This window comes from Gossypium raimondii, chromosome 2 (genome assembly GCF_025698545.1).
Source record: "Gossypium raimondii isolate GPD5lz chromosome 2, ASM2569854v1, whole genome shotgun sequence".
NCBI lineage: Eukaryota > Viridiplantae > Streptophyta > Magnoliopsida > Malvales > Malvaceae > Gossypium > Gossypium raimondii.
Genome location: NC_068566.1, coordinates 5,966,809 through 6,038,897, shown reverse-complemented (window position 1 = coordinate 6,038,897; position 72,089 = coordinate 5,966,809). Strand labels below are relative to the sequence as shown.

The 72,089-nt window shown below is 33.9% G+C and overlaps 4 protein-coding genes and 1 non-coding gene across 22 annotated transcripts in view; 3 read left to right on the top strand and 2 right to left on the bottom strand.

Moving 5' to 3' along the window:
• LOC105787863 (probable inactive receptor kinase At5g10020) overlaps positions 1-1,741 on the bottom strand; it is a 6,081-nt gene extending 4,340 nt beyond the window's left edge. The window contains exon 1 of the mRNA XM_012614449.2: positions 500-1,741. Within this exon, the coding sequence (XP_012469903.1) occupies positions 500-1,436 (937 nt within the window). The 5' untranslated portion in view covers positions 1,437-1,741. The remainder of the gene's footprint in view (positions 1-499) is intronic.
• An 18,184-nt stretch (positions 1,742-19,925) lies between these two features.
• LOC105787861 (protein ACTIVITY OF BC1 COMPLEX KINASE 8, chloroplastic) lies at positions 19,926-36,198 on the bottom strand. Of its 5 annotated transcripts, none has more exons than XR_001131702.2 (22): positions 35,488-36,197; positions 34,594-34,729; positions 33,622-33,788; positions 33,241-33,361; positions 31,716-31,816; positions 31,324-31,422; positions 30,101-30,211; positions 29,919-29,998; positions 29,710-29,779; positions 24,394-24,467; positions 24,211-24,280; positions 24,031-24,119; positions 23,577-23,701; positions 22,936-23,016; positions 22,790-22,850; positions 22,625-22,679; positions 22,439-22,537; positions 22,238-22,327; positions 21,556-21,615; positions 21,310-21,433; positions 20,368-20,429; positions 19,926-20,289 (listed from the first exon to the last, which is right to left on the bottom strand). XR_001131702.2 is itself a non-coding variant. In XM_012614447.2 (21 exons), the coding sequence occupies exons 1-20, from the start codon at positions 36,013-36,015 to the stop codon at positions 21,317-21,319; spliced, it is 2,334 nt and encodes a 777-aa protein (XP_012469901.1). In that variant the 5' UTR covers positions 36,016-36,197; the 3' UTR covers positions 19,926-20,429; positions 21,310-21,316. The 5 variants fall into 5 exon arrangements, 3 of the variants coding, with proteins under 3 accessions (XP_012469901.1, XP_012469902.1, XP_052481258.1); XR_001131701.2 differs by having other exon boundaries at positions 19,926-20,270; XM_012614447.2 differs by having other exon boundaries at positions 19,926-20,429.
• A 7,792-nt stretch (positions 36,199-43,990) lies between these two features.
• On the top strand, positions 43,991-44,062 carry TRNAW-CCA (transfer RNA tryptophan (anticodon CCA)). Its single transcript has one exon. It is a non-coding gene; the product is annotated as a tRNA-Trp (tRNA).
• Positions 44,063-47,108: 3,046 nt separating this feature from the next.
• Positions 47,109-52,526, top strand: LOC105787859 (glutathione hydrolase 1). 14 transcript variants are annotated; one of them, XM_052625271.1, is made up of 10 exons: positions 47,265-47,475; positions 47,543-47,611; positions 49,518-49,619; positions 49,952-50,083; positions 50,238-50,581; positions 50,681-51,199; positions 51,302-51,537; positions 51,632-51,899; positions 51,969-52,106; positions 52,193-52,526. In XM_052625271.1, the coding sequence occupies exons 5-10, from the start codon at positions 50,240-50,242 to the stop codon at positions 52,421-52,423; spliced, it is 1,734 nt and encodes a 577-aa protein (XP_052481231.1). In that variant the 5' UTR covers positions 47,265-47,475; positions 47,543-47,611; positions 49,518-49,619; positions 49,952-50,083; positions 50,238-50,239; the 3' UTR covers positions 52,424-52,526. The 14 variants fall into 14 exon arrangements, with proteins under 14 accessions (XP_012469884.1, XP_052481213.1, XP_012469885.1 ...); XM_052625283.1 differs by having other exon boundaries at positions 47,266-47,475; positions 50,298-50,581; XM_052625253.1 differs by lacking the exon at positions 49,952-50,083 and adding an exon at positions 47,149-47,253 and having other exon boundaries at positions 47,330-47,611.
• A 3,010-nt stretch (positions 52,527-55,536) lies between these two features.
• Positions 55,537-57,787, top strand: LOC128031898 (glutathione hydrolase 1-like). The gene is made up of 6 exons (XM_012614428.2): positions 55,537-55,884; positions 55,983-56,501; positions 56,609-56,844; positions 56,952-57,219; positions 57,314-57,451; positions 57,545-57,787. The coding sequence occupies exons 1-6, from the start codon at positions 55,537-55,539 to the stop codon at positions 57,770-57,772; spliced, it is 1,737 nt and encodes a 578-aa protein (XP_012469882.2). The 3' UTR covers positions 57,773-57,787.
• Positions 57,788-72,089: the final 14,302 nt, after the last annotated feature.

The following is a 72,089-nucleotide window of genomic DNA, read 5'->3' as shown; positions in this document are numbered from 1 at the left end:
TGATGCCTTCTCACTTAAAATTTTGTGCTCTAAAGATTCCACACAATCATTTTAATGCAAGATAGAATGTTCAGCTTCATATTTATGAAATTATAGGAATAAAGTGATGGTTTTTTCCCCCTACATTGTGTTTGTTAAGATCATGAATTAAGATAATATATTTCAACCTAATAATTCACATTCATACATTTCTAGTAAATTACAACGTTAGAAAACCATTAAGTAAATAATTATTGTAAACCAAAATGACAAAAAAAAAAAAAGACGTGCATGTTTAACTAGCATTGCTTTCATGGGAAAATCAGAACCTAAAGAACGTATTGCCTTTAGTCTCTAACATAAAAATCTAAGGATCAATAACACTATCAATAATTAAAATCCAAAAAAAAGTTACATATTTAGCCTAAAAATTAGTAGACTATTGACTAAAAATTCCAACTTCATTATCAAAAACACTGAAATAAAGAGAAAAAGAAAAAGTCAAATAAAAAGTCAATACCCGTAAATCCATTGTGACTGAGATCCAACTCTTCCAACGGGACAAAACCCTCTACCAACTCCACTGGCACAGGTCCAAAGAGTTGATTTTTACCCAATTTCAGAACCCGCAAACCCGGCAATGACCCGAAGCTTGGCAGCTGCCCAGAAATGGAGTTATCACCCAAATCCAAAAGCTGCAGATTCTTAAACAACCCAATTGCTTCCTCTTTCAAAAACCCACCATTCAACTGGTTATGACTCAAGTTCACATGACGGATTGTATTAGCTAAACTGGACACATTCTCAACGGGTACAGACAAACCTCCGTAAAACTCGTTATAACTCAAATCAATGTGTTCAACGTTCCTTAACTCACTGAGTAACTCGCCTATATCGCCTCGAAGCGCATTGTTGTGTAAATCTAACACCCTTAATTGCTGTAAATTTCGGAACCCGCTCGGTAACCCACCATCGAACTTGTTGACCGATAAATTCAAATAGTTTAACCCATAAAGGTCAGCGATCCGACCCGGGATAGGGCCGATGAACTGGTTATCAGATAGATCCAAATGTTGCAGCGAGGTTATTGATCCCAATGCGGGTGCAATCCGACCCGTGAAATTGTTGCCTGACAATGAGAGGTTTTGGAGGTTCCTAAGCGGAGTGAGAGTGTGGAACTTGAGGTCGCCGACGAGGCCAAGACGATCTAAGCTGATGGAAACGATGAAGCCGGAGTTGGGGTCGCGGGTAACACCGGTCCAAGAAGTAGGATCGGGTCGGGTATCCGGATCCCATACCGAAAGCACCTTATTGAAAGGATCGTGTCGGATTCCTTTCTTGAACTCAAGCAAGGATCGGAGCTCCAACGGGTCGAACCTAGATGCAGAAGCCAACCCCAAAAACAAGAGCAACAGAAGTAGATAAAAAGAGAAAGCGAAAGAAAAAGAGAGATTCATTTAATTCATCGAGTAGAAAATCCCAAACCAAAGAAGAAGAACCCAGAAACTGAAGCTTCTGCTTGGGAAAAAAAGGGTTTGTTTGGGATGCCAAAAAACTTACTGGGTTTCTTTTTAACTTGAAAAATGGAAGAAAAGTAAATTCGTTAAAAATGGCGGTAGGGTAGGGGTGAGAAATGAAGAAGATGAAGATGGTTGGTGGGAAAAAGAGTAAGTATAGTCTGTAAAGGGAAGGGTTAGCCAAAGCCCTTATTTGCCTGCCTTAGCTATGAAAGCTTAAGAAAAAGATTTTTGTCTCTTATTTTGTTTCCATTTATAATATATTTTTCTTCAGATTTTGCCATTTTGGTATTGCAGAGATATACATACTCTTTACTGTCTCAATTTTTAGTTTTTTTTTCTTACTTGTAATTATTAATTTTGTTTTTATGTTAAAACAAGCTTGTTTTTTAATCTACTAGCCATTTCATTCTTTTTTATTTCCTATCTTTCAATTTCTAAATTTAATATATTTTCATCTTCCATTTAGATTTAAATGCAATTATTTATAATTATACTAATAATTATCATTGGTGGATCTCACTTAATTGAGTTACTATAGAAGTTATTATAATAGAAGGATTATAAAGTTGGTTATGCAGGTACAAAAAATTCTACACAAGCACTAAAAATAATTTACGAACTCTTCAATTCGAGACATTTAAAACTTTTAAATGTGGTTGAGAGGACATTTTTTATTCTGAACAAAAATTTCTCACATTAACACCACCACCTCAATATAGTCTAAAAAATTTTTAATTGTACTAGCATGTTGTATATTTCACAACTTCATTCTTAGCTAGAATTAGGATGGTCCATACTTTAAAGAGTACATAGAAGAAAATCCTAATAGCCTTAATGATACAGATTCAAATGTTAGAAAGAAAATAGCCTAGCAAATATGGAATGATAGAGCAATTAGATAAAATTGCACATGATGCTTACTTTTCTTGTTATCTTTATTTGTAATTATATTGTCGACTACTTTCTTGGACTAACATATTACATACGATGATTTGATTCTAATTTTGTTACTTGTTTAGAATTTTCTTATCAACTATGATTAATATTTTTATTGTAAGTAATATTTAAAAAATTATATAACTATGTAATTACAAGTTGTACAACCAAACACGACATAAGGAATTATAATATAATTACATTTGTCAAGCTAAACAAATCTAGAAAATTACATTTGTAATTATGAGATGGTGTTATTACTACACTAATATTTATACTTTCACCCAATTACTCTGTGGTAGGGGTGTTCAAACAGCCGGTTTGATTAATAGCCGAAATGTAAAAACCTTTAATTATTAACCGAATTGAAGTTTTTTTTTTAAATACATTAACCGAATCAAAATATTTCAGTTAATTCGGCCAGTTAACTAAAATTTATATGTTTTACTTTTTGGTTAAAATAAATATAAAACATAAAAAATATATTGCTAATATTCATTTTATTTTTTAATAGTTCAAAAAACTTTAAATAGAGGTGAAAACAATAAATAAGACATTAAAACATGACATAAGTCTTGAAATTTAACAACCAAATAAAAAGTTAACAACGACACCATAGAAGAAGTCTTAAAAATTTTAAAAACAACATAAAGTAAGTCTTGAAAGTTAACGATGATAGCACATAATACTAATAAAAGTTAACAACAAAAAAACCTTTGAAGTAAAGTTTGGAGAGAAAAGTAATTACCTTAAGAATCCAATTTAGCAATGAAAAGGAAAAGGGTGTTGATTTCGAGTTGGGATGTTACAGGTGCAGGGTGAAGTTTGAGTTCAACTTGAAAATGAGTTGAAAAATAAGGGTTAAGCCAAAAGAACAACAACAAAAAGACCAATTTTACTGTTAGGGCTTGTTTCTGTTTCAATTTCATTTTTTTGTTAAATGTTTAATTTTAATGTTTTTTCTTTATTATTTTTGGGTCATTATTGGCTTGTTACGTAAATCATATATTGGGTTATCTTAATTATTTATATACGGGGGTGGGTTATATATAATATATATTATTTATTTCGGTTAATTATTTGGTTTCGAACCGAATTACTCGATTTGATCATTAACATATGATAAAAATATAGGCACACCACTTAGAGAGGAGTTGTCATTTATTAATATTGGGACTATAACTGCTATCTTGGAAACTTAAACCTGAATGAATTCTGTTTAGAGATCTCAAGCCATCATGCGGTTAGTGAGAGTTGATGTAACAATCTTTTTAATCTCCAGTCATTCATGAGAGATTGATTGTGTGGAGCAATGCATAAATGGTGCAACACGAGGGATTTGAAGATGTAGGGCATCGGGGAATTGCAACTCTATTTGGGTTTTGTTTGCTTTGCTCAAACATACAGTTTTGACTTCAGTCAAGTTAGGATAGTGTTTGATGTTTACATACTTCGGATCATATTTTCAGGGGTTTCGATTATTTTGAATCTTAAATGAAGTTATTTTGAGTTATTTGTTTAAAATATTTTGTGTCATAATACATATTATTAAAAAATATGAAATTGACAATTTGGTGTCCGAAAGAGTGTCGACTTCCTAGCCATCTAGAGGTGATCATGGGCCGGGTCGGGTTTGGGCCGGGCCCGGACAAAATTTTAGGCCCATTTTTTAGGCTCGGGCCGGTTTGGCCCGAAACATGGGCTTAAAAATTTGTCCAAGCCCAGCCCAAAAAAATTTACTAAGCCCGAGCCCGGCCCGACCCCGACCCATATTAAATATATATATTTAATATATAATATATGATTAAAAATAAAAAATATATATTTAATATATAATTCGGGTCGAGTTGGTTCGGGTCGGGTCCAGGCCAAAAAAGTTTTACCCTAGGCCCGGCCCGTTTTCTAAATGGACCTCGTTTTTTTGCCCAAACTCATATTTTGGACCTATATTTTTACTCGAACCCTCTCATTTTTTGGGCGAGCCGGGCCGGGTAGCCCAACCCATGATCACCTCTATAGCCATCAATGTAGAAGATAATTTCAATATTTAAGGTATTGACAATTTATTGAATGGTTTATATGGGCTATGCTGAGTATACACGAATGATATCTACCTATCAATGAAGTCACTTGAGGAAACATATTTTGGAGTTTGGATCAAATTTGATCACCTTTATCTAACCCATTCAATTAATAAAGTTGGATTGGATTGAATCACTAAAGACTTACCTGTCAAGAATCATTGTTTACTTTGTTTATTATTATATTGTATCCAACTTATATGGTGACTATTTTTACAGGGCTTGTGATAGATCTTCTCTATATTAGCAAGTCTCGAAATATTATTTATAAATTGAGAGTACTAAATCTGTCAAGCAGGTAACTTCATTGTATGAGTGCATATTGATAGTAAAATCTTTGTGTTGTGGTTTTATTTGTTGAGTTCACAATGAGTGAATTTAGTGAGGAGAGTATCTAGTCTTCAAAATACAAAGGCAAGAAAAATGGTCATAGGATGTATAATATATTAGGACCACAAACTAAACAGCGTAAACAACTTCCTTATATTCTTTTTTATTTTTCATTTAGTGTTTGAAGGACTACCTTGATTTCATACTTAGTAATTGTTATCACATATCAATTCAAAATACTACTATTTTAGCTTTTCAAAAAAAAAATATTGTGTATTAAAGTTTTAAGGACCATTTTACCAATAAAAGCTCATTTCCTACGTTATTTACAGAAATGAGCCACTTTTTTCATTATTTATCGGAATGGACCGAAAACACTAAAACGCGTCCACGTAGGAGCGTTTTAAGGGAAAATTTCAGCAAAACGCAACCCTGAGGGAGCGATTTTGCCATGTCAGCAAAAAATGCACTGACGTGGACGTGCTTTGCTGACATGGCAAAACGTCGCTCAGGGACGAGTTTTAGCCCGTGTTTTTGACCCCCAACAGTCATTTAAAATTTTGACCGTTGGGGGGTCCAACAGTAAAAAAAAAAAACTATAAAACCCCCACATATTTTTTTCCCAGAAACATTTCTTCCAAAATTCTCAAAAAAGCTCTCAAATTTCTCCCCAAATTTCTCAAAGCTCTCTTTAATTAATTATTTTCTTTAATTTTTTTTCTAAATTAGTATTACTTTTTTATAATTTCAAAGTTATTTGATCGTGTTAGCAATGGTTGGGGAATTAATTCGTCTCAATCATAAACATATCTCCGTCGAACAAATGAAAATGGTAAAGGCTAATTTCAATTTTTGAATATTATTTAATATATATTTTTCATTTATGTGATTTTAATTAATTTTTATTTTATAATTTTTTATAACAATCTGTAAATCGGGTGTTACAATGTTATATTTGTAATATGTCTAGTCCTCCATTACCGTTAATAGAAAATTATTTGAGGGAAGCGGGTTTTTGGCACGTGGCCAATATAGGTCGGGGTGTAAGTTGGACCCGAAACTCATCAGTGCATTCATAAAGAGGTGGAGACCCGACACGCACACATTATCTTCCATGCGGAGAGTGTACCATCACTTTGGAGGATGTGCAGTTACAATTGGGATTGCCGGGGGATGGGTCTATACTCACCAGGTCCGCTCAATCTGCTGATAGGGGAGTCATATGCTATGATCTTTTGGGTACAATTCCGGATAATATTTACGGAGGTCGGATCGAGATAAGCTGGTTACGAGACACATTCCCGGAGCCGAGAAATGATTTGACTAAAGTAGAAAGAATACGGTATGCTCGGGCATACATCCTTGAGATGATTGGAAGTTGTTTGATGCCGGACTTGTCACGAAACCTCGTACATCTGAGGTGGCTGTTGAAACTCGTTGATTTTAGAGCAGCTAGAGAACTTAGTTAAGGGTCTACCGTGTTGGCAACATTGTACCGAGAGATGTACGGGGTGACAAAACCAAATAAAGCCAAAATTGGAGGTTGTCTATCACTACTACAATCATGGGCTCAGTTTCGCTTTTCATTTTTACATCCTCGAGTGAACCACTCATATACATTCTCACTCATAATGAGGTAAAATTTATATTAGATTTTAAAATTATTACATTTAAAATATAATTTTATGCCAAAAATTTATTTAAACCATTCGACGAGTTATGTTGGCATACCTACCGTTCTTGAAGATATACACCTTCTATTAGATCAACGGTCAAAAGTGCATGTAAGTATTAAATGAAATATATATACATAACATAGTCGTTTTGTATTTAGTATTTAGTATTATGTATATAACTAATATTTTAATCACGTTCATATAGTGTCAATTAAGGGTGAGCAAAACTCGATTCGACTCGAAAAAATCGAAAAAAAATTCGAATTTCGAGTTAAACGAATCGAGTTATTTGAGTTATTCGAATAAACTCGAATATTTTTTTCGAATTTTGAGTTCGAATCGAGTTGAGTTTTCAAATTCGAATAACTCGAATAATTCAAATAATTCGAATATCAAACTATAATATTTTACATTTTTACCTCAAACTCCCAAACCTTTTTACTTTTCCCTCAAAACTTTTACTTCTTCCCACTTTCCCCCCAAAACTTTTACTTCCCTCCCCTCCCAACCCCCCAATCTACCCAAAATTCATTTCCCACCAAAATTTTACTCTCCCATTTATTTTTTCTCAAAATTTTACTCCCCAAAACACTCAAAACCTTTTATTTTCCCCAAAATTTTTACTCCTCCCACTTTTCCCTAAAACTTTTATTCCTTCCCATCCCACCTCCCATCTATCCCAAACCCTCCCCTCCAATTTTTTTAAATATTTTCCTCCAAAATTTTACTCCCCTATTTACTTTCCTCAAACTTTTATTCCCAAAACTTTTATTTTTCCCTAAACTTTTACTTCTCACCCTTTACTCTCAAATAAAAATCAAAATTATCCAAAAAATCACTAAACATAAATAGTAATAATTTTATTTATATCTACTATTTATATTATTAAATTAAATTTCACATTTTATATTATTTATATTATTGAATTGTTTAGTCATATTGAATATTTATATTAAAATTGAATTATTAATTATGCCATAAAATATTCGTGTTAAAATTTTATATTGGTATCAATTTCACATTTTATTTTTAAAATAAATTTTATTAAAAAATCATATTTTTACATTTAATATATTTTTTAATTCTAAAATACATAGTGACAAGAATCTGAAGATAATTGAAACAACTAAGCAAGCAAAGAAGCTAACCAATATATAAAAAATTAATAAATAAATTATGAAGTGATGAAAGTTAATAAAAAATTTGATTAAGGTGGACAAATTTTATTACGATGGGTGACAATGGTTACAAGGACCCAAAATTATTTTTTAAAATTTAACTCGAACAAATATATTCGATTCGATTCGATTCGATTCGAATTCCATCTCACTCGACTCGATTCGAGAAAACTTCAAATAAAGTTAGGATGATAAAATGAGATTCGAAAACTCGATTAACTCGAAAATTTTCGATTCGATTCGATCGAATGCTCACCCCTAGTGTCAATAGACACTATACGAGGATCTGGTAATTCGGGCAGTAATTTCAGATGAATTCTTTCAAAATCCAAACATTTGGCATGTTAAGGCCCCATTGGTCAACTATGCTACTGTCGAGATGCACCAGACGGATAGAGTGTTGCGGTAATTTAGATTCCGACAACCAATTCCTGTGACACTTGTGGTGCTCAATGATGAGCACAAAATTAACTTATGGCAATCGAATACGCATTGGCCGGTATTCTTCTCGGAATATATCAAAATTTAGGAAAATTGATATGATCATATACCTACTCGCGAACCGGTTATCGTTCCAGAGTTAGTGTGCGCGCCAAATTGCATGCCATGCTTAAGATCTATGGCAAGCTATATTTTCTCTCAGAAGAGCGGAGGCGTTTGCAAATCTGTGTCGAAAGGGAATGACGGGGCCCTTTAAATCCAAGAAGAAGGGATGATGGGACGGGCCCATCAACAGCGTCCACACAATCATCGAACCCAACGCCTCAAACGACGACGCCCACACTACAACCCCTTTAGATTATACCAGTGTGTATCCTAACCCTTATATGTATCCTAACATTTATGTGTTTCCTTTTTCCAGTCCTATGCCAGGTTGGAATGCATAGCCCGGTGCATCTCCTTTTTTGATGAATCCGACTCAACCGATGATATATAGGCCATCGTCGCAGGAGGGATCGCACAAGGCACTATCGGGGAGCTCATCTCATTTCCAATCCCCATCGCCTTATGGGATTCAAACACCTCCGTTGTGGGTGATGCAAACACCTCCACATTCTTTATTATATTAAGGTGGGTCATCCTCCCGACACCCACAACCTGAACAACCACAACCCCTTCCAGAGCAACCACAACCCCCGCCGAAAGTTGAACCAAGAAGGAATCCAACGTGTAATCGTCGACCACCCCCATGTGGCACTGATTTCGACCGGCACATACATTGATTTTTTTAATATATTTGTACAAACTATTTTTATATTGTTTCATTTAATAAAATAAAAGTTGTTTTGAATATTTTAATAGTAAATTATTTTTATATTTTTTCTTATTTAATAAAAATAGAAGTTCTTTTGAATAAGACAATAAAAATAATGCAACATAGTTTCATTTAAGCAATTATCAACTATTTCGATTTGTACATATTCGAATTGTATGACCTGGGTTCCTACACCATCCGTACAACTTTTGTTAGTTAGTTCTTTCCCGAATATCCATACGAATTCTACTCGAACAAGGTTAACCTTTTGGTTTGCGACGTAATTCTCTATCTGGTAACAACTTAAACGGAGCAAGCGATATAGGCCACTTATGTTTATCTGGGACCGATGAGAATATGTGTCTGCACACGCTGTACATGTATTCTATTTTGTATACTTTGTCGACATAGCTCATGGGATCCAAACGGAGATTCTAACATGCTGCAATTGCATGAGCGCATGGATAACAAAGTGCGTCAAACATCTCACAGTCACAAGTCATGTTTTTTAAGTGTACACAATATTGCCCACCGGTAATATATTGGTTTGGTCTGTTGAACTCCATCACACGAAACCATAGGTTATCACGAACGTGACACACTGTGTGCATTGTGTTATCCCACTCATTCGCCTTGTTAATTTCTTGCAATACCTTTCGGCACCATACATAGCCTTCCTGCATTTGGCCTTTATAACTCGCTACTTGCTTTGGAAATAGTGTCGCCAAGTAGAAATATGCCTCCCGCACAATCGAGGTTATCGACAAATGACGCGTTTCTTTTAGAACAAAATTTATGCATTTAGCTAGGTTTGAGGTCATATGACCATATCGTAGGCCGCTGTCGTATGTTTGTGTCCACTGATTGAAAGGTATCTTACAGAGGTAGTCTACGCCTTGATCATTAACTAGCCGTAAAATTGCTAGCATCTTATGAAAATAGTCAATATTGATCTCGTACCCTGTCAATATAAGTTGATAGCGAAAATTACATACCACTCTTCCATTCAAAATAAATTGAATATTATAAACAAAATTATATTAGTAGAGATTGAATACCCATGTTGGTCATTTGTCGTCGTTCAGTGGTATACCGATATTGCCCGTAGTAGTTGGATGCAATATATCTTAGACAATATCGGTGGTGTGTGTAATCCCATAGGCTTCCCTGTCACTCAATTGCAGCTAGTATTCCAGTGCCCCGATCCGATATAACGCAATTATCAGGTTGGGGACAGATATGCCTCCTCAACTTAGAAAAAAAGAAATCTCAATCTTCACATTGCTCTCCCGGTGTTATTGCAAACACAATTGGAAGGATTCTCCCATCGTCATCCTATGCCACAGCTAGCAATAGCAGATGGGTATATCTACCATATATAAAGGTACTGTCAATTTGTACCAATGGCTTGTAGTACATAAATGCGTCTCGACATTGCTTAAAGCTCCAGAACAGACACTTGACCACTTGGCATCCATGGAGTAAGAGGTCGTTGTAGTACGCAGGACTTTTTTCAAGGTCTGTTACCTAACCTGGGACGTACCTCTCCAACACTTGACACCACTACCATACCTCATTATATAAAGCATCCCATCCACTATGTATCTTTTCCAACGTCTTCTGCTTAGCTATCCAGGCCTTGCAGTAAGAGGGCGTGTACCTCAATTGGCTACGAATATTAGCAATTAAAACCGACACAGAAGTCTTGGGGTCCGCCTTCACTATCGGTAGTATTAAGCTAGCTATCATATCTGAATCCATCTTGGGATGATCATATAAAACACATGTCAACAAAATATGTTAAATAATGCAACATTAAGTAATGACAATATTATCCAAAAACCATGAACACCCAATGATACTATATAGGTAACACAAATATGTGGACCTTTGCACTTCTTTATCTCCTACAAGCCAATCTTTTTCCTAACCGAAGCATGATTTTCTATGAACATGTATCGTCTTGCATTACACATTTGGCCTCAAACTTCTCGGATTTGGATTTAACCACGTGGTAGTTAACCTCATTCATGATGTTATATTGTTTCAATGCACCAAGCAAACTATCCTTACTGGAAAATTCCTTACCAACTTCCAATTCACCCGAATCCAACGATGAACTTGTACGGTCTCACCTTCTGTATGGTAGATCTGGAAACTCCAATGCATCATCTACTGATAGATCGGCATTATGCATGTGGACTGGAGGCGAGTACTCCGTGAATCGTAGATCTTTTTTTTATCTGAACCCCCTTCACCGTCTTCAAGTTCGGTTGGAATAGGCTCCGATTTAGAAAATAATACAACTTTTGCACCATTGAGGCCGGGCTCTCGAGGCGGATCCACATCGGACTCATCATCCAACCCACCATCATCTGCAACGTACGAGGTTCCTTCACCGGTGGACATCGTAGGGAGGACATCATCCTTTATTGTGGACGTTTCGTAGCATCCCAAATCTGATGTGGATTGCCAACCACTAGAAGTTGATGTCATTCCCCAGTACGCATTTCCAGCATAGAACATCGACCCACTGAGGTGTATGTCCCATCCATTAACCAAGTGTCGTGCAGGAGTTGTATATTCCATACTGCCACCAAACACGGGCGTTTCTGTGTTCTGTGTAACACCCCTAACCCTTATCCATCGTCGGTACAGGGTTACGAAACATTACCCGACTTTACAGATTACATACGAATATTTCATAATATTTAATATACATATCATAAACCAGTCATAAAACACGCATATTGTCCTTTGTATGAGCCATCGATGCCCAAATACGCGTTAGAAATAAATCGGAACTAAACCGAAAACTCAAAGAATTTTTCATAAAATTTTAAAATTTTCTTAGGAGCAGGGGACACACACGCTTGTGTCACAGGCTATGTGGGCATTCGATGTGAAGCACACGGCCGTGTCTCAACCCGTGTCTATACCCGTGTAACTTTTTGACTTGGGTTACACGGCCAACCACATGCCCGTGTGCTAGGCCGTGTGTAGGGTGTAGGGGTCACACGGCCAAGCCACACGCCCATGTGCTAGGCCATGTGCAAAAACCTAAGCATTCTGTTTTGAAATTTTAAGATGTAGGGGACACACGGCCAGACCATACGCCTATGTGCCAGGCCGTGTGTCATACACGGCTGATACACACGCTTGTGTCTCTACCCGTGTGGACGAAAATAGGCCATTTTATGGCCTTTTTTTCTCACCCATTCTTGACTTCAACCCACACACTTCAAATTTTATACATATAGGCCAAACAAGGTCACCAAAACAACCAATTCCTAACTTTAACATGGTTATATTATCACATATATTCTAACATTTTAATTAGAACATAAATCATTTCACACAAGTAACTACCTATATCAACATGTTTTACAGTTTATTCATTATTATACCTAAGAACTATCCATCCATTAACCACACTAGTACTTATGATAAAACCATACATATATAAGTTAACTTGAAACATAAACAAAATGTAATTCTTAACATTTACACATCCATTTCAATCCCTATACATGCCATATAAACCATAATATATAATTCAAGGTCTACCGGAACAAGTTGGATAGTGTGGCTCGATGTGTTGATCCGGTCTCCTGACTTCTCTAAAATCTACAAGGAACATTAAACAACACAAGTAAGCTTAATGAAGCTTAATAAGTTTGTTGGCTTTAAACATAAATATTACCAAACATACTATAACAAGTCATTTAAATAAATTATTCAATATACAATTCCTGCCAAACACAACTTCCATCAATGAATTCACATATTTCATATCAATATCAATAATAACTTTAAGTCTTCAAACATTAATTCCATATGTCACTTACCAACCCTTGTCAAATCAGAGAACGTCTTACGAATATGAGTACATCGTATATAGAAGCCCGAAGGCTGCACAGAAGAACATAAGTGCTAAACAGAAACCCATAAGGGTTGAACGGAAGCTCATAAGAGTTGAACGGAAGCTCATAAGAGTTGAACAGAAACCCATAAGGGTGAAACTGAAGCTCAAAAGAGCTGAACAAAAACCCAATAGGGTTAAACTGAAGCTCATGAGAGCTAAATGGAAAGTAAATACGAAAGTTCCAACAAATGATGAACCTCAGTTTACTTGGGTAATTTGTCGTCAATTCCTCCTTTGCACTGAACGATTGTACTGAAACCCGCATTCCGTTCGTTTCGAACATTCAATTCTATTTCATAACTTTAACAATAATTTTATTTTCAACAAATGATATGAATAAATAAATAATACCATTCATCAATTTAACATATAACATTAGAGTTTAACCATACGAACTTACCTGGGTTAAATTGTGGAATTTGTAGTAGTTCAGGGATTATTCTGCTAATTTATCTTTTTCACGATTATCTACGGGCTCTTGATATAAAATATAAAATTATTCATTCATTATAATATATTTCAATTCTAAATCACTTCACAATTAATACCCTTTAATTTTTGGAATTATACAATTACCCTAACTTTTACAATTTTTGCAATTTAGTCCTCACCGATTAGCCAATCAAATGAGCTAATTTTTCTCAATTGACAATTTATATAAATATTATAAACTATTATAAAACCTTTGATCAACATAATTTTAGTATCAAATCCTAATATTTAATCTTTTCACAATTTGGTCTTAAAATCAATTTATATTGAAATCACTTGATAAAATCATTATATGATAAAATTAAAGCTCTAAATCCATGTTAATTCATCACCAACATCCAGCATTCATCAATGGTAACTTTCAAAATTACCCATAAAATCAAAAACTAATGGCATAAATAGTTGGACCTAATTGTAAAAGTCTCAAAAACATAAAAATTACAAGAAATAAACAAGAACTGAACTCACATGGAGTAAAACTATGAAAAACCAGCTTTAGAAGCTCTCCTATGGCTGTTTTTGGCTGAAGATTGATGAAGAAATGTTTAGGAAATCTTTTAATTGTTGTTTTATTTACAAAATTTCCCATTTTACCCCTTGTTCACAATAATTTGTTATTTATTTTCTACACTAATTTGCCCAACCATTTTATGTGTGCCTAATTGCCCTTTTAGTCCTCCCTTATTTACTATTTAAGCTATTTAATCACTATTTCTTTTGATTAGCAAGTTTTGCACCTTTTTCAATTTAGTCCTTTTTATTTAATTAACTATCAAAACGTTAATACTAACTCAATGACACTCCGTAAATATTTTTAATATTTATAAAAATATTTACGACTTGGTTTATGGAATCGAGGTCTCGATACCTCGTTTTCGAAACCACTTAACTTAATACTTTCTTCTAAAACACAAATTACTATTTCAAAAGTCTTCCTAAAATCACATTTAACTCATAAATACTAAATAATAGAATTTTTGAACTCATTCATCAGTTTAGTGGTCTCGAACCACTATTTTCGACACCACTAAAAATTAAGCTGTTACATTCTGCCTCCTACTAACGGATTGTCGAGCAGGGGTCGTGTATGCCTCTCGAACAGAAGTAGATGTTGATGTCGCAAATGCTTCATTTGGCGATGAAAATTGTACATATAACTCAAGATAGGGTGATCCACTAACGAGTTGAAACTGCACCATCGCCTCCAAGCTACGACCACCTTTGATATCAAATGAGTCATGTCACTAGATCAACCGAAATACAAAACCAATACTTAATAAATGAAACTCTCATTGGCGTCGTTCTGAAGATTTTGCGCCTAATTCTTTTACGAAGTTCTGTCAAATCTATGTTTTAGTTAAAAACCAATCGCGCTGTGTTCTTCGATAAAAAACAACACCGTTCTCGGTGTCACGAACCTCACCATCATAGTAAATAACAACACTAATATGCTTACTAATCTTCAATTTCTATTTTGCTTAACCTCTCTAATTTTTCTTGCTGTAACTTATGCAACATTAGAATGAAATTTGGTTCTGTTATAGCCTAAGGCCAAGCAGGAACTACTTTAGAAAAAGTGCGTCCACCTGGAAGCTTTTTTTAGTAATTTTGCTAACAGTGCATCCTGCTTGAAGCGTTTTTAACACTATTTCTTCATAACCATCTTCTCTAAATTATTTTTTCAGGATCTACTGTAGAAAAATAGCGTTCATGTATGAGCTTTTTTCAGTAATTTTGTTGACAGTGTATCCTGTTTGAAGCGTTTTTGACACTATTTTTTTCAGAACCGTCTTCTCTAAATTATTTTTTCAGGAACTACTGTAGAAAAAGAGCATCCACGTGGAAGCTTTTTTCAGTAATTTTGCTGATAGTGCATCCTGCTTGAAGCGTTTTTGACACTATTTTTTCAAAACTGTCTTCTCAAAATTATTTTTTCAAGAACTATTGTAGAAAAAGAGCGTCCACGTGGGAGCTTTTTTTAGTACTTTTGCTGACAGTACATCCTGCTTGAAGCGTGTTTGACATTATCTTTTCAGAAGTATCTTCTCAAAATTAATTTTTCAGAAACTACTGTAGAAAAAGAAAACAAAATCCTTCTTGTCAATATAAATTTTTCAAGACTCAACCCTATACCCTTTTACAAAAACCCTAAAAGCTAAACACAAAATTATTTTTTTTAAAACCTAAACCCTAATTTAATTAATTTTCTTAAAAACCCTAAACTTTATTTTAATTAATTTACTTAAAACCCCTAAAACTTAATTTAATTAAATTTAAAAAAAATTCTAAACCCTAATTTATTTTTTCAAAACACTAACCCTAAACCCATAAGCCCTAGACACTAAACATGCAAATAGCCCTAACCCTAGAAAAACATTAGCTAAAACGTGTCCCTGAGAGAGCGTTTTGCCATGTCAGCAAAGCACGTCCACGTCAGTGTGTTTTTTGTTGACATGGCAAAATCACTCCCTCAAGGACACATTTTGTTAGAATTTCCCCTTAAAACGCGTGTAAGCGTTTTAGTGTTTTTCGCTCATTACGGTAAATAATAAATAAAGTGACCCATTTCCATAAATAAAGTAAGAAATGAGCCTTTATTGGTAAAATGGTCAGTTTTAAGGCTTAACGTAATATGAATTCATAACTTATACATACTATATTTAATGTAAGCATTTATGTTTATATTATGATTGAATTGATATTACACCTACATGTAATTTTTAAAAAAAATATTTTTATATAAATTATAAAATTATATTATAAGTATAAATGGGTATCAACATTTGAGATAATTATATTATAAAAATAATTTATATATTTTATAAAGTTATAACAAAAAAGTATATTATGTAAATTCTAAAAAATTTCAAATGGTCAAAATATTTATTATAAAATAATTTACATGTTATAAAAGTGTTATAATGTATCCTTTAAAAAATGTTATAATATGTTTATTTGTAAAAAAAATTATAACAAAAAGTATGGACATAAATTTTTATGTGTCTATGTTATATATTATAAAATAATATATTTTTTCATAAAATGTTATAGTTTTGTTTTCTTATCTTAACTTCTTTATAAAAAATAGCTTTCTAAAAAATATATTATTTATGAGAAGTGTTATGAAAGTTTTGGACAATTTATAAAATCTTTTAATAAAGGTTATATATTTTAAATTTTATATTGTTTTTTACTTAATTTACGTATTATAAAAAGTGATATAACCTAACATAATTTTTTATAATTAAAGCTATAGATTTTTTGGATTGTGAACCCAAATATTATAAGGTCAATGCTAATTATGCAAATAGAAAAGATTTTCTTACACTATATCATGGGAGATGATATCATTGAGAGAATGATGTCAGACACAAACATTATAGATAGCTCGCGAATTCTTTAATTTGAGACATTCAAAGGCTTGAAAATGTGGTTGAGAAATATTTTCTATATTAACAACATCACCTTAGTATTGCATAAAAAAACAAATGTTGCATATTTCGAAGAGTACATGAAAGAAGGAGATTTTGATAATATTAATGATGCACATTCAAATTTAGATGCGGATGAACTCAATTAAGGACCAACAAATGATGATGAAGAGCATATGTAAAATATTAAAGAGAGGATAATCCAATAAATATGCACTAGAGCAATGAGATAAAAATTTATATAATGTTTATTTTTCTTATTATTTTTATTAGTAATCGTATTATCAACTACTTTTTTAGACTAACATAGCACATATGGTGATTTGATTATTATATATATAATATACAACAATTATATATTTTGAGACATTTTGTTTGAACTAATTATGTAAACTTTATTTTGGGGATTATAGTATCTTTGGTTACACTCAATGGTGGTTTTGTTTGTCCTCCTTTAAAGGATCATGGGCATAAAAAAATATGTATAACTTTTTATTCATGTATATTCAAATATGTGAAAAAGGAAGAAGGAAGTAAGGCCACTGCGAAAGTCCAAGCTCACTCCAAAGTTATTGGAAGAAAAAAAAAGTAGCAATATTCCAATCTCCCAAATCCAATGGCTCATCATATGTCCTTGTTTTCTCCTTTGTATCATCTCTGTTGTGCATGGCAAAGTGGAAAACCACACAAAAGCTGCTCCTGCCTGCTGTGAACCCCCCTTCATTTCCCCCATTACTTTCAAACTTTTGCATTACATATCATCTCTTCACTTTCCATGTATGTATGTGAGAGGTGTAAGGAGAATATAATGTTGATTGAAGCAAGGAAAGGGTGGGGCAGCTGAGGAGAGGATTACATCACCAACTCTCTCTCTCTCTCTCTCTCTCTCTCTCCCCCTTGATTAACTCTTTGTTTAGTTTCCTTGGATTCTAACTAGCCAATTTAATGAAGGTTTAGCTTTTAACCTAAGCTCAATTATGTGGGAGCCCATCTTGTCCATTAACATTTTCTAATAATTTAAATATTTTATTTTTGGAAACCCCATAATTTTTTCTAATTAATTGCTTAGATTACACAACAAAAACTACTCTCTTTCTAATAATTGATTGCCTTAAAAAGAACATATAGTATTATACATGGCTAAGTTACAGATTTTGATTCTGGCAACCACGTTGTATGAGTTATTTGAGGTTAAAGGATCCAATTTTTGTTTCCACTTTTACCTTGGGTTGTGGATGTATCCAAATATGTTTTGGTGTATTATTTTAAATTTATCAATTTTTATTTTATAATTTTTTTCATCTTAATAACATATTATAATAAATATATACCTCAATTACATATTTTAAAATTATTAATTGAATTTTATGATTACATTTATATATTAAAAAATGGTTGTTTAAGTGAATCGATCTCCTATCTCCGCCATTGAAAAAAAAAGAGGAGAGGAGAAAGGGGAAAGAGAATAGAGTATGGGTGTTTATGTCCTCTCCTTAAGAGAGTTTAGGGTTTTTAATTAGGTAGTGGATTCTCATAGGTGGACGGTTCCCTCATTGCCCTTCAATGAGGGTTGTTACGTGATGTTATAGGGTAGCGATGTGATGTTGTAAGGTGCACAGAAGATGGGTAATGACTATCAAGTCAATGCGATGGGCTTGAGCATTCCTTTAGAGTGATTAGTATTGATAGAGGAGGTATCTTAGTGGATTTGATCGTGATCGACGAAGGAAGTCAACCGGCAAGGGTATCCACAGAGGTACCTTGTACAATATATACATACCTTCTGAATTTTGTTCTTATACTTTAATTTGGTCATTATTTAACCTTATGCTTTTCTATAATTTGAATTTTCAGTTTTGGCCAATTAGTAACTGTTAAGTTCATTAAGTTAAATTATGTTATTTCTAATATTTTACATGGTAAACATATTATCGTCTGTGTAATATTATATCATCTTGTTATTTTCACATCACACTCACAGAAAAACCAAACTATTTTAGTTAATGAATTTAACAACTATTGTTTGGATAACGATTGAAATTTCAAAACCCGAAAAGCATAGGCACTAAAAATGATCAAATTGGACAACAGGAACTAAATCCACAACTTACAAGACCAATAGCAGAATTCGACCTAACGAATTTAGCCACTACCGTTCGTTTCAAGACTAAAATTTTAAAATTAAAAAAAATAAAAGGACTAAAATTAACCAAATTGAAAAGTAAAGGGACTAAAACGAATCAAATTAGAGTGTAAGGATTAAATCCACAACTCAGACAAGTCCAAGGACTAAGGTAGAACAGCTGAAGCCGTCAGAGACGAAAAAAGAGTTTTGCATGTTGACATTTCCCCTTCCGTACAAAGAATAGAGCTAAAGATTTATATTTGAGGGTATGTGAATGTACCGATCTGGCCCCCAACCACAATGTCAAGTACAATCACTGTTTAAGTGTATAGCAATTGGAAATTAGGTCAAATAGAAAGATGATGATACCGGAGGGGGAGTGGGGCATAACACCGCCCACCCCATCTGCTTTAGCATCTTGAATGATTATAAAAGGATACATCAAGTGACTGACAGCTAATGAATAAAGAATTTAGGAAATAATAATAATATAATAATAACCTTTTCAATTGTTGGAAGTTGGCGTTTCTACAGTTTTCAAATCCAAGCTTTTCTTGCCTTTTTTTCTCTCGTCTTTTCTCATTGTGGCATCATCATTTGTCAAGTAACAACAAAGTGCATGTAATTGCCTACTTATAACTCCAGGACCACTTCACCTCCATTTCGTATCACTTTTGTTTTCAAAAACCATAGTTGGTAGAAGAGGCTCTGGTGATCTTCGGGTCAAACAACACCAAATCAGATTTGAATCTCATATTTATCAACATTTTCTGTTCATTCCAAACTGGATTCCAAATATAATTATTAATAAATGCTGGATACAATGATAAAATAAATAAAACTCAAGTTTGAACCTTGTAGATGATATTTTTGAACGGGACAATTACAAACTCCGAAAAGATTAGTCTTCATGTACCATAAAACAGACATGTTTAAACAAAAAAAGTTCAGAAGTGTGCAATCTGTCAGGAAAAAAATATATATGTATAGCAAGCCGTTAAGATAGAAACCATAATTGAATTTGTAGTCTGTGAATGGTGTATAACTTACAAATTACACAACATTTTCTCGTATGTTGAAATATTATACACAGCTTATAGACATGCCCCTTAGTAAATTGACAGGGGGATACATTATGCTAACACTTAAACATTGAATTTCTGCAGAAGTTAATCTATGCTATGGCTAAAAGGCTACATGAAAATCAGGCCAGCCGATGATAAAAAAACTGCTAACTCGAGAATTGAAAATATGAAGTTGCTACAGGAATTGCCGCAACTAAGCTCTGGCTAGAACATCATCAAGATCTTTGAGAGCTTTTAAGGCCATCCCAAGTGCTTAGCTGTTAAACATCCATTTGGCTAAAAATTTACCAAGTTGAAGGCTTTCATTTATGTTGAATTAACAAACAAAAAATGTAGTGTATCTATGCCTCTCACTTTGTTTCTGTGGGTAGAGATTGATTTATCATCAAAGTTTCCTCCGAGTTGAATCTTCAAATCTGCAAAGACGAGGTTTAAACCTCCATTATGTATTCCCGGCTCCTGTGATATAACTTACTAGAAGAGTAACACGAGAATAACATGAAAGCAGGCATTAATCTACATTGATATGTTTATATTTCTTTTTTCATAACAAAAAGAAAAGGATGCATCAAAGAGAGCACGTAGGAGTCTGACTTGTTATTTACGTCTAATAGTATGATGATATACTTAGTATTTGCTTGGTTGAGTGGTAAGAAAACTCGAAAGATGAGAAAAGTGGAAGATAGAAATTGTGTTTTTCTTTCCATTAGTATGCTTGGTAGGAAAGGTACAAAAGAGTATATATATAATTTTCTTCATACCCATTGCTAGGTATGATTGAAAAAATGAGAGGAAAGAAAATAAAATGTATGCCACTAGGCATTTGATTAAGACATACCCTTTGTAAGTTGAGATGAGAAAATAGATCTTGAAAAATATAAAGAATCTAGTAAATGTAAACACTTCACTCAAATCAACCTAGTTTTCTTTCGTCTTTCGTTGCCAATTTGGAGCAGGGAAGACAATTGACTTCAACTTCCCCGTCAAACGCCCTGTGACTATCCTGTTCATGTGTTCATAACAACAGATTTGTCTTTGTTTGTGGAAAATGATAAATCTTTCCTCTCACTTCTCTTTCCTACCAAGTGCACCCAAATTTCATATTCTTTCCACTTTTTCACCATTCTCTATTGATCCTCCCACTTTTCCACTCTATCAATCATACCCTTAATCTTATCAGTAGTTCAAGCGTCTAAAACAACATTGATGAATCTCATTTACACTATATATTATCTACAAAGATGAAGAAACTTAAAACAAGATGCTTAAAGTGTAAAAGAAATAAATTTTGCTTACCTGTTACTCAAGCAGTTCCTGTTATCAACCTTTCTCGCTGGTCAAATCTTTTCACCTTAATAATACCAATAAGAACTTGAAAGCTGAAAAATGCACAGATGACGTATGCAGCAACAGCTGGCACCTAAATTGATAACCATAAGAGCAAATGATTAAAGAGACAGTCAAGAACTGAGGGGTGTAGATATACATAGATTCATATTAAAATAGAGAGCACTTTTTTGGCCAACAAAATAGAGAGCTTACTCGAATGGAATTGAGGTACAAAATTGTTGCGAGATTGATCAGGCTTCCAGCAGCTACTGCCTGTTTATAGGTAAAAAGGAACAGGATCACCATGTAAATATCTAGTTTTGAAGAACATTCCAAATGTTTTCCACATCGTAGAATATGTTCAAAAGCTACCAAGAACGTAAATGTCCTTTGAAGTTATAAATGGAAAACAATTCAGTAAGCTATAAAACCCTTCAATTCTAGTAATATCTGAAATACACAAGACTTGATCCATTCTGAACTTCTTAAAGTCTGATTTTCACTTGTACCAGCAATCCATGAACTTCATTGTCACATATCCCATCACTTCCCCAGTCCTCCCAAATGCACCATTAGAATATAATACTAGGGAATAAACTTATGGAAGGATCATGCTGGGCCTACATCTCCAATTAACAAGTTGCCAACCTATGGAAGGATGCATACAAGAGAACTTAATGTGAAGTCCGCCACCCCCACCCCCACCCCCCCCCCCCCCAAAAAAATAAAAACAAAAAAGAAAAAACTTACTATATCCACTTGGAAATGCAAGAAAGCCAATAATTCAACAGTGCAAAATGATGTTTGAAGGAACTTAAAATGTTTTCATAGTTAAAAACAAATCTCAAACGATGAAATTAGACAGAAAGAAAAAGAAATTTATGATTTAACTTACGCTCCCTACAGTCTTCTGAACAGTAGCAACACGTTGGAAAGCCCTTTCAGACTCCAAAGCTCGTACTCTGAGCTTCAGATCACCTTGCTCCTGTAATATGCAAAATTTTGCAACATTAATTTAACATTTGAAACAATTGATATAACATAGAAACTATTTTAACCTTTCAAACAAAATCATAGAAGGAATCTAGAGCCTTACCAATCTTTGGATGATTTCAGCAAGCTTCTCAACTCTATCTGCCTGCCTAAATAAGTTATAGAACGCACGGGACTGCCTGTCCCATCTCTTTCTGAAGTCCTGAAATATTTATACAGATTATCATGAAAATGGAACTGTATCATGAAAAATACAACTCAAAACCAGATTCAAAGATTAGAAGATTGCCTTCAACACAACTTCAACTCCAGCTTCACGAAATTTTAACAACTCCAGTGCATAGCTAGGAGCAATAAAATGCAAGATAATCAGATATACTGACAAAATGAATGACGAAACCTTTGAAAGATGAGTGAAAACTTCAAAGATCTTAAAGAGTTAAACCACACTCACGGTTTTGCAATCTCAGTTATGTCAAACCGAGGATCAAGGCCCTTCCCGATGCCGTCTAATACTGCAGAGGAAATAATTCATGGTGCTAAGGTTCTTGTTCAACAAAGCACAAATAGAAATGAAGCCACCAGGTTAATATATATTACCTGAAAATGATCTGACAACAAATGTGAATGTGGCAGGGAATCGAAAGGGTTGATCTGCTGCAATGGCTAATAAATCTTCCCCTGTTCAGGTAATGAAACATCCATGAGAAGCAGGAACCCGCTATTTTTAGTGAACAAATAAAAGGGTAAACAGCTGAATTATTAACTCAAGGAAGAAATAAATGGACATTAATAGATTGGAAGAAATACAATTCAAACTTAAAAAGGGAGGTCTTTCTAGGATGTATCAATTGATTCTAACATAAAGGAAGACAACTCAAGTTTTGAAGAGCTTTCAATATCCAACCACATGTAATGTCCACATAATGCAAATATTGTTCTTGTTAAGAGGAGGAAAAAGGCCAGACCTTGGAAGTAAGGCAATCTTTTCATAAGACGTATGATACCGATATTTTTCAAAATTGATCAGCTGATAAAGAAGCTGACATTATCTTTTTCCTCTGATCGCTAGTATGTGTGTGTATCCATGTAAATGTCAAATAACTTGCAAACAAATAGCCTGTTAGATGCTTAGTGAGTCTTCTCCACTGAAGTTATGAAAATGTCTCATGTCCTTTTTGCTGAGTTAGTAAAACCTTATTTTACACTAAAAAGAAAAAAAATAGCACCAAATGTATTACCGATTGCAGCCAGGCGTTCCTTTTTTTTTGCAATCTTTTCCTCCTTTGTCAATGGTTTCTTAAATCCAAGTTCTGTTGTAGCCATTTCTCTCTCCCTTCTTTGAGCAGCAAGTCGCTCTTCAAAACTGAAAAAATTACATTTATGTACTTCACATTCAGCAAAATATTAGATGAAAGAGACAACTGTAATGTACATCACTTTTGCCACCCATGCCCTTTTTTAACCCAATTAAATAAAAAAATAGTTTAAACTTACTTCTAAACCTTCGTTCAACAGGCAAAGAGCATATCCAATTACTAATTTCACAGATAAAATGAACTCTTTATCTTTCCAGTTTTAGGCATGCATACAAAAGCACACTTTAAAGTTTAAGCCAAGATCCTCCTATTAGACAAAAGAAACTTAAGGATGCTGTGAAAAGTTAAAACCATAGGATTTTTTCTTGTAATCCACCTATTAAGGAAGAATTGTGCCGTCCGTCTGACAGCAGTCATATCTCCAGTAGGAACAAGAACGCCCATCTGAATCATTGCTTGAAGGACCTATTAAGGTTACCTTAATCAGTAACAGAATATAACAACGGAGGTCCACAAACTAATGCATGATATGGCTGTTCCTTAAAGACATAATTACCTTATCAGGATCCTTCTCATAGATTCCATAGAATGCTTCCAACAAGCCTTCTCTGATGTTTGAACTGATGCTGCAAGGTAGCAAAAACAGAAGATATATGTCAGGCAAAGTTACCAACAGACCTGAAAAGCTTTCTATCCAGAATGTTGCCTGCAAATAGCTAACCCTAGAATAGGAAATTACCTTCCCATCATGCCGAAGTCATAGAAGATCAACCGTCCACCATTAAAATCATCAACAGCAATATTTCCTGGATGCTGCAGAAATGGAAGAAAAAGAAAACACAAGAAAGCTCTTGTTAGAAATACCTGAGGGACCGTATAGCATTGAGAAATCATGGAACTTGAGGACTACGGCTTATTTATAACTACTACAGCTATGGGTCTCAAGACCTAGAACAGGTATGAATGGGCTACAGCAAGTCTCCCAATTATTGGAATATACTATAAGACAGAAATGAAAACATAAACTGCTAAAACTCCCAGAACTTCTTCTAAATGATCTTAACCATAAATAAGGAGGCAGTTTACACAATTCTTGGCTCTCTTGGTCAGCCTACATTTTATACATTAGCTAATTCTAAGTTTTTGAGCGTTACTAACTTGAAATTGAGAAATAACTACTCTAGAAAAGATAGCTAAGCTGGGTACGAAAACTGGTGGCTGGAGGAACTTATGTAATGGAAAAGTGCACAGGAAAAACATATCAACCTTAATTACATTTGATTTCTGTCAGATTACAGTTTCCTAATAAGGAATCTTGAGTGTATCAGATAGGATTCTGTAAATATTTTATTAATTGCTATCTCTAACTTTAAGGCTGTTTTTAAGGGACGGCATCCCTAGAATTAGTCTATTTCCTAGTACAGAGTTTCCTAAGTTAGGCTCACTATGTATATAAATATTAGTGCAATTCCTTGTGAGAAAATATAATAGAAAAAGCCTATTTCTAACATGGTATCAGGTTAGCCCGATTTCTGGGAATTTTTTCTTTTTTCTGGCATTTTTTTTACTCCCGCTCAACCCTCATGCCTGTATATTTTGTTCAAAAGAAATATGTTTAAAATTGTCCAAACCAATACCAATGGGGATATTTCAGAAGTCTCTATGAACAACTCCAACCCAACAAGTGAGTTGCAGAACATCCAAGTAGCCTACAGGTTAAATGGGAAGAATTTGCTGGGACCATTGGAAAAATTTTCTTCAACAAGTACTTGTAGTTTGGCTTTTTCAGGTATATCCTCTTCTCAAGATTCTAAAGTCTCGGATACAGTCACCAACAGGTCTTGGGTCCTTGACTCAGGAGCTACAGACCACATGACCCACTCCTCACAAAAATTTATTTCATATACACCTTGTCCTAATAATAGAAAGATAACAGTAGTCGATGGTTCTATGATCACAGTGGCTGGTCAGAGTGATATTGTTATAAACTAGACTCTTACTCTTAAAAATGTCCTTCACGTTCCAAAACTGTTTACCAATTTTTTCTCCATCCAAAAAATTACCAAAGACTAACTGTAGTGTGGTTTTTTATCCCAATTGATTTTTTTTCAGAAACAGAATACGAGGAGGATGATTAGACATGCTAAGGAAGTAAATGACCTATACTATCTTGAAGAATCCAGTGGAGAAGTTAGTGCTCTGAATTCCTCACCATTATCTTTCATATCCAAATCTGTTAAAACCAATAAAGACCAAATTTGGCTCCATCACCTCCGCCTTTGTCATCCATCATTTAGAGTCCTTAAAATGATATTTCCTTCATTGTTCAAAGGGATAACTGTTGAAAAACTCCATTGTGATGTTTGTGAACTTGCCAAACATAAACGTACCTATTTTCTGATAAGCAATATAAGGACATCCGCTCCTTTTACTCTTATTCATAGTGATATTTGGGGACCATCCACTATTTCATACATCTCTGGGGCTCGGTGGTTTGTATCCTTTATTGATGATTGTACCCGTGTGTCTTGGATATTTCTTTTAAAACAGAAATCTGATGTAAGGTCTGTCTTTCCAACCTTTTACAACATGATCAAAACACAATTTGGAGCTGAAATAAAAAGGTTTAGGTCAGACAATACCAAGGACTACTTCAATCAATTTCTCTCCCCATATTTTCAAGAAAAAGGCATTATACATGAGTCATCTTGTGTTAGCACACCCCAACAAAATGGTGTTGCCGAAAGAAAGAATGGTCACATTTTAGCTATTACCAGAGCTCTCTTGTTTCAAAAAAATGTCCCTAAACAATACTGGGGGGAATTGTTTTAACTGCTACTCGTATGATAAATAGATTGCCTACAAAAGTCCTTGACTCTCAAAGTCCTATGCAAGTTATAGCAAAATTCTTTCGTGATTTCAATACCTCAAACCTTACTCCCAAAATATTTGGATGTGTTGCCTTTGTACATGTACATTCTCAAATTAGGAGAAAACTCGATCCACGAGCTGTCAAATGTGTCTTTATCGGTTATTCTTCCACATAAAAAGGGTACAAATGCTATCATCCAGCCACCAAAACATTTTATATTTCAGCGGATGTTACTTTTGCAGAACAAGAGAATTTCTTTACTCGTCCTTATCTTCAAAGGGAGAGCTTATTCACAAAAGATAAAGACACAAAATTCTTTCTTCTTGAATTTCCAGCTCCTGTCCAGCAGCTAAACATTCTTGATTTTCCAACTCCTGTCCAGCTGTCAAACACTCAGTCATTGCCTACCAACCAACCTGCCCAACTTGAACCTATGCAACCCGAAATAAAGCCTAATACACCCGAATCACAAAAAGGGATTTAGGACACTACTCGTCCTTTACTGGTTTACTCAAGGAAGAAGACACCGGTGCAAGTTCAATCATCTTCTTCGGATATACAACCTGCTACTCTACAACCCAATGTAATTGCTGAACCTACTTTAAATATTACTGAAAATTCAGATCAGAGAGACTATGATTTTCCCATTGCTATTAGAAAAAGAACTAGAGACTGTACAAAACATCCCTTGTACTTATTCATGTCTTACAAAAATTTGTCCCATAACCACAAAGCCTTTCTTACTAGCCTAAATTCTATCTCCATTCCCAAAACTGTATCCGAGGCATTAAATTATGAGAATTGGAAAAATGCCATGAAGATTGAAATGGAAGCCCTTGAAAAAAAATAAGACATGGGATTTGGTAAGATTATCGAGAGGAAAGAAACCAGTTGGATGTCGTTGGGTGTACACAGTGAAATATAAGTCAGATGGTTCTTTGGAGAGGTACAAAGCAAGATTGGTTGCTAAAGGGTACACTCAAATGTATGGAATAGACTACCTTGAGACATTTGCCCCTGTTGCAAAGATGAACATTGTGAGAGTGTTGTTGTCACTCGCTGCCAACCGAGGCTGGAAATTACAACAATTTGACATCAAAAACGCCTTTTTACATGGTGACCTTGAGGAGGAAGTCTATATGTATGTTCCACCAGGATTCAGTCCAAATATAGGACAGGTAGTTTGTAGACTAAAAAAGGCTTTGTACGGACTAAAACAGTCCCCAGGAGCTTGGTTTGAAAGATTTACCAAAGTAATGCTCAAGTTGGGGTATAAACAGAGTCAAGGAGATCACACTCTGTTTGTAAAGCACTCATCTTCAGGGGGAATGACCGCTTTATTAGTCTATGTAAATGACATTATAGTGACTGATGATGATCTGGAAGGAATGGAAAATTTAAAGAAATGCCTAGTAAAAGAATTTGAAGTCAAAGAGCTTGGTAAGTTAAAATATTTCCTTGGTATTGAAGTAGCACACTCTCGGGAAGGAATCTTCATATCTCAGCAAAAATACATAATTGATTTGTTGACAGAGACGAGCAAGTTGGGATGTAAACCAGCAGAGACACCCATAAAGGTAAACCACAGACTTGGAGATGCACTAGAAGATGCAGCAGTTGATAAAGGTTCATATTAAAAACTTGTGGGGAAGCTCATTTACTTGTCACATACTAGATCGGATATTGCCTATGTAGTTGGTGTTGTAAGTTAGTTCATGCACAATCCCAAAGAATCACATCTTCGAGTTGTGTATCAGATTCTACAGTACTTAAAAGGCACTACAGGCAAAGGAATCCTATTTAAGAAAGGGGAGAATTTAACCCTTGAAGCCTATACTGATGCAGATTATACAGGGTCTATGGTTGGTAAAAGATCAACCTTGCGCTATTGCACTTTTCTAGGAGGCAACCTTGTGACTTGGAAGAGGAAAAAACAGAATGTTGTGGCTAGATCTAGTGCAGAAGCTGAATTTAGGGCGATAGCTCTTGGAATTTGTGAATTATTATGGCTGAAAATTATTTTGGAAGATCTGAAGATCAAGTGGGAATGTCCAATGAAGTTGTATTGTGATAATAAGTCTGCTATCAATATTGCACATAATCCAGTTCAACATGATCGTACGAAGCACGTTGAGGTTGACAGACATTTTATAAAGGAGAAACTTGACAGTGGCTTAATTAGCACTCCATTTGTGTCCACTGATGGTCAACTGGCAGACATACTTACCAAAGGATTATCTGGGAAGATCTTTCAGAAACAAGTAAGCAAGCTGAGAATGGATGATATCCACTTCCCAGCTTGAAGGGAGTGTCAGATTACAGTTTCCTAATAAGGAATCTTGAGTGTATCAGATAGGATTCTGTAAATATTTTATTAATTGTTATCCCTAACTTTAAGGCTGTTTTTAAGAGACAGCATCCCTTGAATTAGTCTGTTTCCTAGTACAGAGTTTCCTAAGTTAGGCTCACTATGTATATAAATATTAGTGTAATTCCTTGTGAGAAAATATAATAGAAAAAGCCTATTTCTAACGTTCAAAATGTTAGTAGTTCCAGTAAGCATATGGTTGTCTAATCTTTTTCTTGCTATAGTATAATGAAGAAAGAAGCTAGGAGGAAATGAGGATTGATTCAATAATGTCTAAGAAAAGAAATAATGAAACAGGGAATTATCAATTAACAAGACTGCACATTATGTTTTAAAGCCAACTGCTACACATGTATACACATGTATAGTGCAATGTTTGTGCTTCAAGGGTTAGAGCTGACTAAGTAAGCTGGTGGATAAAGGAACTCAAAGAGAACTCCAGCAGGAAAAGGTATCTATCCATCAACCCCAATTACATTTGAATTTTTGCAAAATTTCTAATATCAGTAATTTAAGTTTCTAGTTAAATAAAGCAGGAGGAGCTCAGGAAGTGGAGTTTGTAATCTGAGTAAATAATTAAATAAAAGCAGGTACTGCTAATCGAATACTGCACATTTTAGTTCTAAAAAAATACTAGGCCTACAAAACGAAAAGCAAAGCATTCCTTTGAAACTATGGCATGTTATACCCAAGTTTAAAGTGCAAACATAATATTGAACTGACACCCCTTGACCTAGCAGTTCCACAAATAAACCCAAATACCTTGCTTATTTGTATAAAAGCCCAACAAATTAAAACTGATTATAGAAACTCACTGGGTCAGCATGGAAAAAACCATGAGACAAAATTTGTTCCAAGTAAGATTCAACTGCATATCTGCCCAACCTGCATCACATAAAAATATAATAACTGTGAAGAGCATGAAGGGTAACACATGAACATCATATCTTGTAATCACTTGTTAATATGTAAGAGAAGAAAGCAATGCATGAAATACTGTTTTCGCTAGGGAAATTAGCAAAACCTTTTCCGATCAACTCCCAGCTGATCTAAAGCTTGAATCTTGTTTATTTTGATCCCAGGAACATACTCCATTGTCAAGACCTACACAGATTACATGGATAAATCTAAATATTTAAGAATGTAAATCCAGAAGACATTCCAACTCTATTTTTTTTTTTTTTTATAAATTCATAAAATTCATACCTGTGGTGTGGTGTATTCCCAGTATATTGATGGAACTTTCACATAATCCATGTCTTTGAAATTACTGGCAAATAATTCTGCATTGGCAGCTTCCTTTGTGTAATCAATTTCCTGAAAATTGCATATATGCATATTGTATAAGTTAATATCAATGACAATAATTGCAGAATTCGCAGAAAGAAGAAAGTAACTCGCACTAGGTAAGATTATGCGTTTAACCCGCCGGTCAAGATGATAAAAAACTCAAATAGTTTGCCTATATGTTGCTTTTTAATTACTGAATTTAATGGCAATCCAAAATGCATTCTCATTCCCTGGCCGATATTTTACATTTTCATATACATAAGATCTTTCAAAATTCTCAAAAACATGAGTCTAAACAGTGAGCATGACTAATTAATGCTCTTCCTACATTATTATTAACATCTCTAGTTTAGGACATTCCCTTGAAGTCTAACTACTATTCATGCTATCTTCTGTGTTTATCAATATCTTACCCTTATTGGAAGCTCAGAGCCATAGCACAAAATCCTTAATTTCAAACTTCCGCCAAGAGTTCTCCCTTTAAAAAGAGTCTTTAGCATAAGGCTAGAAGGTTTGGTCATGACATAGGATCCAATTAAACACCAATTATGCCTTCACTAGTAAAGAAATCTTCACTATTCCCTTCCCTCACCATGTTGCATGAGTATACAATCCAATCATTTCATCATTCTTATTCCTAATAAATCCTTTGGTTATTTAATCTAAAATGTGCACTCAATTCTTACATAGTTAATGAGGTAGATCTACTTATGGTTTAAGGTTTAATTTACACTCATCTGATTTTAGCTTCTACAATTTTTGGATGATGAATTACTAAGATATTTTGCCTCTAGTGGTTCTTTCTCAGTTTCCCCCCAGGTTCTTCCAATTCTCCCTAAAATCCTGAACTTTCCCTGTTTATAAGGTTTTCCTTCTTATTTCATTTATTCCCTGCTTGTTTATCCTCACTTGCCTTTAAGTCTCTTCCTAGTTCATTATTTTAATTTCATCCAGTCTTGTGACATTGAGATCTTTCGAGCATCAGCCTTTAAGAAGCAAAAAGGTCCTTAAAACTTAAAATAATCTTCATGCATAAATTTTATGGGGAAATATTAGCAATTGCAAATTGCACACAATCTAGCATTAAAGCAATTCAGAAGCAAGGCACTTGATAGCTTCTGATACAGTAATGGGACTACCTGATACAACACACTTGCACATTCATCATAAATTGCAACCCAATCTCGCTTTGCACCATCTGACTTTGGGTCTATCTTCTGAAGATATTCAGCTATTACCTAAAAGCCAAACCAAACAAGAGTCAGAATCTTTAACCTTCTGTAATCGTTCTCATTTTCCAAAAGTTCCTTTCAAGATTATCTTAATAGAAAATAAGCAGTTTATTAGTACCCAATGATAGTGATAGCAAAACCAAAGTAATTAAGTAGAAATCATGTTTGACAAGCGAATCAAAGAGTAAATGGTAACACACCAGAAGTCACAAAAGCTAATAAACCATAGGCATGATGAAGTCATGATAAGGGATAACATTATCAGTGGTACATAGAATTTCAAAAATTAGTAAACTAACCCTCAGGTTTTTAAGATCGATATCAAAGAGACTCTTTAGACCAGGTCTTTGTACTTTGACAACTACTTCTTGGCCTTTCAGTTTTGCTCGATGGACTTGGCCTGCAAAAGAAACAATAAATCTTTCAATTCCATTTAATCAACTAGCAAACTATTATGGATTTATATTTGATACAATAACAGTGTATAGATCTATACCTTCCAATGAACCACATGATGCCACCAGTTAAAAGATAAAATTATTTTAATTATACACTGACAGTGTATAAATCAGTTCACCGTATTAATGATGTGTCATAATATGGTTCACGGTCAGTGTATAGACACCCAACTTTTTCCTGTGTATGTTCTCTTACTCCTTTATCGTTTAATCATGAATACGATTTGTTTCTTCTGTTTTTAAATTGACTCTTCTAAACATTTGCAAACTCATTGAAATTAAAAAATCATCTGGATAGGGCTAATTTTAAAGGGGGAGTGGGGGAGAAATAAACAACATGGCTGAATTCATTTGCTGCCAAATGGAAAAATAATGTGATGACAAGAAAGTCAACTCCAATTTTTTTAATAGTTATAAAGAGTGGTTTGGTGAGGCTTTAACTTACATAAGCACTTAATATGTTATGTGAGAGTACAAAATGATAAGTGGATGTCCAACATACAACAAACAAGTCTTTTCCAACCATGAAGCTCAGTTACATTGATCATATTCTGTTATTGTGCTCAATTTAGACACATCCTTATGCAAGCATCAGAAAACTTGGGCTCTTTTTATTTCATTTAATTGAATTATTACTACTGGGGGGAAAAGTGAAAGTCAAAATTCCATTATTGCTAATGGGTAATAACATTCCATATCTCTCTCATCTTGTAACAAGTTCATAGAAATCTACAGAGTAATTCATATATATAATTAAATAGGCATTAGATGCCACATTAATGTGTTAATGAAGCAATAGAATAGTAACAGTTCTTGATATATTATCATATGAAGACATTAGATCAGTAAACTTCTTTTAGGCACAGCTAGCTCTGAATTTATCTTTGCGTCTTTCTTATTTACATGTTATTTTAGTCAAACCGTTAAATAGTCCACCAAATTGGTATGAGTTCGAATTTTATTTACAAGTAAAATAAGTGAATTAAAGAAAACAGAAAAATTAAATGAAGAAAACAAAAATTGTTCTGAATATACCACTTGGCATGAGATGCAACATATCTTTGTAAAGTCTTGTTCAAAATCAGGTGGGAGAGGAGGGGGGTATGTTATAAAATTTGGTGATTTGACAATGGTCATACTAACCACAGCATAATCCATCTTTTACCACCAACAAAGCCACAGTTGTGGTGGCAACATTGTTATAAGTTGACACCAAAGGCCAAGGTTCAAGCCTTGTGCAATCCATCCCCCTCCCCAATTTGTAATGAAAAAAAAAATCCATCTTTTACCAATTGATCTTATGAAATGTTTATTCAGTGATGAAAAAGAAATTAAATCAGAAAAATGTAGAGGTCAAGAAGCTTACCAAGACTAGCAGCAGCAATGGGTTCATAGTCAAACCGATCAAAGATAACACCCACAGGAGCTCCAAGCTCTTCTTCAACAATGGATACTGCAGTCTCTGATGGAAAAGGTGGAACTTGATCCTGCATGTGAATAGAATTAAATTCTATACTACAAAATTTTAAATTCAGAAACCATATTGCTAGCTAACTCTCTCTTGTAGAAGGGAGGGGGTAGTATGTACTAGAAAATCATTATATGATTTTGGGGCACAGAATTATTATACAGTTTATTTCACAATCTGCCGTGAATGAATTCTTCTACAAGCAGAACTAACGTTCACAATAAACAATATCCGACCTAAAAGTTAAAATTTAAAATTTAAAAGAAAAGGAACTTCAACCTGTAGCTCTGACAACTGATCAACATATTCTTGAGCAAGAATGTCGACCCTTGTGGAGAACTGCTGGCCAATTTTGATGAAAGTAGGACCCAATCTCAAGATGCTTTCTTTTAACCATTTTGCCAGGGCCTTCCGCCTTAGAACTTTCTTTTCCTCAGTCATTCCTCCTGCACGAATGCACCTTAAAACAAGATATATAATGCCAACAAGAAGGATACATAACAATATGATATATAAGACCACAGGGTTTATCTAAGGACATAAGTCAAACAAGCCACCCCTTGCACTTCTATGTTCCAACATTTGGTGGTAGTTCAGAAATGCAAGAGGATGCTACAAGCACACTCACTGTCTATAAAGGCAGGATACAGAATAAAAAGGATCACAAAGAAAATTTTATATCCTGATAACATTGCTGGATCATGTCAACCATTCAAAACCAATTCTTTTCGCAATCTAGCAATCTTCTTTATATTTCATCTCAAGAATGTTAATTCTATTAGATAACATCCCTTTATCTAGTCAAACTTAAATTAGGGTTGCTAAAATGTAAAACAATGAACTTATATAATTTGTGATGTATTCTTTCTAAAATACCATTTTCTGAAAATATCACCTTTTTCATCATATGTCATGGATCAAATTTGGGCTATACCAATTTTTATAATCTATTTTTCCTCCAAGTAAATGATGGGAAAAATGAAAAACACGGCGCAATTGCTGACAGTCATACAGGTGTGCTGTATTTTAACAGCTATAAACCTACGAAGCAGCTAACCTCTAACATAACCAGAACCAATTGATAATGAGACAATTAATTTTAATTAAATAATTACTATTTTATTATTTTTATTATTTTTATTATTATTCTGTTCCATCAGATGGAAGAAAGAAATGGTTTACAATAACAAATTTTGTATTTGTCATGGAGGCTTACTGCAAAGAGAAAGGGCATATCTAGCAGTAACTGACCTTGATAGGAGAATTTCTGATTGTTCAACCATGCCTTAAATACAAAAGTTAGAACAAATCCCCATATTTCCAAGGTCCTCTGTATTGTTGAGTAGGTTTTGAATCTACTCCAACGTCCCCCAGGAGCAACAGAAACCTGAAAGATTTATTGCCACAAGATTACAGTTAATACAAAATAGAAGGGACACAACCAGAGCTACTTAGGTAGAAAACGCACCAAAACAGAGATGGTTGTGACACTAAAAACAAATCAATGCGGTCAACTCAACTGTATTACATTATACAAGGCAATCAAACAAACATCACGGAAATGGGTGAGAAAGTACATCAAGGAAAAGGCACCCAAGCACAAGCTTAAACCTGGATTTTTGTTATTATTAGCTGTAGACGCTCCTCTCTAATAATGAAATAAGATACTACATTCAAAATAAGATACTGCTCCATTAATCATGGAGATCAACACCAAAACTTTAAAAGCAATCCTGCAAAGTCTGAACTAGTAGTACATTTACTTACAAGCAAACAAAATTTTCACCACAATATTCAAATTCCATGAGCCCCATATCTTGTTATATAATATTAGAGGCAACATTTGTTTAAAAGAATCATTAGTTGCTAATTCTGTTAATTGTTTTTTGCTGCTAAAATCAGAAAGCAAAAATGGTATTTGAATACAAATTTATATATATATTGGATTAGAAATATCACATTTTGTAAAGAATACATTCATAATCTACTTTTATATTTTGGCTCCCTTTGAATTAATATGGTTTTACTTTCTATGATTTACTTTGCTTCGCAGAACCTTTTAAGAACAAAAAAAGCAAGTAAAAACAAATAAAACCAAGTTTTTTCTAAATCAGTCCCAACTCCACAAAAGGTAAAACCAAGTACCTCGACCTGGTCTTGAGTGCTCCGCTTGAACCAAGCCTCCTCTTTCCCAATATCTTCTACCCTTTTTTTCCTCGCCTCCTCCGAAACTACTCCTTCCTTTTCTACCACCTGCATCACCTCCGCTGCCATCACTTCCGCCGCCGCACCATTCCCATTCCCATTCCCGTTCACATACTTGACCAAGCTCCCATTGCCCTCACTCTCCACCACTCCTACTCCACCGTTGGTATTATTATATCCCTCAACCGATCCATTCTTATACACGTACTTACTAGCACTACCATTCCCATTCGATCCAAACCCACCGTTGACTTCCTTGATAAATTCTCGCTCCCTTTCCTCATAGGAAACTCCTTCCTCTTTACGCGCTCGAACTCGAGAACGCACGACACCGTTCCTTAAATGTCCGTTCCCAGCAAGAGAAACTCTAGAGAGAGAAGAACATCTAGAGAGATAAAACCGGTGCTTCGAAGTAGTTCTCGGGGAGAGAAAGTGAAGCTCTTGTAATGGTAGAGATGATGACGCCATTAATGCAACTGAACTAAAATTTTCCTGCAACAGTCAGAAAACTTGAATCAAACCCTAACTAACCCCCCAAAAAAGTCATTATTTTCTCTCTTTTTTATTTTTATTTTTTATTTTTTGGGGTTATATATTTGGGACTGTGAATGTCCTGTGGTGGGAGAGTGAAGAGATTGCAGAGAAACGGACAGATTTTTCAGAAAATGAAGTGAAAAAGGAAGAAAAAGGGGTGGAGGTAAGGTGGACACGTGGCAAAGGCGGATAGAGAAATAGAGGAATTTAGAGTTGTGATTGGTGGAGAATATGGCGCGGAGATGTCTTGGCCACAAAGGGTGTTGGTCTGGCAAAAAATTTTCATTTGGATGGATGCTCACGTGTTAATTATGTTTGCGTTTAATTGGTTAAGTATTTTTAAAAATCTTACCCAAAAACAATCCTAGCCGCGTATGTATGTTAGGCTTGCTGGAGTTGGAGTTTAGTGAAGTCAGCCTGCCGGTTGATGTTGAGTGTGCCACTAGGGTGCATGCCTAAACTCACTTGTAGTTATACCGTATGGGTATCGAATGCCGATGGTAGCTTTATCTACGTTACTCTCTTCCAAATAAAATGAAATCATACTTGCCCTATCCGTTTATATCAGTTAATTTATAATATATATAGATTTTTATTTTATTTTATTTTATCTTTATCTATATCTATATTTTGTTTTATGAAAGGAGAATCGGCTCCTTCGAGAGAAATTTTATCTTTAAAATGTTGTTCTTTGAGTTGCCGACTTGGATCTCAACAATCAAAGGTATTGTCTTCGTGTCAAGGTTTTGTCCTCAGCCTCCACAGAGAGTCATATATGGTTTATAGAGGGGGTGCTTTTGTCAGTAGAGATAGTTATCTACAAGTGTCACGGGGTTAGAACTTAAGTCTGACAAATCGCGCAGCTTTAGACGGTTTCTTTACTTCAAATCTGCCTAACTCTCAAAAAGTGAAAATTCTCCTGGATATTCTCTAAGACATTGAAATAAAGAAAAAACAAATCTAAAAGCAAAAGAGCAACGAAAGAACTGAAAAAGCCACAAGAAAGTAATGTACACCAAGTGTTTGAGTAAATGCTCTCATATATAATATAAAATATAATGGGATACTATGGGATTTAATGGATGATTACAAATGAGAAGGAATGATTCTATTTATAATTGAGCTCCCTTAGATCCAACAAAATAGTTTACGTTACATCAACAATCGAGATTAAGTCAATCTACATTTTGATATTTTTAAAGGATTTACATGATCTTCTAATATTACAAAACCAAACATTCTAATATTATAAATATTCTAATATTACTTTCCATATTTAACAAGGTAGCTTTAATTTCCCTTAAATGTTTTACTGGGCCACCGAAGCTTTAAGTAGATGGTCTTTTCCACATATTCCACAAATCGGGTCAATTCAAATGGGTCAAATGAGTCCCGTTTAATCAATTGACCTCCATAGGACGTTCTTTGTGCATTAGTCATGGGCTTTGATATGTGGCATGTGACATTCTCCCCCACCCATTCTTGCGACGCCCTTGTCGCGTTCTCTGAATGACATTGGTTTGACTCATTTTCAAACTATCTTGATGCCTTGGTTGATTTTCGATTAGCCTCTATTGGATAGTCTTATCTCTCAAAATATTTGTCTTAGCTTTGATCGTTGCCTACCTCGAACTGTCCCTCTCTTTGGCACATCTCGGTTGTAAGAGCCTATCGCTCTTACTTGCCCACACTGTGACTTGCCTCGATCAGGAACCTCTTGATCCTCACAAATAGGCTTAGACGTGCCCACTTGAACATTGGGTTAACCTTGAGTTTCTCGCCAACTCCGATTTGTAAGTCCCTTAGGTTACTCGCTTTAGAACTTTGAAAGGGCCTCTGTATCTTTTCTAAGCCAATGGTAAGTCAAAATGAAAAATACTAGAAAAGTGTTTGAGATGTACCTCCCGCGTAGAATTTACTCGATCCAACTACCCAATTTGCATCACTATTTTTTTGATAAAGTTTGATGCATAACCATCTCCCTCATAGGTGATATCCCCACTGATAGTTCAACAGGCTTCACATTGGTTTGTCGTACCTTTAGCATTTCCAATGAGGTTTTCATAGCACTCCAATCTACCAAGTCAATGTTCTTGCCACAATGAACATCCTCGACTAGCTGGATTGTCGAAAATACATTGGTTCCACCTTTCTCATCACGACTCACCAACACAATGCATTGTCATTGATGAGTATCCACGATAAATATGCAATCGACAAACTGAACTAACAAATAATTTGTAACAATTGATTTTTAGTGGTGTTAGAAACAATAGTTTTGGAACCCCATTTTCGATATCCAAGTCTATATATATATATATATATTAATATTAATATTTACGAGGTTAGTATTAAAGCTTATTAAAGTTTGGTCTCTTAATTTTGTCAAATTGGTAGTTAATTAATATATAAGGACTAAATTGTAAAAGTTTATTGATATAGATGTTTAATTAACCAAAATACCAAATGACCAATTAGACCAATTGTATATGGCCAAACGGTGGTGGGTGACGATAAAAATCCACCAACTTTGTTAATCATGCTTAAGGTTAGCTTGCTCAAGTTTAATTAAATTAATTGAGATTAATGAAAAGTTAAACTAAGTATAAAAGACAAAATTGGAAGAAAAAAGAAACATTTGTTCATCATCTTCTTCTCCACCGATTGCAAAGGAAAGAATAGGGTTTTACGCTTTCAAAACTTTCGGCCTTTAATTTGTAAGTTCAATCAAGTCATTTCTTATACTTTTTATGTTTTTGAGGTCATGAGAGCTTGATTTAACTAGCTCATGTACCAATTTGTAAAACTATTAAAGTTTATAAAATTTCTTAAATAAATTAGTGTTAAATTGATAGATTTTAAGCTTAGAAGTGAAAATGACTAGATTGTAAAACTTAATTACTAGTTTTTGAATATAAGGACTAAAGTGTATAGATTAAAAATTGATGTGAAATTTATGTAATTTTAGATAGTAGAGGGTCCTAAAAGGATGTAATTGAGACCAATTTTGAAACCAAAGCTCAAAATTGAAAGTTATGGCAAATTCAGTTTTAAAGACTAAATTAAATAAATTGTAAAACTTTAGGGACATTCAAAAATGAAATTGAACTGATTTATGCATATAATAAGATGTTAAAAATGTTTGGAATTGATAAATTGAACCGAATTATTGTACAATTGGGAATTTAACCAAATTAAAGATAATTGGGGAAAAGGTAAAATTGTTGATTAGTCCTTAAAGATTTATTCATTTGTTGTTTTGTCGTAAGTTCATATGGAACTTACTATTTTGTTTCATGTTATAATTTAATTGTAATTATTTTGCTCATTAGTTTATATAATTGTGAATTTGGTGATTTTGGCATCAATTGGACTAAATTACAAAGTATAAAAATATGATATTTATGAATAGGTACAAGGTATCGAAAAGGAAATGGAATGTTTATAAGATTGGTATGAAATGTATATGTTGTTATAGGGATTGAAATTATATGAATACAGTAATAATGTTGTGTGAACTTAGTAAAGGATTAGAATACGTATGGTATGCCATTAAGGTTAAATATGGAAACGATTAAGGATTGACATAGTTATATGAGATCCATCATTTGTTGCGAATTCTCGATTTATATGTATTGTTAGTTTAACATGGACTAGTAACTTCAATACAATTCCAGCTTGTCTGAGCAAATTCATAAATGTCAACTTGTCTGAGCAATATAGTCTCATGTATCTGAGTTGATTTACTAAGGTTCTCTAGGGCAAAAATGGTAACCTAATGGAAATGAAATTGTAGAAATGATTTGAACATGAATTAAATTACATATGCTTTCAAATTGAATACAAATTGGATGGTACATGATATTAAATGGAATTGTTGCATATATATATGTGTTTTGTGTTATAAGTTCTTGATATGTAAGTGAACTAAACTAATGGTTGTATTTGTTTATGCATATGACACTATAAGGATGCAATATAGAATGCCAATGTATTTAAATGTTTAATTTGTTGTAATGTTAAGGTAAGTTAAGTAAATTTCATATGGACTTACTAAGCATTTAATATGTTTACTCCGTTGCCTCCTTTTGTTAAGGTAAGTTAAGTAAATTTCATGTGGACTTACTTAACATTCAATATATTTACTCTGTTGCCTCCCTTAGTTCCTTCGAGCTCTTCAATTCTTGTGCTCAAAACCTTCGTCGTGACTTTAGTTTCCTCTTTCAAAGCCATCACCATGACCCCGAGAGCATCGTCCCTTAATGTCAGCTTATCCATAGTGGAATTGAGTACCCCTCGCATTGCTTCCACATTGGAACCGAGAAACTCCAACACAAATTCCTTAAGTTACTTTTCCATTAAGTCTAACTCTGCAGTACATCCTTAACTACCTCGAGTGTCTCCTCACATCCCCCATGGATTCCTCAAAATTGACTACTCGACTTTCCAAAGTTGACAGCACTCCCTTAATCGGCTAGCTTTTCCAGCCCTCTCACAAGTCTTCATTGGCTCAATTTGATCTTCTCATCCTTTCATCATCTCGACCGACACCTTCGAACCTTAGCTTGGATACCAACTGTCATGGGGTTAGAACTTAAGTTTGGAAAACCGCGCGGCCTTAGGTAATTTCTTTGCTTCAAATTTGCCTAAGTTAGCTTATCTCTCGAAATGTGAGAATTTTCCTGGAATTCCTCTAAGGCATCAAAATAAAGTGAAAGCAAACTTAAAAACGAAAGAGTAATGAGAGAATTGAAAAAACTACAAGTAAGCAATGCACACTAAATGTTTGAGTAAATGCTTTCAAACATATTCTTTAACTCAATAATAATGTACTGTGAGATGTAATGGGATGATTACAAATGAGAGGGAAAACTTCTCTTTATAGTTGAGCTCTCTTAGATCCAACAATACAATTTACTTTATATCGTCGATCGAGATTAAGCCAATCTACAATTTGAGATTCTTAAGGGATTTACATGATCTCCTAAGATTACTAAATCAAATCTTCTAAGATTACTTTCCATATTTACCAAAGTAGCCCTAATTTTCCTTAAATGTTTCACTAGGCCACCAAGGCTTCAAGTAGATGGACTTCTCCAAAAGTTCCAAAAGTTGAGTCAGTTCAAGTGGGTTAAATGAGCCCCATTTAATCAATTGGCCTCCATGGGACACTCTTTGTGCATTAGTTACGGGCTTTGATTCGCAACCCGTGACACAAGACTCAGGATAGGTATTAGTATTGGGCATGTGAATAATAATAGAGGTATTTGGGTATGTTATACCTCGATCGAGGCGCCCCTTCCGTGCATCGTACACAACACTTCGTAGAAACCAAGGACAAAACCCCAATATGGGTACAACATCTTCAATTGTTGAGGTTTGAATCGACTGCCTAGAGGACAACACTTCGAAGATATGACTTCTTCAAGAGAAGTCGATTCCCCCTTAATAGAAATATATGTTCTATATATGTTTTTTCCACTCATAACATGAGTGTGCCATAATCTAGCTATGTATGAAAAATATAACCGTCTTTGGTGTCATGAGTTAAAATTACAAAAAAGATGATTAAGGGTGTTTACAACTTTTTAAGTTTTATTAAAACTAAAGCATTTATTAGAAAAAACCACCCACTTAAAAAATTACTATATTTTTTAATCAAAATATAATTATTAATTTTAAAAAATGGTTTTAATATATCTTTCTTTTAAAATTTTTTATGAATTCTTTTACTCAAATAAAATAATTATAAGGGTAGGATATGGAATAAAAATTTTGTCACCCACCTACCAAGTGAAAAGTTATTTATAATTAATTATATAAACAATTTTAATCAGATTAATTTTTACGAAACTAAATTGAATAAATTAATTTGTGTTATTATCTTAACATTTATGACCACAACTAAAATTTCATTGACAATATACGGATATGTTATAATAATTTATTAGCACAAACTTTTATACTAGTTTTTAAAAATATTTTATGTAAAAAAGTAATTTATATATTTTTATTTGTTTTAATATGTAAAAATTTATTTTTACACTAGATTACAAGACTAAGTGAAGAAATGAAAATAATATACGAAAGAGTTGGGAGAGCGTACAAATGCATGAGAAACAAAAGAAAAAAATACACGAAAATTTGATGAATTGAGAAAAAAAACTACACTAATGGTTTTTTGTTAAAAATTAAAATGAAAAAATATAATGGGAGAATGAGAAAAATAAGAAAATTTAGGAAATCCAATATGAGTTATCACTAGGAATAATTTTATCATGAAACAAAACATTATTAAAATTTAAATATAAATTAAAACATAATATTTTGAACGAACTTTGCACTATCCCTATAAAAAAAAATACAAAATATTTTTTAATCTAGAGTATAATTCAAAATTCTTTAAATTATAACATATAAAATTTAAAAATTCTTTTTCTCTTCCATATTAAAATAATCATTCAACGTGTGCCACAAATAGCAAACATGGCAGCTAATGTTATGACCAAGGCGATAAGGAGCAGTACAATGGGATTTCATTTTTTCTCACCTGCCTCTGGTGGTGCAAGATATTATGTTATGTGATCAGTATTAGATAACCTAATCCTTTATTTCTTAGTTGAGCTTTTGAAGTTCAAACTTCCTTTATTAAAAAAAAGAAAAGAAGAGAATCATAAAAGCCCAAACACAGAATTAAGAAATAACTATTTATACATATAAATAAATTGCAACCTCAAAAAAAATTGTAAAAATTTTAAAATAATTAATTCATTATAAATAGAAGAGAAACTTTTAATTAGCATCAAAACAGTACTAAAACGCAATTAATTAAATAAAAATAGTAGGTTAAAAAATTTAAAAGCTTCTTGATTAAAATTTAAAAACACAAAATGATAATGTGTTACATAAACATGAGAATAGGGACAAATTTAGTGGCAGCTCGGGTCTTGGCTCCCCCTCTCTGGATAATTAGAAAATTTTCAATTTTATCCCCTCCTAAAAATAATAATTCAATTGAAACATTTTTCATTTTATAAATAGTTTTAAGAAATTTATTATAAAATCATTTTGAAAAAGTGTTATAAAAAAAGTGTAATATGTTAATTTTAAGTGTTTAATATTACTATCGAAAATTATGGTTAAATGTTAAAATATTTATTTTAGAAAAAGAATTTTAATCTAAATAATTTAATATAATAATATATGACATATAAATTTTAAATATATTTTAAATAATTAATATAAATTATTTGTAATATTTAATTTAAATATATAAATCATATTTTAGATATTATTAATGATATAATAACAATTACTCTTAGTAATATAATAATAACTATTAAATCTATGCATATATGAAAATTGAAGAGTACAAAAATGTATATCATAATGTTTACAATTTTTGAACGTGTGCCCTAAGAGTGAAGTATCGTTAATCGTGTTGCGACCATAACACGTTTTTTGATGGATCGTTATTATTCGTTGATTAGTTGTATGTAGAGGCGAAACCAGAACAATTTTTTAGGGGTCGAATAATTTTTCATTTTAAGAGGGCTGAGCCGAGTCTCTAGATTTGCCTCTATTGTATGTCTTTTTAATTCTCCCAACAAATCGGCTAACAATTTCCGAAAAACTATATAACACTACTATTATATTACTTTGCTTTTATTAATTAATTTATTTAATTAAAATATAATTGATTAACTCATGACATTTAATTTAATTAGATATTTCAATCGATATAAATATAGATGTAAACATATATAAGTTAAATTTAATTAATATGTTTCTTTTTTGTGTATATTTTATATACTTTTAATTAAAAAAACCTATCTATCGGTTCGGGAGGGACTTTAATTATTCATAACTAAGAATAATATATTATAAACTACGACAAGTTATCACCATCGGATCCGTGGCGCAATGGTAGCGCGTCTGACTCCAGATCAGAAGGTTGCGTGTTCGATTCACGTCGGGTTCAAAGCCCCGATCCCATCCGGATTCACCTTTTTTGGTTTTTGTGACATTTCAATGGAAAAAGATGTTAGAAATTAGCATGTGTTATATAGTCTTCTAACTTTTTAGTGTTAATAAAGATTAACACTAATTTCTACTTTGAATACCATGAAACATACTAGTTGAGAGGAAATATTCAAGTTTTAAATTTCAAATTTTATCATAGATGGTCTTTGTCAACACTTTTGAACAAAATACATAAGATAGAATCTCTCCCTTACAGTTGGAAGCAAACTGGTTTACTGTCGATTTCTGCACCACCTTCATCACCGCCCTAATTACGCTATTAAACAATTAACAACGTGAATAAAAATAGGACCTGAAACGATTGGTTTTTGGAGTTCTGTTGCATGAAACTTGAAATAACCTGAATCTGTGACTGCATTTCCTGATATTTTCTCTTCATTTCTTCTTCATGTGCTTGCATTTTGGCCATGTCTACTTCTCTTTCTGCTTGCATTCAGGCCAGGTTTGCTTTCATAAAATTCACTTCTTCTCTCAATTTCATCAACTTCTATAGACAACCAAGTATTTCGCTTAAAGTAGCAAGATGGCAGGGGACCTATTCCAATACCTCGGATCCCTCTGTTCCTTTCTCTTTTAGTAACTTCAGTGATCACTTCATTTTCAGTATCCTGCATACTATATGAACTGACTGATTGTGCAGCTGCTTAGTTTAATACTCGGCAATTTTTTTTCTTTTGTTTTTACCTATAAATAATGAAAAATGCTTACTATATGTGTTGGATTCTAGTAGGTAACAACACAAGCAATGAAGACAAGCACAGTATATATCAAATTTGAAACTAAAATGAAAAGAAACCACTATAAAAAGAAGGGTATATGACATATCATTTGAGTTGTTTTTAGCATTAGCATTAGCTTTAGATGTAAGCCACTTAGGAGGAAGTAAGATTTTTTTATTTTTATTTCAAGTACAACTCACACACCTACATACGTTCTAAGTTATCACACAGGCTATGCAGCGGATCGATCCCACATATCGGGAATGAAGTGAACACTCTTGGTCAATGAGTCCAAGATGGGGTTCTAGGAGGAAGTAAGATGCTTAAGAAATCTAAGCCACTTGATTAGATGTCAGATGGTAAGAAAGATGCAAAACATACACAAAAAATGATCTATTTTCAATTATGGAACCAAGACATTGCAAGTTTCCGAGAAAAGTGATTCTATCAGTTTCGGTATAATTGAAGCCAAAAGTTATACAAATGCTGGAGAATAGAGAAAATTCAGATGTTTTTGTGTAGAAAATTGCAAGAAAGTTAAACATAAGAATGCATTTCATCAAATAATTGGCAGATAATAGAGACAATCACAGAGCAAAACGTAAAACTTGTTCTTACTGCAGAGGTGAAAAATGCAGATTTCAGACCCGGAATAGAAGCCACAGTTCTAATTATAAAATGACCGTAAATTAAGCATGATTGAACATACAAAACACTAAACAAGCTTAGATGATTCAAAAATCTTTTGCAAAGCAATGAAAAGTAGACAGTAAAGCTTAATCAGTCGAGTCTGAACCACGTTAGAGATTTATCTTATGCTAAAACCATAATAAGCTCCATTTCTCCAAGTTACAGTATACGAAACTACGATCATTACAGTTTACAAAATCCGACCATTCTTATGAAATTTTGGCTTGTGGAAGAAATCAACTTATGGGAGGAAATGCTAAAATGCTAAAATCCTACGATCGTTACCCATTACTACTTTAAAATGCTAAAATTTTGGCTTGTGGAAGAAATCAACTTATGAAATTGTTAAAACACAATAGATATTGAGGTAAAGAGAACCGGAGGGGGAGAGACAACCGGATGGAGATATAGAGCCGTCGCTGCGTTAGGATTTGAAATTAAATTTGGGGTTTGTGTTTTGGGAGGAAGGACGATGGTGTTGGGTATAGTGAAGGTTTTAGCGACGATTGCACTTGAAAACGTCGCTGAAACAAAAGGGCAGCTTAAATGAACATTTATGTTTAGCGGCGTTTTTATGTGGAAAATGCAAGTAAACGTAAATAACTAGACTTTTGACGATGTTTGACTTGATGTATTCGCGGGGTTTAGGCATTAAATGCTGGAACAAAATTTGGTTGCAAAGCGTTGTTAGTGTAATAAAAAGTATTGAATCTCCTCTATTTACCTTATAGTTAAGGTGTTTATTGTCTCAGGTGTAGTACAGATTTGAATCGTGTTAATGGCTTGTTGTTAGAGTTTTCCTTTTTTTTTTTGTAATTCATAAAAAAAAAGAAAAAGAAAAATCTTGTATGGTTATATCTTCATTATTGTACCTAGTGAGAGATTTTGGACGAAAACAAACATGCCTGCAATTAAAAGTAAAATGCATGGCAACAATTAAAGCTATTCACATTTTATGTTGGGTTGATTATTTGTTTTTATATTATAGAGTAAAATTTTAAAAATTAAAATATACTCTAAGTAGAATTTTCAAAACTGAACCAGTGGTCGAACTAATTAGGCCACTGGGTCAATTGAATAAATCATTAAAAAGTATTTAAAAATAAAAACCACTTTAATCGTTTTTTTTAACTTAGTTCAACCGGTCTGTACTGGTTTGCATGTTAACTACTTTGATGCTTCTCTTCAGACCGATACCTTGATTGGTTCAAACAACCGTGGCTCTAGGTTTCTACACTTCATATATTTGGAATTTATCTTACTTTTATTTTCAAGAATTTGGTCCCTTTGCTTTTTGAATTTATAAATATACTTTCAAAGTATATATAATCACATAACATTTTAATTGAAAAGTTAATGATATTATCTATTTACATTATAAAAATATTAAACTAATTAATAAAATTATAACAACATAGAGACCAAGTTATGTTAGAAATTAAAGTATAAGGACAAATCCCAAATTTAAGCATATTAGAAGGACCAATATTGAAAATTAACCACTTTTATAAAATGTAAAAAGAAAATGAAAAAAAATGAACGAGGGTGTGCGCCATATGTAGCATGAGGAAGATACTTTGGACTTTAATTCAATATATATGTATAGATTAAAGAGGGTGAATAAAGTGGTGGTGCCAAACCATCTAGGAGGGGAAGGAAGATAAGGTATCATTAATGCTTTGAAGTACAACACAACTTTTGGAAATGTTCAAAATCTACTGTAAGTGCTTCTCAACCAAAACAAGTGTTTTCTTTCTTCTATTTTCATTTAACTATATTTTATTTGTTTCCCTTAGAAACAACAATTCTTACATCTCATATAGCATCATCAACTCCAGTTCCTTCAGTACCTGTAACTCCACCAACAAGTGTATCAACTTTAGTAGAACTAGATCCTACAACTTCAACAATAGCATTGATGCTAGCAAGAATTATAGTTTAGGTAAGCCTCCAAAAACAAGTTAGACCCTCTTCACATGTTCCTATAGAATTGATTCAAAACTTTGTAGGATTGTGGGATAGTATCCTCTAGAAACAAGTCTCCAGCAAAACCATTGAATGCAACAACATATGTTGAGGTAAATGATGATTGTTTTCATTGTTTGACTAGCATAAATAACACCTGATATGTATGTATGTGTAGGGTTTTTTTATTGTCTCTCTATACAAAACAAAAACTACTTCGTTACAGTGATCAACTCCTTCAACTGAATAAGGTATTTCAATAGACCATTCCCCACCTACTTCAACCAAACCAATTGCCTCGACATAATAGATACTAGCAAGACTTACTAAGAGGGGGAAGCAGATAATGTAGGGAATGAGAGTTTACACCAATGCAATAAATTGAAAAATTCCATAGCACATTCCAATGTTCACATCAATGCATATGCCATTAATCAAAATCTTTGGTAATATTGAACCAAATTGCTAACAGAAAATGTATAACAAAAGCATAATCCAAGTGACAAATAGGCTTAATTTATACACAAATATAATAGTTCTTTTTTGAGATGGTTGACAGGTATCTCATCGTCTTCTTTTTTAACCGCATAGCTTCCATTTGCATAGTTTAGAATTCCTTATTATTAGCCAATTGTTGTGGCTCATTGTTGTTAATTCTCAATTGCCTATTCTTTGTTAGTAACATATTGTGTTGATGAATTAAATAATAACGTTCCATTGTTTTGTTGTCCCGCTCTTCTCAAAAAACGAAACATAAATTACCAACACCTCTAAACCTATTTCAACAATAAACTCAATTACTTTTACGCAACTTCAATAAAAACTTCAAACATCAATAATTTCCCAACAAACAATTTTCAACAAATTTAACAATCGAGATATAATCTCATAATTCAACATCAATTTAAACATAAAAAAAAAGTTATATCCACCATAAGCCCCAAACTTTATAAACAGTAATTTCACAAACTATAAATCTTGTATTACAACTCATTCTCATCTCACAAATCATAATACCCAAATAAAATTTCTCAACAAAAACAAAAAAAGAAGACGAATATTAATCCAAAAATTTTCTTCCCTTAATGTTAAAGCTCTCAACCCACAATAACTTATTAGTTTTTGAGTTTGAGATGGATGAAAAAAGACATTTTTTAGTTTACTATTCTTATGGTCTAGGGTTAGATCACTTAATGATTTATTTCTAGTTATGATGGGTTTTCAATCTCTTCAAGTTATGGGTTTAGAAATCATTTTGAATTATGGGATTTTATAGCAATGTTTTTAGGGTATCAATTGTGGGTTTTGAAGTCAATGGTGTTTGAGGAGAAAATGGAATTTCATGATCAAGAAAATGGAACTTAGGATTTTTAGTAAAATTAGGTTAGATTTTCCTTTAGGGGTAAATGTATATGGAATAAATTATTTTTTCCTCTTTGAACTAGTGTTAAATACATTTATTTCACAACTATTTTAAAGACCTATATGGTAGTCAAGTAAGCCAAAATATGTTTTGTAGGATTTAATTTAGTTCCATGTGATGTCGATTGAGTCTTAATATTGTTGTTAGTATAGGAGGATGTAGGTTCGAGTGTCTTGAAGTACATTAACTTTCTATTTAAGGGTTGGAGAGGTGTATATAATAAGAATTTATAATAATTACAACAAATACAAAATCAGTTTCTAAAATCTAGAAAGCGTATATCCTTAGAGTTACAAAAAATAGTAAGTACTAGAAGAAAATGTATAGTATGTTTTGGACAAATGGCAAAACATCCAAAACTAGATAGGTAATGGATGAAAACAATACTCCAAACAAATTAGAGAGGTTTTTAAATCAAGCATCAAGATTTAACAAAAGAGAGCATTGACATTTTTGGACAGGAAGCAGATGATACATATTATTCCATGTGCTGCTGTCTTATTAAATTGGAAATTAAAATGGCATCAATCACATTTGTCCCTTGGATAATATTTTAAGCCAAACCAATTGATCCATGATAATATGATATCCATCAGGTCTGTAGTACAAGAGTTAAACTCAAACTCAATATTTTTCAAAGGAGAAAGAAACACAAAGGAAAGAGATGAGGAAGACTACTACTACTATTTCTACATCATGTAAGAAATATCCTTGCATTTGCTTTGACTTGTAGTTTTCATTTCATATAGTTTTACTGAAATGTTGGCACTGCCATGCTTGCATGCTTCAGTAGCTTTCTATTATCTTTCTGAGTATGATGGCAAGGTTATTATAGGGTGTTTATATATACATATATTCCCAGATCAAATAAGGCTGAAACATGATTTTTAAATCCCCCTCCCCTCTCCTCCATTGGTGAAAATGCCTGATCATGCGTATTTTCCTATGATGCATTTACTTTTTAGTAGAACAAGAAGAAGAGAATCGAATTTAAACCCCATTTCTGTTTCTCTTTATTTTATTTAATCAGATGAAGATGATGCATGCATTTCAATAGCCAAATGTGGCGTGTGCTAAAGAAGGAAAAGTTTGAAAAGAGAATCATATTTTAAATACATATATGGAGAGGAAATAAATGTCGTTGTTTCTACTATGTAAATATGTAAGTACGAGGCTATTTAGTGTAGGTGTTCATGTTTAAAATATTAATCTTTGAGAGAGGGAGAAGGGCTGGGAATCTGTATGATTCATGCTTATTTCTGGTGTTGTTATTTGATTGGGAACTCAAGCAGTTCATGATTTACCCAATATTGCAGTAATGTTGTGGATCACCATTTCTCTTCTCTTCTTCCTTGTCTCCCCTGCTACTTCAACAGAGGTAGATGGTGCAATTGCTTCCACCAAACAGAGACGTGAGCAAATTGTTGCACGTCAAGGCGCAGTTGCTGCCGATGATGGCCGATGTTCGACGATCGGGATGAATATTCTCCGGAATGGAGGCCATGCCGTCGATGCAGCGGTGGCTGCTTCCCTTTGCTTGGGGGTTGTAAGCCCGGGATCAAGTGGCATAGGTGGAGGAGCCTTCATGTTAATTAGAGAAGCTAATGGGAAAGCACAAGTATTTGACATGAGAGAAACAGCTCCAATGAAAGCCTCTCAGGTGAACAACTAATTGATTGACATTTCCATATGTTGAATATCCATATGTTTATTTGTTTGTTTTTTCTTAATTAATTACTCCATTTTTCTCCATATCCAGAACATGTATGCAGGCAATGCTAATCTAAAAGCCAATGGTGGTCTCTCTATCGGAGTACCAGGGCAACTTGCAGGGCTTCACAAAGCTTGGAAACAACATGGAAAACTTCCATGGAAAAGACTGGTGAAACCAGCTGAGAGTCTTGCTCGAAAAGGGTTCAAAGTTTCTCCATATCTCCAAATGCAGATGGAAAGTTCGAAATCAGCAATCATGGCAGATAAGGGGCTTCGAGAAGTCTTCACATCAAATGGGGAGCTTCTGAAAGTTGGTGACATTTGTTATAACAAGAAGCTAGCAAGAACTCTTCGAAAGATTTCAGTATATGGGGTACAAGCTTTCTATAATGGATCCATCGGGTTTAATTTAGTAAGAGATGTTCAAAAAGCTGGTGGGATACTCACATTAACTGACTTGAAGAAGTATGAAGTTAAAATGAGGGAACCCATCACAGCTAACGTTCTAGGCCTTAAAATTCTTAGCATGCCACCGCCTTCCTCAGGGGGAGTTTCGATGACACTAGTAAGTATACTCTGGTTCATGCTTTCTGTCACAATTAACATCAATTTGTAAGATATTGTCAGAGTTTGATAGCTTGTTTTTTTTTTAATCTTATTGTAACAGATATTGAACATTCTTGCCCAATATGCAATCCCAACCGGCCTTACAGGATCACTTGGAACCCATAGACTAATAGAAGCATTGAAACATGCATTTGCAGTAAGGATGAATTTAGGTGATCCTGATTTTGTAAATGTTTCCCAAGTTGTAGCCGATATGCTCTCTCCCAAGTTTGCACAAGAGTTAAAGAAAACCATTCATGACAACATGACTTTTGGTCCCAAGTATTATGGTGGAAGGTAAAACCACAGTTACCAAATAACCTTTAAATAAACATGCTTGCTTTTCCCCATCTCAATTAACTTTGATGTTAAAAATTTTGCATCCTGGCAGGTGGAACCAGATCGATGATCATGGAACCAGTCATGTATCCATAGTGGATACCAACAGAAACGCTGTAGCAATAACTAATACAGTGAATGCATTCTTTGGTTCAAAAATACTGTCACCAAGTACTGGTATAGTCCTCAATAATGAAATGGATGACTTCTCAATGCCGAGTAACAATAGCTCAAAAGATACCCCACCGCCGGCACCATCCAACTTCGTCCGCCCTGGCAAAAGGCCCTTATCTTCTATGACACCCACAATCATTTTGAAGGTTTGCTGCTTCAAAACATAATCTAACATCTAAAAAAATGATGGGTTTTTCACACATGTGATTCTTCAGGATGAGAAGCTGAAAGCGGTGGTGGGTGCAAGTGGAGGAGCTAATATCATTGCTGGGACTACACAGGTTTTCTTGAACCATTTTGCTCTTGGGATGGATCCACTCTCGTCTGTCATGGCACCAAGGGTCTACCATCAGGTTTTTTTTTTTTTACTCTGTCATTTACAATCTGGGTTTGGTTTTCTTGATTTATCTGATATTGTTTTCTTTATGTGTTGATGTAGCTGATACCCAATGTTGTGAAGTATGAGAACTCGACAAATGTGATTGGCGATCATTTTGAAGTGCCCGAAACAATCAGGAAAGACCTTCAAAAGAAGGGACATATACTACAAGGTCCAGCCAGTTTAAGTGTTAGCCAATTTATAGTTCATAATTTAGATGGTTTGAAGGGAAATGGAGAACTTGTGGCAGTTAGTGACCCTAGAAAAGGAGGGTTCCCTGCCGGTTTCTAATACCCACGTTTAGTGGGATTGTGGGTGATGAAATTCGGGTCGCATGTGTGAGATTATAATCTTATGATCATTATTTAATCAAAATAATTGAGAATGAAATATATACTATCTCCAACAACCATTTCAAACCGGTTTAGCATCCATGTGCAGGATATCCTAATTTCCTGTTAGAGACCATCTATAATATCACGTTAATCTGCTCCAAGCCCCATCAAATTTCCATCAGCACTTTTCTACTGGCATCTATGTTTAGCTTGAAACTACTTGTAATTCTCTTTCCCCTTATCTTTTTGTTCTGTGCATGAACGTTCTTTCGTTCATGCTTCAAAAAGCTAATGAAAATGGCTCCTTATGTGGAACTAAGATATCTAAAAATGCCCCCTACTAATCATCTTCTCTTTACAGATGACTGCTACATTTTTTTAATGCTTCTCTACAGACTTGCAGATCTCTCAAGGCCTTGCTTACAAGATGTTGCTCTCTCTCATGTCTCCAAATAAAATTTGCTAAGTTCGAGCTCTTTCTCAGTCTTTCTACCAAGCAACATGTGAAGAGATGGTTTAGTGGCATCTTTAGCCAAAAATGTTAACTTTTCTGGAAGGTATTTGAGGCGTGAGCTAGAGAAATTGCATAAGAAGAAAGAGTTCTTTTACGACTTCTATATAAGATTAACAGCAAGCTAGCTTCATGGAGGACAAAATGCCTGTTGTTGGATGGGAGGCTCACTCTTATTAAATCCACTCTAACTTTGCTTTCCCTCTATCCCCTTTCTACTTTCAAGCCCCCACGAACATTTGTGATGAAATTGATAAGATAATTAGGGCCTTCTAGTAGGGTCACGACACAAAAACTTGGCAATTTCATCCTTGTCAATGGGATAAGCTTTGCGCTCCCATCTCACAAGGGGGCTTGGAAATCCGTAAGACTAAATGAAGCCCTCCTCTCGAAAGTCGCAAGGCTAATAATGACGGACCAAAATTGTATGCTCTCAAAAGTTCTTAGAGCTCAATATTGCAGTCACACCCCCTTTGAATCTGTTAATCCAAAACCTTCTTACTCTTGGGTCTGGAAAGGCATTTTACCAGGTAAGGATATTTGTAACAGAGGAAAGGATGTTTAGTTCTAGGGTGGAAGAAAGAGTTGGACACTGTTGAACCACATGACTCCGACTTCCAAGTTCAAGCTGTTAGTACAAAAACTTTGGTAATAAAAATCTTGAATACACGAATGGAACACAAACAACAACTTGAATAAAAGACCAAGAAATAGGATAAGGTTCCAAGGCGTGCATCAAGTCTTCTATTTGCCCTCACCTATATTCGGTGTGCAAATGAGTTTCAAACAAATGAACATCAAAGATACAAAGAAATCTGATTATTATTTTTGCTCTGACGAAAATAGTCCACAAGCACTAACTAATGTAAATGAGAAAATCAATTTTTATAAAGAAATTCTGCAATAATTCTTTATAAAACAATCTAATAATATTAGAAGATGGAGTAAAGATAGAATTTTAGGACTTATTGGTATGGTTTCGAAATGAAATCTTATTCTTATTTATAAGAATTTTCATCTAATAACATAGCTATTCAAGTTGTTTGAATAGTTATAATTCTTTGTCAAAAATCAAATATAGCTCTTAACCAATAAGCAAAAGATATAACTTTTGATTTATTATATCCTTTCATTTATAGTTATTGAAACACTATATATAAATTTTGTTGAAAATGTTTCAACACAAACCTCATCTCATCATTTGGGATCAAAATAAGTCCCATAAATCTCTCGACACCAAGAGAGCCTTTGATCTCCTTAGTAGAACAGTCCCCGTACATGGAGGAGATGAGAAATTAGTTCACTTCGACTCTCTTACCAACTCATGCATCTCCAATTAGATTTTACAGTGGCTCCAAGGAAATTGTATCAACTCTCACAATTCAAGAAATTTCTACATTGCTTTAACCTGTACCCTTTGGGTTATATGGAAATCGAGAAATAAACTCATCTTTCGAGGATCTAATCCATGTCCTATAGGGGCCATTACAAGAATTCCTGATCTTTACCTTTCGATTCTCAGCACCTATCTCGCTCATTCATCTCAGACTTTTCAATCAAAGAATCAACCTTCTCTCAACCTTAGTGACAGAAGGATATGACTAGAGTAGTAACCATTATTAAGAACTATAATGGATTCCAATTGCTATCCATTTGAAGCTGCATGTTTGCTAGCAAATTTTAGGCTAGAATTCTTATCCTCTGTGCTATTCTTTTGTCCAATATTATTTTTTTTAATTTTAAGTTCTCACAATATTTTTTCTTGTGAGTTACTGAAGACCAACATCAAACAACATTTAAAGTCGTTCAGAACCTCCAATTTGCCACCATTGAACAGCAACTAAAAAACAACCACATGCTAATAAGAGAAACAACGAAATGGACAACATATACTTCGAAAACTTTCATTAAATTTCGTTCGTCATAAAATTATTCAAAAAAAAACTACTGATACAATTAAAAAACATTATTATTAATAACACGTCAACTTATAACAACGCACCACATGTCTGCATTTTATCCATGTAATCAATGTGTGTGAAACTAAAAATAGAAAGTATTTTCTAATTAAATGGAGAACAAGTATTTGTCGAAATTGTATCTGTTTACATTTTTGTTTGAAACTCTCCGTCGCCCAAACTTCATCTCTTCTTGAAACTTGGGGTTTCACCTTACCAAATATTCATCTATTCTATTCTATTCTATTCTCGTTCGTCTCTTAGTTGATTTTGAACTAACAAAATTACCAATCTTCTAAACGTTCTGCAATGTCGAGTGAGTGCTCAAAATTACGCCATGGTTCGAGGGGTATTCACTGTTCTTGCAGATCGAGGGCACATACTCCTTAAAGTAAATGGAAGAAATTCTACAGACGTTAAAAATACTAAGAGGTTGACCTGAATTTATTCAAACATGATCTTTAAATCCCCTTCCCCATTAATGTAAATGCCTGATCATGTACTTTTCTGTAATGCATTTTTTGTTTGTTTACTGTCTTTTTATGTTTGGGTTTATTTATTTATTTATTTCAATATGAATGATCTTTGAATATTGCAGTAATGACATTAATGTTGTGGATCACCGTTGCACTCCTCTTCTTCCTGGTCTCCCCTGCAACTTCAACTGAGGATGGTGCAAGTGCCTCCACGAAACGGAGACGTCAGCAAATTGTTGCACGTCATGGCGCAGTTGCTGCTGATGATGGCCGATGTTCGACGATTGGGTCGAATGTTCTCCGGCACAGAGGTCATGCCGTCGATGCAGCGGTGGCTGTTTCCCTTTGCTTGGGGGTTGTAAGCCCAGGATCAAGTGGCTTAGGTGGAGGAGCCTTCATGCTATTCAGAGAAGCAAATGGGAAAGCACACGTGTTTGACATGAGGGAAACAGCTCCAATGAAAGCTTCCCAGGTTCACACCACCTAATACTAATTTTTTTCATATGTTGAATACCCATCTGTTTTTTGTGTTTTTACTTCTTTAATCACTCCAATTTTCTCCATATTCAGAACATGTATGCAGGCAATGCTACTCGAAAAGCCAAGGGTGGTCTCTCTATCGGAGTGCCAGGGCAACTTGCAGGCCTTCACCTAGCTTGGAACCAACATGGAAGGCTTCCATGGAAAAGACTGGTGAAACCAGCTGAGAATCTTGCTCGAAAAGGGTTCAAAATTTCTCCATATCTCCACATGCAGATGGAAAGCTCGAAATCAGCAATCATGGCAGATAAGGGGCTTAGAGAAGTCTTCACATCAAATGGGGATCTTTTGAAAGTGGGTGACATTTGTTATAACAAGAAGCTAGCAAAAACTCTTCGAAAGATTTCAGTATATGGGGTAGAAACTTTCTATAATGGATCCATCGGGTTTAATTTGGTAAACGATATTCAGGAAGCTGGTGGGATACTGACGATAACTGACTTGAAGAAGTATAAAGTTAAAGTAAGGGAACCCATTACAGCTAACATTCTAGGCCTTAAAATTATCACCATGCCACTGCCTTCCTCAGGGGGAGTTTCAATGATGCTAGTAAGTATATTATGGTTCATCTTTAATACCATGACATTTAGCATCATTATGATTTTAATGGTAATAAAAAAGTGTGATAAATTGGGATTTTTACCTTCTTGTAACAGGTATTGAACATTCTTGCTCAATACGCAATCCCATCAGGCCTTTCAGGATCACTTGGAACCCATAGACTAATAGAAGCATTGAAACATGCATTTGCAGTAAGGATGAATTTAGGTGATCCGGATTTTGTAAAGGTGTCCAAAGTAGTAGCCGATATGCTTTCTCCCAAGTTTGCACTAGAGCTGAAGAAAACCATTAATGACAACAGGACTTTTGGCCCCAATTACTATGGTGGAAGGTAAAATCACAATTACCAAATAACCATAATGCTCTGTTCTGTACATCCCCATGCTTGCTTTTCTCCATCTGAATTAACTTTGATGGTAAATTTTTTCATCCTGGTAGGTGGAACCAGATCCATGACCATGGCACCAGTCATTTATCCATAGTGGATACCAAGAGAAACGCTGTATCCATAACTAATACAGTGAATGGATTTTTTGGTTCAAAAATACTGTCTCCAAGTACTGGTATAGTCCTCAATAATGAAATGGATGACTTCTCCATGCCAAGTAACAATAGCTCCGGAGACACCCCACCGCCGGCACCGCCCAACTTCGTCCACCCTGGCAAAAGGCCCTTATCGTCTATGACACCCACAATCGTTTTGAAGGTTTGCTGCTTCAAACATAAACTAACATCTAAAAAAAAATGATTGGTTTCTTTCCATTTAGGGAAAGTTTGGTTTTTCACACGTGATTCTTCAGGATGAGAAGCTGAAAGCGGTGGTGGGTGCAAGTGGAGGAGCTAATATCATTGCAGCGACTACACAGGTTTTATTGAATCATTTTGCTCTGGGGATGGATCCACTCTCGTCTGTCATGGCACCAAGAGTCTACCATCAGGTTTTTTTTCTTTTGCTGAAAACTCTTGCCATCTACATTCTGGGTTTGGTTTTGTTGATTATCTGATGTAGTTTCCATTGTGTGTTGATGCAGCTGATACCCAACGTGGTGAGGTATGAGAATTGGACAAGTGTGATTGGTGACCATTTTGAAGTGCCTGAAACAATCAGGACAGACCTTCGAAAGAAGGGGCATGTCCTAGAACGCGCAACCAGTGCAACTGAGAGCCAATTTATAGTTCATGATTTAGATGGTAAGGGACATGGAGAACTTGTGGTAGTTAGTGACCCTAGAAAAGGAGGATTCCCTGCCGGTTTCTAATGCCCCATTGTGTGGGACTGGGGGAGATGCAATTTAGGTAGCAAGTGTGAGATAAGTTGTAAGCAACGAATGAAAAAAAATCGTGATATTCAGATTATTCAATTAAAACTATCATAAGTATGTATTTTGGTTAATATTGGTTTTCTTTACATGAACAAAAGGGTAAAATTATCGGTATATGCTGATTTTAAAAAATATTTTGAAATTTAGACTGAGTTTTTTATTTTTTAAAGAAATAGGCTACTTTTGTTGACGGGGTGTAAAACTGGGTCATGTGGACCTGTTTTTGAAAAGCACTTTATGCAAAAAGTGCTTTTTATTTACATGTCATTACCTTTAGTCAGATGGTTAAGTATTGATATTTATCTTTACACCTCAATAAGGCTTGCAAATAAATAGAACATTCAATGAACAGTTCATGAATAATTCGATTTTTGTTCGTTTACGCTTGCTTATTAAGCTAAATAAATTAACATGAACAAAATTTTGAAGCTTGTTTATTAAATGAACCGAACACAAACAAAGTTTGTTCTGTTCATTTATGTTCATGAACAAGCTTGTTTAAGTTCGTTTAAAGCTCGATTAATAAATCATTTAAACCTTGTTTATTATTCTATTAGTATATATCAATAAAATTATGATGATTTATGCGTTTTTAATAATATAATTATTAATATTTATGTTTGTATTATAAAATAAAGAGAGATAGAAATAATAAAGAACAAAGAAAATATGAAAGCAACAGAGAATGTACTTTATTAATCAAAGAGATGATTACAATGCTTCATTAGAGTCTCTATTTATAGGCATAAGAAGTATAAAAGAAGTAGAGATCTAATTCTAATAACTATTAAAATTTAAAGTACATCACAACTTTATCTTGACCATGATGGACATCTACTTAATAAGATATTCATAACACTCCCCCTTGGATGTCCATTGATAGATAATGTGCCTCGTTAAAACCTTATTAGGAAAAACCCCGTGGGATAAAAAACCTAATGAAGGGAAAAGAGTACACAATCTTCTATTACAAGCTGCCTCGTTAAAAACCTTTACCAGGAAAACCCAATGGGACAAAACCTTGATTAAAGGAAAAGAGTACAACTTGTTTTTAGACTCCCCCTGATGGCAACATTACATTACATCTTTGAGTCGACGCATTTCAATATTGTGTAGCGGTCTTTCAAATGTTGAAGTTGGCAATGTCTTAGTAAAAAGGTCTGCTAAATTCTCACTAGAACGAATTTATTGAACATTTATATCACCTCTTTTCTCAAGATCATGGGTGAAGAATAATTTTGGTGAAATATGTTTCGTTTTGTCACCTTTGATATAATCACCCTTCAATTGATACATGTTGCATTATCTTCGTATAAGATAATTGACATATTTTCCTGTAAAGGCAAATTACATATCTTCTAGATATGTTGGGTCAATAACCTTAACCAAACATACTCTCGACTTGCCTCATGCATTGCAATTATTTTTGCATGATTTGAAGAAGCAACAACTAATGTTTGCTTTGTTGAACTCCATGATATGACAGTATCCCCACATGTAAATAAATACCCTGTTTGAGATTGACCTTTATGTAGATCTAATAAGTATCCATGATCAACATAGCCAACTAATAGGAATTTTGAATCATTTGAATAAAATAACCCCATATCAATAGTCCCTCCGAGACATTTAAATACATGTTTAATTCCATTCCAATGTCTACGTATTGGAGAAGAATTAAATCTTACTAACAAGTTTACAGCGAAAGTTATATCAGGTCTTGTGTTGTTTGCAAGATACATCAATGCCCCTATGACACTTAAATATGGTATTTCAGGACCAAGAAACTCTTCACCATCCTCGCAAAGAAGAAATTGATCTTTATTCACATCTAATGATCGTACAACCATTGTAGTACTTAATGGGTGTGCTTTATCCATGTAAAATTTCTTTAATATCTTTTCTATATAAGTTGATTAATGAACATGAATTTCATCTTTTAAATGCTTGATTTGTAAGCCAAGATAAAACTTTATTTTTCCAAGATTTTTAATCTCAAATTCTTTCTTTAAACAATTTACTGTATTTTGAAGCTCTTCAAGAGTTCCAATAATATTTAGATTATCAACATAAACAAAAATTATCACAAAATCTAATCCAAACCTTTTTATAAAGACACATGGCCAAATTGGATCGTTTTTGTAACTTTTTTTTAACAAGTATTCACTAAGACGATTGTACCACATACGTCCAGATTGTTTTAATCCATATAAACTTTTCTTTAATCTGATCGAGCAATTTTCTCAATAAACTCTATATCTTTTTGGGGTTTTAAATCCTTTAGGGATTTTCATATAAATTTCACTATCAAGTGTATCATATAAATAGGATGTAACAACATCCATTAGATGCATGTCAAGTTTTTCACGTACTGCCAGACTAATGAGATATCTAAACGTGATTGCATCCACTACAGGAGAATATGTCTCTTCATAATCAACGCCAGGCCTTTGCGAAAATCGTTGTGCTACAAGTTGAGCTTTATATCTTACGACTTCATCAATTTCATTTCGTTTTCGTACAAATACCCATTTATATCCTACCGGCTTTACATCTTTAGGTGTTTGGAGTACAGGTCCAAAAACTTCACGTTTAGAAAGTGAATTCAATTTTGCCTGAATTGCATCTTTCCATTTTTGTCAATCTTTTCTATTTTTACATTCCTCAATAGGTTTAGGCTCAGGATCTTCATTTTCTTTTATTATTTCAATAGCAATATTATAAATAAAATTGTTGTCGACAACAACTTTTTTTTTCGGTTCCATCGTTTTCTCGTATTGACATAACTTATTGAGATCTCTTTATTTTCATCATTTTCATTTTCACTTTTAGGTAGCTGAATCTCTTCTTGAGTTTTATAATTAGTTATGTCATCGGTTTCTTCAGGAACCCCCACCTCCACTAGATGACCATTTTGAATGTTTCCTCCTTTTCTTTTACGAGGATTTTTATACTTGGAACTGACCAATCTTCCACGCTTCAGGCATGGATTACTTTCTTTTGCACTAATAATTTGCCCTATTAGGACATCAATTCGTATTGGAGCATTTTCAGCTGGTATGTGAGATTTAATGAATCTGGCAGTTGATTTGTAAAATGCATCATCTATTAAACTTTTGGTTCACATTGCTTTGTACGAGGATCTTAGACATTAATAATTCATTTCAAGTACTTTATTAATACAGCTTTTTACCCTCTCCCCCTAATGTTGGGAAAACTGACAACTTATGTCATAATTTTTGGATATACATTCCCAATATCTTATTATGACCCATCTTTTTGTATTGTGGTGGAGCAGTTGGAACATATACCGCATATCCAAAAATTGTAAGATGGGAAATATTTGGCTCATGACCAAAAATCAATTGTAATGGGGAATATTTATAATTTATTGGCTTGATGCGTACAACATGTAATTCAATACAATCTCATGTTGAACTAGAAAGTTTTGTTCTCATAAGTAATGATTTATCTATTAGTTGGAGGCATTTGATAAACAATTCAGCTAAATCATTTTGTGTGTGAACATGAGCTACAAGATATTCAACTTTTATCCCAATTGACATGCAATAATCATTGAAAACTTGGGATGTAAAATCACCAACATTAGCAAGATTAATTGTTTTAATTGCATAATCTGAAATTAATTATTTAAACAAGCAATCTCGCAAACGTTAGGTTGCAAGTTGATAACGCATGTGATTATTTTGTAGATGCATCTACCAAAATAATATAATATCAAAACCATCCACATGGTGGATGAATGAGCCCATATTCATTTCAGAAATGCAAGACATTGAATCTCAACTTTAGCTAGTGAGTGTCTAAGAATCAATTTTCATTAAGAACAATCAACTAATAATGAGAATTCGTTAAATTAAAGAATCTTCTGGTTCTTGAATGAATGTCCATATGAATTCTCAATTAATTTTCGCATCATATATGATCCAGGATAGTCTAACTGGTCATGCCAAGTAATACATGCATTTGTATTAGTAAACTTCTGGTTTACTTTAACATGTGTTTCAATTGTACTAAATTGATAATTTTATTATCATTCCTTTTAATTTGTATCAACATATAAGTACTATTGTGACATTTACTATTGGAAATGTCTAAATCAATGTGAAGTCTATAATGTCATTAAGTCAATAAATATAATTTTCAAATAATTATATGTAGTATTCGCTTCAAGGAATATGTCAAAATCTTCAAATGCCCAAAAATCTATTAATAGCAAACTTTGAGAGTGGATCTTATTTTCCAAGTGTACAACAGTACATAACCAATGACTTTTCATACATAAGTTTTCTCTCTTGTAAGTTCTTATCAATAATATTTTACCATGTAATTTTAATTGAGAACTTATTCGAATCTTGTAGAGTTATACTCACAGTTTAAAAAAATTGCAACTTTAAGTGCATCCAACCATAATAAGCTTTAGATAGAATTATCATATTCTATTGCTCATAATTAGATCTTTCACAATCAAATATTTTGCTTTCAACCCTTTAATGGGGATGATGACAAAAGAATATCACAAAGATTATAAAATAAATATAAATTAATAACGCAATCCAGTTTTTATTCATATGAAATATAATATTTTCCTCATTCACGATCTCAATATCGATCCATTACAAATATCTTTTAAAAGAAATGCATTAAATCACAAATTTTGTGCTTTTTAGATATTGATATATTAGCTCTTCCGAGCTTTCAACTAATTTTGTACTATCAAATATTGGAAAATATTTGTTTGTTTCATACCAAATAAGATAAATATTTTCTATCTGTAATGATAAAATTCATTACTACATTTTCATATTCTTCCTCAAAGAATATTAATAGAAATAAAATATTTGGGCATATGCCACATATGTGGCCAATAATATTTCATATCAATTGATAACATAAGTTATCTTTACCCTTTGAAGAGTTATCTTGAGAACTCTTATTGTTCTCTTATTTATTACTATCTTCCTACTTTTAGTGGTCCATGAGTATATCTTTTATTTTCTTTATGTTTACATTCACTTCGGGGAATGCAACAAATCTAGTAGGACGAACTTACAAACATCTCAATAGATTCTTTATTTCATAATCACCATCACAAACATGCGTGAGATTTTAAATCAAAATCTACCTATTCATGTTATGATTAGTCTCCAATTATAATAAACATGATATAATAAATAAAACATAGTAAAATATACAAGATCTTTAACATCATCGTCCTCACCTTAACTATTATCACAAGCACTATTACAAGTAATAAAACAACTTTGTTTTCGTAATAACATTTACAATCTAATAGTAAAAATCATTTAATAAATAATCCAAATTTTCGTATACGATGCTTGAAAATTATCTTATACACATTGTACCAAATTTCAATACCACATATATGTTATAAAACCTTATCTTGCTCTAAAAAATATTTATAAGTTCAATTTAAAAGATATCATACAATCATTCAATATTAGCAAGTTAATAAGACTAAATAGATCCTATCAAATTTCCTTTTAATCAACAATGGTAGATTAATAGCACTTTCCACCATAATTTTAATAAAATTTCAAGAATAAATAACAAGAGAAAAATTTGAAACATAAAAATATTATGCATAATATAAATTAATTTGAAAAACTTCAAAAAATAGAAAAAACATACCATATTAATAGCAAACATATCTAATCAATAATTATGTCTTTTACATAAAAAAATTAACCTAAAAGGCAAAAATCAAATACCATCGAATGCCAAATTTATGTCAAATAAAAATTAATAGTAGTCATACCTTAATTGAAAAGAAAATATGGTCGAAATATAAAAGTTTCTTACCAAATCTATACTTTACCAATGCTTGTACAATAAATCAAATATCGAGAATAAGAACCATAATTTATTCTGAGATAGAATCTTTCAACATCTCGAAGATGAAGTTGTAAGGGTGAAAGTTTAAGGTGAAAAAGAATTTGATTTGTGGGACGACTTCGAAAGATTTTAAAAAAATAGAGAATCATCGTGCTGATAACGTATTATAAAATAAAGAGAGATAGAGAGAATAAAGAACAAAGAAAATATGAAAGCAACAGATAATGTACTTTATTAATCAAAGGGATGATTACAATGCTTCATCAGAATATCTATTTATGGGCATAAGAAGTATAAAAGAAGTAGAATCTAATTCTAATAACTACTAAAATTTAAAGTACATCACAATTTTATCTTGATCATGATGGACATCCACTTAATAAGATATTCATAATAGTTTGACTATTTTATATTTAAAAATAATATATATATATATATGCATATGCATATGTTTATTGTTTGTTTGTTAGTTATTCATGAACATTGTTTGTGAACATTTTTAATTATATGTTCGTGAATATGTTCGTTTAACTTAAATGAATGAATATGATCATACATAATTTTAAATAAACGATCGCAAACAAATATTTTGGAATTCTTAACAAATCGAACACAAAAAAGTTTAAAATAGACAAACAAAATGAACAAAGGTCTGTTTGTTCAAGCTCGATTCATTTACAATTATAAGTCTCAAGTTTGATTCCTCCTAAGCATATTTGTTTTATTTTTATTTTATTATTTCTCGTTGTTCAAGCATATTTTGTTTCAAGCTTTTTTGAAAAAATATATGTCAAATATGTATTTTTCCATCTACATTGTGGATATGGTAAATTCTAATATTATTTTTATATGTAAAATATTTCAAATAATTATTTCAAACATTATTATTATCTTTATAAGTAAAATATTTTAATTAATTATTTTGAATACACATAAAAATATAAAGTACTAAAATTTTTCACACACATGATACGTATGGAAAAATAAATATTATACATATAAAAATTATATTTACTAAAAAATTATATTCAAATAATTAATTAATTTTATAATATTAGAAAATATCATATTCACAATGTAGGTGAAAAAATGATATTTGAAATATTTTACATATAAAACTAATAATGATATATAAAATAATTATTTGATTTTATATATTAGAATTTGCCATACCCACAATGTAAATTAAAAATAAATATTTGACATATAACAATTATATATAGAGAAAATATAAAAAAAATAGTTGATGTTTTTAAAATATATATTCATTACGTAATTACATATTTATTCTTTTATTAATATAAAAATTGAGTTATTAATTAAAAATTAATTAAATTTAAAAAAAAACTTAAAACAACAAGAATTAAAAATAAAATATGCTTAAGATAAACCAAACTTGAGACACAAAGATAACAGGACTGACATTTAACCATCAAACTAATAATAATGACATGTTTATAAAAATCGTTTCGTCTAAAAGTGTCTCATGGGGCATGCTTTTTCACCACGTTAGGAAAAATAGCCTATTTTCTTAAATAATAGAAAAAACAGCCCAAATAGGTTGTTCTTTCTTCTGAAGTCGGCATATACTTATAACTTTGCCTAAATAAAATAATTAATATTTCGTATTATAATTTTTTCTATAACAATTAACAGAAGGGGAGGGAAAGAAAGGAAGAAAGAGAGAAAGAAAGGAAGAAAGGAGAGGGAAGAAAGAAAAAGAAGGAAAGAAAGGGAAAGGAGAAGAGAAAAAAAGAAAGAAAGAAGAAGAAGAGAAGGAAAAGAGAAGAAAAAAGAAAGAAAGAAGGAAAGAAAAGGAAAGGAGAAGAGAAAAAAGAAGAAGAAGAGGAAAGGAAAAAAAAAGAAAAAAAGGTAATTTTATTTATAAATTTAATTTTTTGTAATATTTGTGTATTTAAAATTTATGTTATTTCATTATAGTTATTTTATTATTTTATTTAGCATATATATTTTATGAAATATGTTTAGAAAGAAAAATAATGGTATGTACATTGTATGTTGATTAGAGATTTTTTATGAAATTTATTTAGGAATTTGAAATTAAAATTTTAGGAAAATAACATTAAAAGTAAAATGACAAAGAAGTATGTTTAAGAAAACATAAAATACGAAAATAAAAAACGGAATTGTATATTTATCGAAAATAATAAAATTCGGAAAAATGCGAAAAATGCACATGTAATAGATTTCAAACATAATAAATTGAAATAATGTAAAATTATAAAATAAAAATTACGATATTTTAAAAAATAAAATACGGATAAAAAATACGAACAAATGGTCAAGTAAGAGTGTATTAGTAAATTTTAAAAAAATTCAGAAATAATTTATACAAATAATTGAAACAAAATGTCTGAAATAATATAAAATTATAAAATACGAAAATAATATAGTTTTATTGAAAGTAATAAAAATCGGAAAAATAATAATACGACCAAAGGGCAGGGGAAAGGGTTTATTGCGGCTTTTTTAGCAAAATATTACAAAAAAAAAACCAAAATTTTATAAACTTTTTCTTTATTTACCAAAATAATAGAGGAAAAAAAAAGGGTGATGTAGGGAAAAAAAAGGGTGATGGAGGGGAAAAAAAGGCGGCACAAATATGTGGCTAATTACCTTTTAATCGCTGCTTATTTATTATTTTCTTTTATTCCCCCTTAACACATTAAATTAATAAATTTCAAACATGATGCACTGAAATAATGTAAAATTATAAAAGACTAAGTTTATGATATTTTTAAACTAATAAAATGCGGAGAAAAAATACGAACAAATGATGTAAGTAAGAGTGTATTACTAACTTTTATAAAATTCAGAAATAATTAATACAAAATATTTCAAAGAAAATTTACTGAAATAATATAAAACAATAAAATACGAGAATAATATATTTTATTTAAAGTAATAAAATCGAGAAAATAATACTGAGCAAATGGCGTGGGTAATGTAAAATTTAAATAACACACTAGAGTAATAAATTTCAAACATTATGCCTTTGAAATAATGTAAAATTATAAAATTAGAAATTATGATATTTTTTAAAGTAATAAAATGCGAAGAAAAAAATACGAATAAATGGCCGAAGTAAGATTTATTTACTAACTCTTTTTTTTCAACTTGCAGGCATCGCACTGGCTCGATTGATACGAATCGATATTAGACACATATCTGATGCGGCTAATAACGCGGTATGATTTATTATTTGTTAATCAGGAGTTCTATTTATTTAAAAACGATATACGCAGTATATACAAATAAATTATGTTATCGTGATATTTTTTCTATAATTTTACACTATCAGGACTCATTCCGAGTATTAAGGGGCCGTGTCAGTGCTTTAAAGATAGCTCCAGATGCACGATTTATGCCGTACCTGGAGTTAGCCGGATTTGGGTCAGTAGCGATGATCCGGTCCTCGGACTTGCGGTTTGATTTATTATTTACGCTAGTCGAGCGGTGGCGTCCGGAGACCCATACTTTCCATTTTCCGTGCGGGGAGTGCACGGTGACCTTGGAGGATGTTGCAGTGCAGCTTGGGCTCTCAATTGACGGGAGCCCTGTAACGGGAGTATCTTCATTCACGGATCCGGCTGCAGTTTGCTATCAACTCCTAGGAGAGTCACTAGAGGATGGTGATAAATATTTTTCCGGCATAAAATTTACATGGCTAAAAGGCAAAATATGTGGATTATCAGCGACCGCCAGTGAAGGTGAGCTGATGTGCGCTGCTCGAGCGTACATCATGCATATGATAGGGGCAGTACTCATGCCTGATGTAAACGGCGACAGTGCATTTGTCATACTTGCCCTTGCTAGCTGATTTCTCCACTGCTAGATCGTGCAATTTGGGGTTCGCCGTTCTAACAACAGATCGAGCTTTGTTCGGCGATACCGCAAGTTAAAGACATCGGTGGATGCCTCATACTGCTGTAGTCATGGGCGCTTTATCGGATGTCGTTTTTGGCACGCGTTAGTCACCAACTCTATCTGTATCCACTGCCACTCAGGTGATAAAAATATTACAAATTATCATTATTTGTCCCGAATAATATATATGGCAATGTTACCAACCCTAAACCAAATGCTTATTTTTGTAGGTGGACGACCTGTCCAGGCATAGGAAGTCGAGTGATGTCCCGATATATCGCCTCAGGATTGAATAGCATACTCGGGAAGGGGTAAGCTGCTATTCTATTATTAATGACATCTATTCTATTTCTATATCTTACTCACATGTTATCGGTCTAACTCGTTACAATGTTATTACTCATGCAGTTTATATGGATGCCGTATCGGAGGACGGAAATTGCAAATGTTGTACCCTCGTACGCACTCGTTGATTCCCACATATGGTGTACTAACACACCAATAATAAATTTCAATGTCGTCGAGTGGTATCACGGCGATCGGGTGCTTCGACAGTTTGGGTGCATCCAACCTATCCCGGATCCGCCGTGCCAGTTGGGGGATGATCACGGCTTGACAAAGAGAGGAAGAGTTCAATTGGACTGGGGAATATATCACCGGAAATACGTAGCACTGTGGAGCGATCGATTGCGCCGAATTCCTCAGATGGTTATGGCTACCGACTAGCAACCATCATCGGAGTATGCACAATGGTACCATAGCTGCGGGAAGCCGTATTTACTTGGAGCGCAATCGACTGTTATCCCCCTACGTACAGCAAGTTTGGGGATCAGACACAGCGAGCGCGCTGGATGCGGAGTCGATGGCATATTATTCTCCGCGTGCAAAGCCGAGCAGACCCGGCGGACCGGACAATCACAGTTAAATATGGATTCACATGGCTATCGTCCGGATTCGGTGGGCGGTGAATATTATCCGAGCTTCGCACAGGGCGAATACGCCTATGACTTTGAACTGTTTGGATCCCCCCGGCCGCAGTACGGCCTGCCCGGCCCGTCTGACACGTATCCGCAGCATTATAGGACTCATGATGGTTCAAGTTCGTCGGCGGTGAACGAGCAACAGGACCTTTCCTCTACATTTTCCACGCCTCCACCTGCGGACGATGAGGATGTTAGTCGTCGCCCAGGCCGTGACCGTCGACCTCCGCGTAGGTATACCCCCCGGACAACACCATCGAACCATCAAATTTAGGGGTTTAATGCACTTTTTCCATAAACGGCATATTTGTATTTTAGTTATTGCTTACTTCTGAATTTTATGTATAAATATCCATTGCCACGACTTTTTTCATTATATTAAAGCTCAATCAAATGATGAATGCCTCTATTTTCGATATAGTCTTAATAATTCCACAACGCTCACATTGTTTTTTTTAACATTTAAATGGTAATGTTACAATTTGGATACAATTTAAGCGTAAGCATAAGCCGAATAAAAAAATCGATATAATCTTAAAATTACCTTTTATAACAATATACATAAATATTTTATAACTTTAGCTCAATTTCGCCCCGATCCCGACGACTGCTCGACATGAAAGTTTCGGTTAGGGCATTTATTCCGGCTATGACCACTTAACCTACATATTCCACAACGCTTTCTGTCAGATTTCTCCCTAATGTCCATCTCATTACGGATTCTGCTTGACTGCGGACGACCCCTTGGATTCCTCCGTAGCCCTGCGTCTAGGAGAAGCTCGAAAGTGATCGGCGGCACCTCCCACGTAGATAGGTCCGGCAGGACGGGGAACTCATTCTCCCAGACACGCAATGTGCGCTCCAGCGTGTACACATCATCGACATATTGTTCAGCATCAAGGTTGACTTTAGCACACGCTGCCACGACATGCGCACATGGATAATGAAGTGTTTCGAACTTCCTGCACTCGCACCGTCTGTTCCGGAGATCAACTCCGTATGACCTAGTTCGACGACCGATGTTCTCAGTAACTCGAAACGTTTCTAGTTGTCGTGAATATATTTCCATGTTCATTGACCTCTCCAACTGACGGTTTACAACCATTGCATCCCTCACATGTTCGACAAACACATGCCCCGCCTGAATCTGGTCGACTTGCTGCCCCCCATTCTTGGCATAAACGTAGCCAACCTGTAGAAAGTAGCAGAAAATACCGATGCAATCGGAAGATGACGTGTTTTCAACAAGACAGCGTTGATCCCCTCGACTAAGTTTGTGGTCATGTGGCCATAACGAAAGCCCTCGTCAAAACTTTGAGCCTACTGCCACGGCTCCATTGTGCGCAACCATTACCGGAAAGATGTGTTTGTCTGCCCCTCCATGTCACTCTCAATTCGTTTCATTCTTTGCCGGAAAATATGTGGCTCTAACTCGTACGCTGCATACGTATTCCCGAAAAATAAGTTCTAGTAAGTCGATAACATCAAACATTATAACTTAGATTGCAAAGATAAGGTTATCATTTACCCATTGCCACGGCTTGTCTCTTCCAGTCTGAATTCTTGCAATCTTATGGAAGTTTGACGCAATGTGACGAATGCAGTAAACGGATCTCCATGGCACACCGGAACGCCTAATAGCTGCAATTAAACCCTTCCCTCTATCGGAGATGATGCAAATGTTATCATTCCTAATAACATACCTCCGCAGATTTGTGAGGAAGAATTCCCAAGACTCCATGTTCTCTTTATCTACGATAGCAAATGCTATCGGGAGCACGTTTCTGTTACCGTCTTGTGCAACTGCAAGAAGTAGTATCTGTGTATATTTTCCATACAACCAGGTCTCATCCACCTGCACAAGTGGCTTGCAGTGGGGAAATGCCCGCACACATGGATCGAACGTCCAGAACATCCGTTGGAAAATCCTTTTTGCAGGCTGTAATTGCACATTTGGGCCGTAATATAGACTTGTCTGCAACTCAATCACAGTCCCCGGTACGTACTCTCGTATAGCAGCTATCCAACCTTGAAGCTTGTTATACGACGAATCGTAATCCCCATACAGTTGCTCCATCGCCATCTGTTTAGTTACCCATGCCTTTCGATATGAGACTCGATACTGGAATCGTGCTTGCATTTCCGCAATGAGTACCGAAACTCTAATGGTCGGCATATCCTTCACCATTGGCATGATACACGTACAAATATTTTTCGAATCAAGTTTTCCATGATCTTCTGTCATACGTGTTGATGTGCATATATGAGGACCAACAAATTTTCGTATCTCCCACATCTGAGAACTTCTAATGAATGCATCTTGTACGCGCCAATTGCAGCCTTCCGTTGCCTTCCAACACTCCCCAACATATATTGTCGGAGTAGAGACGGAGACTTTGTAATCCATCGATATCTTCATGCTATACCGTTTAATGGCATATACGCATTCTTCTTTACAGCTGAATCTCTGGCCTATGAATAACTCATCATCATCAGATGTTACGGCCAGCCCGTGAGAATGAACTATTTCAGGGTACTCCGGAAACTCAGATACATACATTGCGTCGGGGTCTATAAGCGACATGTGTGGCCCAGGATTATTGTGTATCACAATACGCCGCATCTGCTCCCCGACCGAAGAAGCGTTAATGCCTTCATCGTTGTTGACATCTTCAGCGTCAATATCATCAGGTACATCGTCGACATCGGGATCAGCGTCACTATCGACCTCTTCATCCCAATGATCGCCACCACCTTCTTCTTCGTCGGCACCTTCTTCTTCGTCGGCACATTCTTCTTCATCGGGTGTAATATTCAGGTCGATACCGATCCCACCCATAGTTGATTCACTATCAACGTATGATATTGGAGCCACCATCCGCGGTTCTTCAGCCCCGTCTTCTTCATCAGATGCATTTTGCTCCATACCGACTAACTCAGCAAATAAGTGAATCGGTGCATTCTTCTCACTCCCATTCCCACAGTAGAGATCGACCATTGTCTCCACGTCTTCGTCGTCTACAAGTTCCATTTCAACGAATTTGACCGGATTTGTCGAAACTGGAAACTTGTAGAAAATTTTTGATATCCTTCTCCCACAACGTCTATGGATTTTTGCTTTAATCCTTGCCTTCATTTCATCGAACGATACATTTCTATTAAATTTCATTGCTATTTGTTGCCGACATTCAAATACACATCCAACACTTGTTGTCAATATGACTCCATCGAAATAAACGCATACAAGAAACTTAACATCCATCTTTAATATTTAATCTGTAAAAAAAAAAACAAAATCTCATAAAAAATCTCGAACGGTAACTGAATTACTTAAAAAAAAATTATACTCAAAATAATACACAAAATAATACACACTAAAATTATTAATTTTATACTACGAATATTATTAATAATTTTATACTCAAAATAATACACACTAAAATTATTAATTTTACTAAAAATAATAACTAACTAACTAACTATAATAATAATACTAGTTTTTACTAACT

Bases quoted from the DNA above. Each gene is read 5' to 3' on its own strand.
- LOC105787861 (XM_012614448.2), bottom strand. From the start codon at position 36,015: ATGGCGTCATCATCTCTACCATTACAAGAGCTTCACTTTCTCTCCCCG. The intron at 23,017-23,576 runs GTAATACATTTG...TTACCTGAACAG, and splicing joins GGAACGCCTGGCTGCAATCG to GGGAAGATTTATTAGCCATT. The intron at 22,538-22,624 runs GCAATCTTCTAA...TAAATATTTCAG, and splicing joins GAGTTGAAGTTGTGTTGAAG to GACTTCAGAAAGAGATGGGA.
- LOC105787859 (XM_012614430.2), top strand. From the start codon at position 49,586: ATGAGGAAGACTACTACTACTATTTCTACATCAT. The intron at 50,582-50,680 runs GTGAACAACTAA...CTCCATATCCAG, and splicing joins CTCCAATGAAAGCCTCTCAG to AACATGTATGCAGGCAATGC. The intron at 51,538-51,631 runs GTAAAACCACAG...GCATCCTGGCAG, and splicing joins CCCAAGTATTATGGTGGAAG to GTGGAACCAGATCGATGATC.
- LOC128031898 (XM_012614428.2), top strand. From the start codon at position 55,537: ATGACATTAATGTTGTGGATCACCGTTGCACTCCTCTTCTTCCTGGTC. The intron at 55,885-55,982 runs GTTCACACCACC...CTCCATATTCAG, and splicing joins CTCCAATGAAAGCTTCCCAG to AACATGTATGCAGGCAATGC. The intron at 57,220-57,313 runs GTTTGCTGCTTC...GTGATTCTTCAG, and splicing joins CACCCACAATCGTTTTGAAG to GATGAGAAGCTGAAAGCGGT.